Raw genomic sequence first — 72,089 nt, 5'->3', positions numbered from 1 at the left:
GATCCTTGCCTTCTTACAGAAGGAGACCTCTACTCTCTTGGTAGAGCATAAGGTTATCACTAGTTTAGGAGTATTAGTGGCACATATTTTCTCTCCCTTATGGAAGTACTTACACCGATTCCTCCAAGACCACTTTATGTCAGGAAAGCCTCCTTCAAAGTGTTTGTCCCGAGAACTATTCACTGCATTTTTCAGAATCCTAAAGTGAGTTAAACTTAATTGGACAATCTTTTTGTGGGCTAAAATGGATCAACATTTTTAGCATTGTGTCACAAAAAGGTCAACTCAATATTGTGCCCTATGGGATTTTTCTATGGAATATCCTTCAATTGGAACCTCCCCCAGGTGGCATGCCTGTGCGTGATCCTGTTCCACTTCCATAGTAGTCTCCTCCCCCCATTCCTTATCCTCCTATGGAAGCTAATTCAGATGTAGTAGATGTACCCCCTACTATTAGAATCATTCGAAATAAGTACATCACACAAGGTCCTTTTAATCCTCTCCATGTTCCAACCCATGTGGTATAGATTCTGATACTTGAGGTGTTCGGTAGCTCCCTTCCCTTGTTTTTTTCTTGTACAAACCTCTTTGTAGAGTGCAATGGGAAGGCAAATTCTAGTGCACAAATCGGATGTTGTATGCTCACGTAGTGAATGCCGGAAGGTCCCCAAGAACAAAATAACTCTACTTTTTGCACAAAACTCAAGGTAGAAAGCATGCACGACATGAACAAGAGATCAATTGGGTGCAATCTCCCCCCCATGCCTTGTGTGAGCGCTCCACAAAGCATGTATTTTATGTATTAATCATCTTCAAGGTCAAATAATAGCCCAAATTACAAAATAACACACTTTTGGCTTTTGAGTTTGCTTTAGCACAAAATAGAAATAAAGCTAATGGGCGGCGCCCAAAGAGTTAGGCATACCCAATACAATGTCCAAATACAAATATCATAATCGTGTGCCCATACACATACAAAATAATAAATAAATATCCAACGCCTCAATAAATAGGCGCCACAAAATATAGGCGCCATGCTTAAGGTGTGCGCCCATCAAAATATAAGTGATAACTCAAATACACGCTATCCTCCAATGCTTTCCTCCGCCATTGCTGCTATCTCTACACATCAACTGAAGCATTCACAATCATTAGCAAAATAATACAATTAAACTAACAAAAGTGAATACTTAACAGTCTTTAGCTACATAAATAAATCAACTGGTTAGAAATCAATCCTAACCTTTATTTATCACGAGTCCGCACTCTAAACTCATAAACGTTTATTAATTTAATATGTATTTTGCGAAATCACCCGCTATGGAATCACCCATGTACACACTAAATTAATGAAATGCTCGAAAAGGATAGGCGTCCCCATCAACTTCTCCCACAAAGAATCCACTTTGTGTATGAGCCCCGGTCAACAAAGTTTACGGAATCCACCGTAAAACCTCACGGAATCCACCGTGGTACGGAATCCACCGTGAAATATACCTCCTGGCATCATACCCCCAGGGTGGGATAGCAATTGTCCTCAATTGCTATTAGCTCAATGTGGAGCTAACAGAGTGGGGAAAGCATTTAAGTCTCTAGCGTGCATCCATTGGGCCTCTTCAACAGGATGGTTTTTAAACTTGACCAAATATCTAGAATATATGCAGCCAGTTCTAGTGGTCATAAAGTCAGTATCTATGATAGCTTTAGGCTCAAGCATCTCAGTCTCTTCATCTAACAAAGGTGGGTTTTCATAAACAAGGTGTACAGGTAATTGACCTCTAAAGGGTCGTAATAAACTAATGTGAAATGTGTTGTGAATTTTCCTGTGAGGTGGTAGTTCTAACTTAAATGCATTGTCATTGATTTTGTGAATGATCTTAAATGGTCCATAGAATCTAGGTGCTAATTTCACAACTGGGTGTTTATCTACACTTTGTAATCTACGTTTTCTATTCTCAACCAAACATAGTCATCAACTTTGAAATTCATGGCATGTCTTTTCTTATTGGCTTGTTTTGTATACGATTGCTGGGCTTTGGCAATCATGTATTTAACCTCATCAAAAATAGTAGCATGCATGTTAGCAATATCATCAGCACTCTGAATTCTATTTGATAAAGATGCAACAGGTGTAGACAATCTATAACCATAAATCACTTCAAATGGTGTTTTCTTTGTGGCTGTGTGTGGTGTATTTTTATATGCAAACTGCAGTAAATGTAAATGTGTGTCCCATGTCTGTGGTTTAGAAATAGTGTAAGCATGTAAAAGATCTAAAATAGTACTGTTAGTGGCTTCTGTTTGTCCATTAGTTTCAAGATGAAATGCAAATGAGAAATCAATCTTTATTCCTAGGTTAGCAAACAAAGTAATCCAAAAGTTGTTACAAAATCTAGAATCTCGGTCAGAAATAATAACTTTTGGTAATCCATGATTAGTGAAAACAGTTTTCAAAAACAATTGTGATGCCTGAGATGCTGTTAAAGTTTTCTTACATGGAATGAAATATGCTTGTGTACTAAACCTGTCTACTACAGTCTAAATCATATCATGGTTAGCTTTAGTATTAGGTAAAGCAGTAATAAAATCCATAGAAATCTGTTCCCATGGTCTTGATGGAATAGATAAAGGGATAAGTAAACCATACTGTTTACCATGATGTCTCTTAACTCTTTAACAAACCAAACATTCAGAAACAAAGTTAGATACATCAGTGTCCATATGTGGCCAATAAAAATCTTTAGTCAATGTACGTAAAGTAGATATGATACCTCTATGACCTTGATATGGAGGACAATGAATCTCATTCAAAACAAAAGATCTAAACGGAACTATAACACATAATCTCTTTTCATAAAACATGAATCCATCATTGTAAGACAGTGAATCAATAGGAATCCAGTTATTTCCAACTAATTTATTCCAATCAGCATGAAAAGTAATGTCCTGTTGATATGTATCTTTCATAGGGGTTAGAGAATCAAATGATATAACAGAGATATTATGAATGGCCGGTCTTCTACTTAATGCATCGGCCACTACATTTTCTTTACCTGGTTGATATTGGATAAGGGGATGAAAACTCTAAAAAAAAGATGCCCATTTGATATGTCGATCAGATATTTGAGGTTGACTAAGTAAATGTCTAATACTTTGTTGATCAGTCTTAATCATAAACTCAGAACCCATTAAGTAATGTTTCCATTGTCTTAAAGCTTGTACAACAACTAATAATTATTTATCATATGTGGAATATTTAAGTTCGGAGGGTTTCAGTTTACAACTAGAATAGGCTATGGGATGATTATCTTGCATAAGTACGGCTCCTATTCCAAATCCGCTAGCATCTGTAACTACTAAAAATAATGGTCTATTGAAATCAGGTAGTTGTAATACAGGAGCATGGGTTAATGCATGTTTCAATAAATCAAAAGATTTCTGGTGATTATCAGACCAATGATAAACAATACCTTTCTTTAAAAGTTTAGTCAAAGGCAAAGCAAGTAATGAAAAATTTCACACAAATTTCCTTTAAAAACTAGCAAGACCTAGAAAAGAACGTAACTCATGCACATTTTTGGGTATAGGCCAGTTTAATATTGCTTCTATCTTCTTAGGGTCAACCTTAATACCTTCTCATGACACAATATGACCTAGATATTCAATTTCTGTTTGAAAGAACTCACTCTTTTCCAGATTAGCATACAATTAATTATCTTTCAACAACTTGAAAACCAAAGACAGATGTTCATAATGTTTTTTCTCATTTTTACTGAATACCAAGATATCATCAAAGAATACTATAACACAATGCTGGTATTTCAAAAATATGCGATTCATCATTCTACTAAATGTAGGAGGGGCATTAGTCAATTCAAAAGGCATCACTAGAAATTCATAATGACCAAATTGTGTTCTAAATGCAGTCTTGAATATGTCAGATTTATCTAATCTCGCTTGATGATAACCAGATTTAAGATCTATTTTACTAAATATGGCAGAACCTTGTAGTTTATCCATAAGATCACCTACCCTAGGAATTGGATATCTATTCTTTACAGTAATCTTATTTAGGGCACGATAATCAATGCACATACGATAAGTATTATTCTTCTTCTTTACCAACAAAACAGGTGTGCCAAATGGAGAACTACTAGGTCTAATCAATCCTCTATTTAATAATTCCTCAACTTGATTTTGAATTTCTTTTTGCTCTATCTGGTTATGTCTGTATGGTGCTTTACAAGGTGGTTGTGTACCAGGAATTAAATCTATTTTGTGGTCTTCAGGACGTGAAGAAGGTAATCCACGTGGTAGATCTTCAGCAAAACAATCTTTAAATTGTGCAAGGAATTCTTTATGCCTGGGGTGCATATGTTTTTCTTTAGCTTGCAGTTCATTCACCCAAATTAGATAATATTTACTACTTTTGCGTAATGCACGTTTAGCTTGAGTATGAGTAAGCAGTGGAAAAGCATTAGATGCGTGCATACCATACAATGTAATGTGTTTTCCTTGAAAATGAATATTAATTGAATGCGTGGAATAATCTATGTCAGGATTATGCCGATGACGCCAAGGCATACCTAAAATAATATCACTGGATTGTAATGGTACAACTAGAAAATTCCTTCTTTCAGTGTATTCACCAATTTGAATTTCTAAATCATGCACCTGTTGTGTTCCATTATACCTTGTGCCTAAGAATGCTGCTTTAATGCGATAATGCATAGAAACAGTTTGTAATTTCAATTCTTTCACTAACTTTGCAGAAATAAAATCATGTGTACTACCATCATCATGTAAAATAATATTTTCTTTTCCATGCACTAAACATTTCATTGTCAACAAAGAATGTGGAGTTGGCATACCTGGTAAAGTATCCGAAGGAGTAGTAATGTCGTCTTCATCTTTCGTAAAGTCAGGCATTTCCTCATGTTCTTCATCTTCCATTGCTCCAAGATAGTTGATATGGACAGGTGGCTTCTTCGATTGGCAATTGGCTGCTAGATGTCCAGGTTGATGGCATTTGTAACACACTATAGGTTTGGCTTTAGATACATTGTTTGCAATGGCAGGAAGTCTAGGAATATTAGGATTTGGCTGTGAGGATGGCTTAGGGTTTTGATTGGTATTCGACGGCAAAGCAGGTGGTTTTGTCCAAGACTTAGGGAAAGATGATGAAGGAAATCGACTTTGATTGAATCTTGTAAAATTTGAATTGGATTGCTTAGAACCATAGTTACCATTTGCTTGAAATTGTTGTGGACATTTGTCTCTTCCTCGAATCTTGTCTTCAGTGTCATGAGCTAAAGAAATTGCATCTTCAAGAGTTGCAGGCTTGAACATATTGACTTCAGTGTAGTAATGCCCAAGTAATCCAGACATAGGCTTGCGCTTGTGAGTCGCTTCAGGTACATCTTCAAGCATGTGTAATTGGTGCAAGGCATTCCAAAAGCGTTCGGTGTACTGAGAAATAAGCTCACAATCTCTTTGCTAAAGAAGGTCCCATTGCTTTATGGCTTTTTCATGGAATTGTGGAGGAAGGAAGTTGTGCATAAATTTCTTCTTGAAACTCTCCCAGGTAGTGGGACAATCTATACTCTTACGAACCACAGTCCCACAAAGAGATGCTCTATCCACTAAATGATTAGTGACACACTTGATTTTATCTTTTTCAGCGTATGTTTCGTCATGAAAGTAATCATCAAACTGACTAATGAATGCAAGAACAGTTTTTCCATCTCGATGCAATTGAAAGTACGAAATTTGAAATTTCTTTTACTTATCTTTGTTTCTTTGCGGATGGATTGAGCTTCGAGAGTCACATCAATGGTTCGTCGGATAAGATCTTCGGATTGTGGTTCCTCTTTGTCGGTAGTTAATTGGCCAATTGAACTTGCAATGCTAGCCGGGCTCTTCGTTCTTCGTCCAACTGCATCATAATTAAATCCAACTTTTGTTCCAACCGTAGGTTCGGGAAGATCACCTTCAGCCATTAAATCATCCATATTTGGTTCCGTCATCCTGCAAAACTTCAAAATACCTCATACTCTCAAAATCCAATTAGCGGGATGAGCGTAGCTCAAGATCGAGTGTACAAGGCTTATATTTTTTTTGTTTGGCTTTCACTGTCTTCATCTTTGGCAATTGCGGGATTTGAAACCTTTGTAAAATCTGTTGTTTGACCTTCTGCGAGTGCTGAAACTGGTTCAGGAAGTCTGCGTATGCGAATAGAGTCTTCCAGGGAACAACTTTGCAGTTCCGTGCTTCTGCGCAGGAACAGTCCTTATGGGAGTTTTGGGCACAAGTCAGTTCTAACTTCTGGTGACTTGCTGGACTTGCAGAGTTGCAGACTTACGAAACTTGAGAAACTTGAAGTTTAGTGTAACTTATGACTTGGGTAACTTAGCTTATGGCTAGTCTGGCAGTAAACGGCGATTTTTAAGGGGGGCCCGTTTTATCTCGCCGAAAATCATGGAGAAGGGCTGATGCCGCCGAATTAAAAAAATGATGGGCTAAGATTTTATAAAGCTTAGCCTTGAAGCTTTTAAGCTTTATAGAAGTTATGAAACTTATCTCTGAACTTCTGAGATGACGACTTGGAGAAGAAGATGTTGGAGTGGTCCTCCGCCATTACAGGCCGGTCCTTCGCGATCAGAGGCTGTAAACAGAGGTTCTTGACCACCAGGAATCCACCCGTATCGACCGTTCGCGATGAGACTGACCGTAGACCTCGATCGTTCCAGGAGCTCCGCCTTCGCACAAGATGGGTAGCGATTGGAAGCTCTCAATCTCAGCTTCGCTCTGATACCACTAGTGCGCAAATCAGATGCTGTATGCTCACGTAGTGAATGCCGAAAGGTCCCTAAGAACAAAAGAACTCTACTTTTTGCACAAAACTCAAGGTAGAAAGCATGCACGACATGAACAAGAGATCAATTGGGTGCAATCTCCCCCCCATGCCTTGTGTGAGCGCTCCACAAAGCATGTATTTAATGTATTAATCGTCTTCAAGCTCAAATAATAGCCCAAACTACAAAATAGCACACTTTTGGCTTTTGAGTTTGCTTTAGCACAAAATAGAAATAAAGCTAATGGGTGGCGCCCAAAGAGTCATGCATACCCAAAACAATGTACAAATACAAATATCATAATCGTGCGCCCATGCACATACAAAATAATAAATAAATATCCAATGCCTCAATAAATAGGCGCAACAAAATATAGGCTCCATGCCTATGGTATGCGCCCATCAAAATATAAGTGATAACTCGAATACACGCTATCCTCCAATGCTTTCCTCCACCACTGCTGCTATCTCTACACATCAACTGAAGCATTCACAATCGTTAGTAAAAAAATTCAATTAAACCGACAAAAGTGAATACCTAGCAGTCTTCAGCTACATAAATAAATCAACTGGTTAGAAATCAATCCTAACCTTTATTTATCACGAGTGTGCACTCTAAACTCATAAACGTTTATTAATTTAATATGTATTTTGCGGAATCACCCGCTATGGAATCACCCATGTACACACTAAATTAATGAAACGCCCGAAAAGGATAGGCATCCCCATCAACTTCTCGCACAAAGAATCCACTTTGTTTATGAGCCCCGATCAACAAAGTTTACGGAATCCACTGTAAAACCTCACGGAATTCACCGTGAAATATGCCTCCTAGCATCAAATTCGTCCTTCCTTTCAAACCGTGCTTTCTAGATCTATGCTTTCACAGCTAGTTTGAGGTGTTCAATCTACTTTAGAGATCTCCATGGCCTCCTGTCTTCCTACAATTTATACAGGAGTATATATCTCATTGCAAGAAAAAGTGGACTCTTTGACCAATAAACTTAGCAAATCTTTGGAGGATTTAGCTTCTAAGAATGTTGCTTTGAGTAATATCCATACATGAATGATTGAAAATATAGCTTTGATGGATTCACGAAATGCCATGATTAGGGAGTTAGAAGCTAAAGTTTCTACTTTAGAATAAGCGAGCATGTCCTTAACAAGGGAAAAAAATGCAACTCTTGAGGAAATGATAGAATCAACTCGTGAGCTTGGTATATGTGAGGGCTAGTTGTGGCATTCCCAACAAACTATAGACTTCGTCGTCGCATAAGAAGTTTATTGAAGAACTTAACCAAAAAGTTGCTACTCTTTCTATTATTGAGGAAATGATAGAATCAACTCGTGAGCTTGGTATATGCGAGGGCCAGTTGTGCATTCCCAACAAACTATAGACTCCGTCGCATAAGAATTTTATTGAAGAACTTAACCAAAAAGTTGCTACTCTTTCTATTCCTACTTCAACCCCAATAATGTCTTCTTTGTTGTCTTCTAAGGAAGAGCTAGATCAGTTGTAGTAGCCTAAGCTAAACTACATGATGGGTTCTCTACCAAGGTAAAGTACCTTTAGTAACGTATGATTTATGTTCATGAAGATTTTGTCCACTATGCTGAATTGGTGTCATCTCCATCATTAATCTGGATTAAGTATCATCAACAATGATTTGCATTGTACATTTCCTTGAGTAACATGGACTTAGAATGTCCAGAGGACGGGTGGCAGAACATGTGGTCTACAAATTTACTCAAAGTAGTGTTTGATAGATTTGTTGATGAGTTAACATTTCATGAAGCCCAGTTATTATCATTTATGTATCTTCGAGGAGATCTACATATCCCTGATGAGGAAGACATGAATCTTTATGTAGAAGATGTGATTTTACAGGTAATCACATGTGTACATTTTGCAAAAATGAATTTAGTTGATGCCGTGAAGAATTACAATCAATAGACATTGGGGGGTAGAGGCTATGCTTGGCATCCTCCTTTCGAGGATGATGTTCTGGATCTTTGCCGTTGATAGAGTGTCTTTCATAAGTGGGATATTCAACCATTGAGATCCCAAATGTTGAACTATATTGGTAACAATCCCTTGTTCACTAAGGATTTCTTTTTACCTTTTGATTTTCGATGTTCCATGTAGCCATATGATCCTCATGATATCCTATCTTATTCCTTAATTTCCTATCGATTACCCTTGTATATTGCCATCCTCACTTCTAATCTAGATAGTATGTGTCTCTTATTTTTTACCCCTGTAGTTTTCCCTCAAATTCCAATTTTTACTACTTTCCTTTTTATTGATAATCCCATATCTTTGCCTACTCCTAATGAGCCTAATCCTATTGTCCCATCTGTTCTCTCTATTTTTCTAGTAGAATTCCTTTAAAATTTTTTACTTTCTTTCCCTTATTTTCCATCAATTATCCATTGAAATGTCTTCATTTTATGATTTGTCTTACCCATCTCTTTAGTGTTTCCCTCTTATTTCCTACCATCTCCATCTAATTATGTTAATCTTCCTCCACAATCAGTCATGGATACTCTTGGTTGTGTATGATAGTAACATTCTTCGTGGACAACACTGGACATTGAATGATTCTTTGTTAGGACCAGTGTTTAATTAGCCTATCATTTCTAGTTCTTGGGATACTTCTGCACAATGTTCTACTTCTTATCTTCAATTCGCTAGAGCACATGCTCACTTTTAGGATACCTCGCTCTGATTAGCATCTTATTTTTGTTGGTATCTTGATTTTATGCATCAGTAGTCTCACTTGAATACTGGAAAGAGTATTCCAAACTTGACAACTAATCCTAATGCGAATGTGACTATTGCTCAAATGGATGTCCTCTATTATTTTGCACAAGCCTTTCCTACCAGTTTATTATCCTCTTGGAAAGAATGTATTGTTTACCATCTATCTAGAATGTGCCTCTACATTTTGTGGATGAGAATAAGAGTTTGGAATGTCTCAAGCTAAGTATGAAGTTCAAGAAAAAATATATTCATCCTACATAGCCTTTACACACTCTTTTGGTTGTACTAATCTTTTTAATGAAAATATTTCTTGTAACGTGTCCACTAGTATCATCCAGCACACGTCTTAGCAGTCCATCGGAAAGGATGTCTAGAAAACTCCGCCCGGCACTCCCATGAAATGTTACGAGTTTTGCGATCTAGGTCTTCCCGCGTCTACCACGTAGCAGAAGTATCCTGGCCGTTCCCACTTAGGATCGACCAAAATTAGGGTTTTCCTGATTGGTCATTAGTTAACAGCAACTAGCGTCAGACCCGAGCGAACTACTTTACACAGAAACGCCAGGTCCGAAGCGGATTCACGCTGCACTTGGTTCAAGGAGAATGGGAAACGAGAGGGATGCAAGGCTCAACCTCTTTGCCATAAGGCATAGTCCCATTCCGTTCCCCTAAAACAGCGTAAATCGGGTAAGACGTAACTCTAGGCCATCGCTCTCGTTATTCGTTTTGATGATGATGATCATCCCGTTGTTCTTCGAGATTTTTGAGAAAAGTTCCCGACTAACCGGGACCACCCAACCGTAGGACGGACCCATGGTCCATCCTCCGCACTTTCCTCCGTTTGTTTTAGTTATGTAATTATCTAACACATTAATTTGACATATAACAATCAGCTTCTTTAATTAATCATGTTAAGCATTCGTTCCTTCATGTAAACTTATCACGTGACATAGAAAAACAATATCAAGCAAGTTCTCTTTTTTTTTTAACATTTCATCATTTTATCTTTGAAATACAAGGAGTTCCACCCGTAGGCTTGTCCATAATCCGCCCGAAGGCTATCCAGTGATCCCCAGGGATCACTATTCCAAGCTTCCGCCCATAAACTAGTATGCGGGCCTCGAGATCCAATCCCGAGTCACGTTAGCCTCTTGTGCAGGACCCGAAAGTCGAGGGATTTATGGCCAGAGCCCCCCCTCGCACCCAAGCATCCTCCTACTCCAAGTAGAGCTCAATGGAGAGACCTCTCGCGGCGGGTTCGGTCCACGTTCCCGGCGCGGTGAACAACCCCCTTGGTTAGGGTTAGGCAGGTAGTCGGGGGTAACTGAAACTGCCTCTTCCTTCAGCCTTTAACCTGAAGTATAGGTACTCATTTAATTTGTAATTCATAATTCAAACAGAGCCCTAAAATCTCTAGCAAGCATAAACATTTCCATTAATCAACCGTGTTGTTTGGCAAACTGCTAAGGAAGTGTTCTTTCCTTTTTTAGTGTATCAGCACTCATTCCCAAGGTGTCTTGTAAATTGGCAAGATCCTTTACATTCCGGTGTAGGGCGTACCTTATTAACCCAACTTGGTCAACCCTAAAGTTCTTTAGATATGCTAGTTTCCGGTTTACAACTTTCCTTATTTAGAAGGATATCCAAAAATACGTCCTTTTGCAAGATAACTTGCGTAGGAATCTGCCATCCTTATTGAGGGTTTTTACCCTTTCTCCTTGTGAATCAATCTCAAGACTAAATGATTTCGTACTTGCTGCGCAAGTCCTACGATGGAATTATCCGTTTTAGATCCTTTAAGCTGACGTATGTCGGGCCTAGGGTTTCTTTTTAAGGATCTCGGGGACAGCCCTAGTTCTTTATCTTTACGAATTTTTTTGACCCTACAATAAGGAAAGTAGTCAAGTGCTTAAGGTATGAATATTTCTATGTTTAGATTGGTTTGGATAACTTTTGGAAGGTAATATTAATCGTCTTATCATAGTTTTGCTATCCTTGTGACAATTTACTTTTCAGTCAATACAATTCAATTTAAACTTCATTTTTCCTTGCAGATGAACTCATGCCAAATAACAAGCATTTCCCTTGCTAAGATGTGCAATTAGCAATGATAACTTCCTAGTAATTTTAGCAACGAAAGAAACCTTTCATGAATTTAATCATTTACAATGATTCGTTGCGAAAGGAATAAGACTAATGGTGCAAGATATAATTTCTATACCTTTAGGATTTAACTAAAATATACTACTATAGTAAATGGATAATCTTGCTCGTAATTTATAATGCTTGATGCAATTCGAAGGAAACTAAGTTCTATACATTATCATTCATTCAAATAAGCTAAACTCCTTCATTACAAATAACTCGGACAAATATATCCTATCCCTAACGATTTCTCTTTGCATGATCGACTTAAAACCGAATTAAAGCCAAGAAGAAAAACTTGGTTTTGGGGTGAGATATCCACATGGATACCAGGAGATGACCCTCCCGTGGCTATGGCTTGGACTTTCTTAGGAGGCATAGCAATTGTAGTTTTTCGAACGTGGAAGCATCTCTACAATTCCTCCTAGGAAATTCCACCGTCGCTTCCTTGCATCGCTTGTCGATAGTAGTTTTTGGAAGGCTCCCTCCTTGGAAGTCAGGGAAATTCGAAAGGGTGTTTCAGAGTCTTCTACGATTAAGACCCATTGAAGCCATGGGGAAGGCTTAATGGTCTTTTAATGACTCGCTCAAACGAGGAACGAAAAGGGATGGAAAAAACACAAGGTGCAAGAGAGAACTTCTAAGGGGATATAGTAACCGTAAAGGTTATAAATAAGGTCGAAGGACCCTTAAGTCAAACTAAAAAGGGGGTTTCAATATGCCACAAGGGGAGGGCTAGGGAAGGTATAAATACGGAGGAAAGAGGGGTGGTTCCAAAGAAAAGGGATAGGGGTTTAAGGGATTAACACGGGGGGGGTGGTTCCAAGGAAAAGGGGGCTTGAGGATTTATAAAATATGAAAAAGGGCTTAAGGAAAGGGGCTATGTGACTTTTAAAAGCATGGGGTGGGGGGGGGGGGGAGGAGTAATAATAGGACCTATAAGCCCACTCTTTATTGTGGAAAAAGGGGCTTATGATCCTTTAAACACGAGGGGGGGGTGAGGTTCCAAAAAACATAAGAAGGGGGCCTTGGGGGTTTTTAGGACACGGGGGTAATAATAATGTTTTTGAAAGACACAACAAGGGGCTGAAAGGCCCTTAAGACGATTAAAACCGGGGGGGGGGGGGGGGGGGGGGAGATGGTGGTTTTGAGGCCAAGGGAATGGGGGCTAAGGGGATTTTAAAATCGGGGGGTGTTTCGAAGCCAGGGGAAAGGGGGCTTATCTAGCCCCCTTAGAAGCTTCACTTAGAAGCTTCTACAGCTTCTTTTTTGGTACATGGCAGGAAGGGGGGAAAATTCAACGCCGTATTGGCGTTCTGACGGCTAGCGCGGCCACAGCAAAGGCGACGATGTCCAGGCCCGGCGGCCACTTGGCAGCTTCTTGCCAGCACGCGCAGCACGGCTTGTGGTGGCTCTCCCTTCCTCCTTTTGTACTCGACGACAGTAGCCTTCACTCTCTCTCTCACAAATTAAATAGGGGGACTTACTCCCTCCTTTCGGTCAACACGACGACGCTCAGCTTCCTTCATTTCCTTTCTTGACAGCAACCCCCCCTTCTAGTTAAATAGGGGAGGGGAGGGATCCTCCCTCACCTAACGTGTCAGGCGGCATGGCCCTAAGGTTGGGCAAGCTCCAGCGAGGAGCTTGCTGGCCCTTCTATTTCCCTCTCCCCTTCTAGCACGAATGTCACCGATGGGAGAAGAAGAGAAAAAAAAAAGTTCCCATTAACCTTTTCAGTATTTGATATATTACATTCTTTCCCCCTTAGAGGAATCGAGATGTCCTCATCTCGAGATAAACTAGGGATATTGATGGTTGAGAGTGCCTTCATTTACCCAAGTGGCATCCTCTTCGGGATAATCTTTCCATTGGACAAGGCATTCTCTTAGGGTTGTGGATCTTAATTGTCTCTCTCTAACATCTAAGATCCTGTCAGGCCTTAGTTCAAGGACTCCTTGACTAGTAGGCATTACAACTTGTTGATCATCAAGTACCTGGTTAGGATTTGGTACATACTTTTTCAATAGGCTGATATGGAATACATTGTGAACCTTTAGGTTTTCCGGGAGTTGCAGTTTATAAGCATTAGGTCCTAGGCACTTGAGGATTTTGTACGGTCCACAATACCTTGGACTTAGCTTCTTGCAATCTCCTAAGGATAGGGAACTCTTTTTAGGGCGTACACGAATGAATACCATGTCTCCTTCTTCGAAGACTCTATCTTGACGCTTCAAATCCGCGTATGCTTTTTGTCTATCCTTGGCCGCTTGTATCTCTTGTCTTATTGACTTTATTTGATCATCCATGTTTTCCAACATCTGTCTTGACGCTTCAACTCTTAGGGTTGGATCAGAAAAGTTTAGGGGACTTTGACAATCATGACCATACAATGCCTAGAAAGGAGTCATCAGAATGCTCTGCTGGTAAGAAGCATTGTAGGCAAATTCAACTAATGGCAAGTATTGAATCCACCTCTTCGGCTCTCGACAGCAATATGCCCTAAGCATATCTTCGATGATTTGATTTACTCGCTCTGTTTGGCCATCCGTTTGGGGATGGTAAGCGGTGCTAAAACAGAGTTGAGTCCCAATAGCTTCAAAGATAGCTCTCCAGAAGTGTGATGTGAAGAGAGAATCTCGATCACTAATGATTCTTCTAGGTAACCCATGTAGCTTGAATATCTCCTTGATAAACAATCTTGCAATGTCGGAGGCTTTATAGTTTGTCCTTACTGGAATCAGGTGTGCAACCTTGGTAAGCATGTCAACCACAACCATAATGGAATTGTATCCTCCTTGGACTTGGGGTAGGCCCACAACAAAATCCATACTGATGAATTCCCATTTCATTTGGGGAATGTCAAGCCGTTGCAGTTTCCCTGGCATCATGACATGTTCGGCTTTGATACGTTGGCAAGGCAAACACTCAGTGACATATTTGAGAACGTCACCTTTAAGCCTCTCCCAATGGTAGCTCTTCCTAACTGCATTAAGAGTCTTAGCATAGCCAGGATGTCCTGCGAAAGGAGAATCATGAGCTTCCCATAGTATCTTCTGCTTAAGTGACTGGCTTGCTGGTATACATAGCCTTGTTCTGTAGTAGACAAGTCCATTATCAATGGAAAATTCCTGATACTTAGCTTGCAACTTCTGATTTTGCTCCTTGTTAGATATTTCCTTTATCATTGTTTGGTAGGCCAAATCATGGCATGCTTCCTCTCTAGCTAGTTCAAGTATAGGGTTGTTTGGCATAGATACTTTTGTAGCCAGAGATCTGGCCGTTGATGGATTCTGCAAGATTAGGGAGTTTAGGAATGCCTTGCGACTGACTGCATCAGCAACTACATTCTCCTTCCCTGGTCAGTACTTGATTTTAAAATCATATTCCTCCAATACTTCAATCCACCGACGTTGTCTCATGTTGAGCTCGTTCTGGGTAAAAATCCATTTGAGACTCTTATGATCGGTTACTAGAGTAAACTTGTTACCCAACAGGTAGTGTCTCCAAAGCTTTAGAGCATGGATGACAGCTAGTAATTCCAGATCATGCGTGGCATAATTCTTTTCATGACTCTTCAATTTCCTTGAAGAGTATGCTACTGGATGACCTTCCTGCATAAGTGCACACCCCAAGGCAAGAATGCTAGCATCAGTTACTACCTCGAACTCCTTATTGAGGTCATGAAGTTTTAGAATAGGTGTTGATACCAAACTTTGCTTCAATTTGTCGAAGCTATTTTGTTTGGAAGTTGACCATGTAATGGAAGTCTGCTTCTTTAGTAAGTCTGTAAGAGGTGCTGCAATCAAAGCATAGTTTTTTATGAAGACCCTATACCATCCTGTCAATCCAAGAAAGCTACGTATCTCTTTGAAGGATACTGGTATTGGCCATTCAAGCACATCTCTGACCTTGGCTGGGTCTACTGATATTCCTTCTGATGATACTATGAATCCCAGATATTCAATCTGACGCTTGAAGAATGCACACTTCTTCATTTTTGCATACAGCTTATGAGACCTCATTGTCTCAAGGACAATCTGAAGTTGAAGTTCATGATCTTCTTCCTGTTTAGAATAGACTAAAGTGTGATCGAAGAAGACAAGCACGAAATCATCAAGATATGGTCTAAAGATATCTTGCATTAATCTATTGAAGGTGGCAGGTGCATTTGTAAGCCCGAATGACATAACCAGGAACTCAAAGTGCCCATATCTTGTATTGAAGGCCGTCTTTGGAATATCTTCTTCCTTGATCCTTATCTGATAGTAACCTGACTTGAGATCAATCTTGGAGAAGATCTTTGCACCTTGAAGACGATCAAGAAGCTCATTTATTCTAGGAATAGGATACTTGTTCTTGACTGTTGATTGATTCAACCCTCGGTAATCAATACATAGTCGAAGTGTCCCATCTTTCTTTTTCTGGAATAGTACTGGAGCTCTCCACGGTGAGTTGCTAGGCCGGATGTAACCCTGATCTAACAGTTGCTTGAGTTGTTCCTTCAACTCAATTGCTTCCGGTATGGACATTCTATAAGGTCTCTTTGCAATTGGTGCAGCTCCAGGCACTAGCCTAATCTCGTGATCTACTTCTCTTTGAGGCAGAAGTTCAATCAATTCCTCAGGGAATACGTCAGCGTATTCCTTTAGCCAAGAAGGTCATTCATGAGACTCTTGCTTTTGATCTAACTTGTTGAGTTTGATCAGGTAAACGGGTAATCCTTTTCTGACTCCTTTTATGATCCGAGATACTTTGGCTAATTGGATTCTTGGCACTCCTGCCTCACCTTGAGTTGTGAAAAATTCCCTTTTAGAGTTTCGAAAGGAAACTTGACCCTTTCCACAGTGAATGTGGGCGTCGTTGGGCTTAAGCCAATCCATTCCGAGTAGACACTCATGGATACCTAAATTCATGACTTTGAATTTGACTGAAGTCTTCTTTCCTCCCAAAAAGAATTCCACCTTAGCAGTTTGCCTGGTACAAGTTACCTCACAACCGTTTGCCAACTCCACAAGCAGGGTAGGTGCTTCTACTGTGGTTATTCCTAAACTTTTTGCACATGCTGGTGAGATAAAGGAATGTGTACTGCCACAATCAATCAAGGTTTTGAAATCTTTACCTTGATAGTCCAACGGTGTCTGAATCACCGAGAACTGGCAATTCAGCCCTTTCTTGTGTAAAGCGGCATGGACTGTCGCTTTTTTGAATTCAGCTTCCATAGTCGGATCTTCCTCTTCTTTTTCTTCGCATCTTTGCCTATTAGCAATGCAAGCGGTTCTTCCTCTTCCATGGGTAACGGCTCCTTGACCGCAGCCTACACCTTGCAAAGGCGTTTGACGATGTCCTCTGCTGAGCTTGGGACATTGCCTCTTGAAGTGACCGGGTTCGTTGCAGTGGAAACAACGGAGGTTTCGGCCATTACTTTGAGTAGGAACAAAGTTGTTGACGTTATTTGTCCTTGCTTTCTTCCTTTGTCCCTGATTATGACCTTGAACTCTCTTCATTTGAGGTCTGAATGCTCCTCTGTTCGGGTCACTATAGGACCAAGTTTTGTTACCCCTTGGTCTAGCTTGCACCTCCTGAATTATAGGCGCCGCTCGAATGAGTGCATCCTGAAGATCTAATGGACGCATAGATTCGAGACGGGTATTTACTGGTGGATTTAAGCCCGCACAAAATTTGGACACCTACTGCGTCATGTCCATCTGTGGCGCATACTTTAAAAGTAAGACGAATTTAGAGTAGTATGCGTCAAGAGTATTCCTAGCTGTTTTAGCTCGCAGAACTCATTCATTTTCTGCGTACGATATGTAGGTGGTAAATATCTTCCCTGCACGGCTTTCTTCAACTTCTCCCAGGTAATGGACCCCTCTGAAATCCCTTGATCCCTGCACCATTGCTTCCACCAAAGTCTGGCTTCGCCGGTGAGTTTTAACTTGGCGAGCATGGCCTGATTGGTAGGTGCAGTACCAGCTACTTCAAAGTAATCCTCCATGGATTCAATCCAAATTTTAGCATCAGCCTGGACGAATCTACCTCTCCCGTCAAACTCGGGTGGCTTTATCTGCTTGAGGAGGAACTTCTTCTCCTGGGTCACAGCAATACTTGATATAGGAGGCGAATTTGGAACCTGTACCTGGGGTTGTGCCTGGATAAAAGTTTTCTTAACGTTATTATATGATAATCGACGTTAGCTTATCTTTCGTTTTTAGTTCAGCTATCTCGTAAACAATGTAGCTACTTAACTTTTTAACAACTCTTATGCACAGCCAGATATTGATAAAAAGAAGTCTTTATTTGTATTTACATGGGCATAGCCTTTTTGAATACAACGTTTCGTGTGATGATAAGCCAATCATTACATTTAGTTTGGGGAGAACAACGTTGTATTGCATTTGTCTACAGGAACTGTGTAATAGTAGGGTTTTGGGTCATGGATCTTTAGGAATCGATAATTCATTGGAAGTTCAGGATACCCTTTCCGTTGGAATCCATACTTCTCATGGCGGCCCAACACTTTAATCCTGTCGATTGGGATTACACGGGTTACTTCCTCATATACATATGAGTTCATTTCAACCCTCTGACCTTGAATATGTAAAGTCGAATTTACGTGAGCTTCCACAAAAATGAACAGCTTCACGACTTTCAAGTCTTCCAACTCCTCTTTAGGTTGGTAAGCAAACCGGTGGGCGGCTATATAGTAGATTCCTGAAGACCCCGTCCATCTTCGTTCTATGTATAAAGGTGATGGATTATAAATCTGCTCCAGGATGTTCATCATCCCGATTCTTTGTCTATAAAGGGGAGACTGCATTGCAGTCATAAACATCACCCGAAATACCAAAAACTTGTTCCACGCTTCATAATTCTACAAGGCAGCATTGAAGGTGAGAAAATGTTTGGACAGCAACAATTTATTTACTTCATTTTATTGAGATCTCATAAAAACTATTCCGTTGTTGGTCGGCTCTGATACCAACTGTAACGTGTCCACTAGTATCATCCAGGACACGTCTTAGCAGTCCATCGGAAAGGATGTCTAGAAAACACCGCCCGGCACTCCCATGGAATGTTACGGGTTTTGCGATCTAGGTCTTCCCGCGTCTGCCACGTAGTGGAAGTATCCTGGCCATTCCCACTTAGAATCGACCGGAATTATGATTTTCCTTATTGGTCATTAGCTAACAGCAACTAGCGTCAGACCCTAGCGAACTACTTTACGCAGAAACGCCAGGTCCGAAGCGGATTCACGCTGCACTTGGTTCAAGGAGAATGGGAAACAAGAGGGATGCAAGGCTCAACCTCTCTGCCATAAGGCATAGTCCCATTCCGTTCCCCTAAAACAGCATAAATCGGGTAAGACGTAACTCTAGGCCATCGCTCTCGTTATTCGTTTTGATGATGATGATCATCCCGCTGTTCTTCGAGATTTTTGAGAAAAGTTCCCGGCTAACCAGGACCACCCAACCGTAGGACGGACCCATGGCCCATCCTCCGCACTTTCCTCCGTTTGTTTTAGTTATGTAATTATCTAACACATTAATTTGACATATAACAATCAGCTTCTTTAATTAATCCTGTTAAGCATTGGTTCCTTCACGTAATCTTATCACGTGACATAGAAAAACAATATCAAGCAAGTTCTCTTTTTTTTTAACATTTCATCATTTTATCTTTGAAATACAAGGAGTTCCGCCTGTAGGCTTGTCCATAATCCGCCCGAAGGCTATCCAGTGATCCCCAGGGATCACTATTCCAAGCTTCCGCCCATAAACTAGTATGCGGGCCTCGAGATCCAATCCCGAGTCACCTTAGGCTCTTGTGCAGGACCCGAAAGGCGAGGGATTTATGGCCAGAGCCCCCCCTCGCACCCAAGCGTCCTCCTACTCCAAGTAGAGCTCAATGGAGAGACCTCTCGCGGCGGGTTCGGTCCACGTTCCTGGCGCGGTGAACAACCCCCTTGGTTAGGGTTAGGCAGGTAGTCGGGGGTAACTGAAACTGCCTCTTCCTTCAGCCTTTAACCTGAAGTATAGGTACTCATTTAATTTGTAATTCATAATTCAAACAGAGCCCTAAAATCTCTAGCAAGCACACACATTTCCATTAATCAACCGTGTTGTTTGGCAAACTGCTAAGGAAGTGTTCTTTCCTTTTTTAGTGTATCAGCACTCATTCCCAAGGTGTCTTGTAAATTGGCAAGATCCTTTACATTCCGGTGTAGGGCGTACCTTATTAACCCAACTTGGTCAACCCTAAAGTTCTTTAGATATGCTAGTTTCCGGTTTACAACTTTCCTTATTTAGAAGGATATCCAAAAATACGTCCTTTTGCAAGATAACTTGCGTAGGGATCTGCCATCCTTATTGAGGGTTTTTACCCTTTCTCCTTGTGAATCAATCTCAAGACTAAATGATTTCGTACTTGCTGCGCAAGTCCTACGATGGAATTATCCGTTTTAGATCCTTTAAGCTGACGTATGTCGGGCCTAGGGTTTCTTTTTAAGGATCTCGGGGACAGCCCTAGTTCTTTATCTTTACGAATTTTTTTGACCCTACAATAAGGAAAGTAGTCAAGTGCTTAAGGTATGAATATTTCTATGTTTAGATTGGTTTGGATAACTTTTGGAAGGTAATATTAATCGTCTTATCACAGTTTTGCTATCCTTGTGACAATTTACTTTTCAGTCAATACAATTCAATTTAAACTTCCTTTTTCCTTGCAGATGAACTCATGCCAAATAACAAACATTTCCCTTGCTAAGATGTGCAATTAGCAATGATAACTTCCTAGTAATTTGAGCAACGAAAGAAACCTTTCATGAATTTAATCATTTACAATGATTCGTTGCGAAAGGAATAAGACTAATGGTGCAAGATATAATTTCTATACCTTTAGGATTTAACTAAAATATACTACTATAGTAAATGATAATCTTGCTCGTAATTTATAATGCTTGATGCAATTCGAAGGAAACTAAGTTCTATACATTATCATTCATTCAAATAAGCTAAACTCCTTCATTACAAATAACTCGGACAAATATATCCTATCCCTAACGATTTCTCTTTGCATGATCGACTTAAAACCGAATTAAAGCCAAGAAGAAAAACTTGGTTTTGGGGTGAGATATCCACATGGATACCAGGAGATGACCCTCCCGTGGCTACGCCTTGGACTTTCTTAGGAGGCATCGCAATTGTAGTTTTTCGAACATGGAAGCAGCTCTACAATTCCTCCTAGGAAATTCCACCGTCGCTTCCTTGCATCGCTTGTCGATAGTAGTTTTTGGAAGGCTCCCTCCTTGGAAGTCAGGGAAATTCGAAAGGGTGTTTCAGAGTCTTCTACGATTAAGACCCATTGAAGCCATGGGGAAGGCTTAATGGTCTTTTAATGACTCGCTCAAACGAGGAATTAAAAGGGATGGAAAAAACACAAGGTGCAGAAGAGAACTTCTAAGGGGATATAGTAACCGTAAAGGTTATAAATAAGGTCAAAGGACCCTTAAGTCAAACTAAAAAGGGGGTTTCAATATGCCACAAGGGGAGGGCTAGGGAAGGTATAAATACGGAGGAAAGAGGGGTGGTTCCAAAGAAAAGGGATAGGGGTTTAAGGGATTAACACGGGGGGTGTGGTTCCAAGGAAAAGGGGGCTTGAGGATTTATAAAATATGAAAAAGGGCTTAAGGAAAGGGGCTATGTGACTTTTAAAAGCATGGGGTGGGGTGGGGGGGGGGGGGGGAGGAGTAATAATAGGACCTATAAGCCCACTCTTTATTGTGGAAAAAGGGGCTTATGATTCTTTAAACACGAGGGGGGGGGGGGGTGAGGTTCCAAAAAACATAAGAAGGGGGCCTTGGGGGTTTTTAGGACACGGGGGTAATAATAATGTTTTTGAAAGACACAACAAGGGGCTGAAAGGCCCTTAAGACGATTAAAACCGGGGGGGGGGGGGGGGGGGGGGGAGATGGTGGTTTTGAGGCCAAGGGAATGGGGGCTAAGGGGATTTTAAAATCGGGGGGTGTTTCGAAGCCAGGGGAAAGGGGCTTATCTAGCCCCCTTAGAAGCTTCACTTAGAAGCTTCTACAGCTTCTTTTTTGGTACGTGGCAGGAGGGGGGGAAAATTCAACGCCGTATTGGCGTTCTGACAGCTAGCGCGGCCACAGCAAAGGCGACGATGTCCAGGCCCGGTGGCGACTTGGCAGCTTCTCGCCAGCACACGCAGCACGACTGGTGGCGGCCCTCCCTTCCTCCTTTTGTACTCGACGGCAGCAGCCTTCACTCCCTCTCTCACAAATTAAACAGGGGGACTTACTCCCTCCTTTCGGTCAACACGACGGCGCTCAGCTTCCTTCATTTCCTTTCTCGACAGCAACCCCCCCTTCTGGTTAAATAGGGGAGGGGAGGGATCCTCCCTCACCTAACGTGTCAGGCGGCATGGCCCTAAGGTTGGGCAAGCTCCAGCAAGAGCTTGTTGGCCCTTCTATTTCCCTCTCCCCTTCTAGCACGAATGTCACCAATGGGAGAAGAAGAGAAAAAAAAAATTCCCATTAACCTTTTCAGTATTTGATATATTACATTTCTCTTTGCTCTCAAGGTTTTGGGAGCATGTGCCGTTTAGACTAAATTGTCAAGTGTTTGTGTGAGTTATGTGTATGTTCTATGGTGTATATGTGGTGTTTTATCCTTCTTGCATGGAGTTGAAGATGAAGAAAGAGTTGATTGATGGTGGTTCGTGATTCTATATGATGGATGGATGCTCATTGCAAAAGAAACCTCTTATATCCTTTAAAAGTTTGTCATGATTTTCTATTTCTAAGATGTGTTAATGGATAAAGGTGTTTTCCTTTTGTGACAATTCTTTATTAGATGCAGGTTATAAGTTGGGGTCGTGTTTGGATGGTGTTTCCTAAAGTTACTGCGGAAAATCAAGCTAAGCTATTTATTTTTAACTTTTATTCTCTTTTTCTAAGGTTGTGAGGATGCTCCCTAATTAAGTGCGAGGATATGTTGAGAGTTGATATGACTATGTTTTGGGCTGTTCTTTGTTGGATTTTTGGGTGATTTTTGTATGATTTGAATGATGATTGATTTTTTTGGAAGTGTTTGAGAATGGATAAGGTTGAATAGTTTTGAGAAGCTCATGATATTTTTCAATGAAGATATGATGTGTTGAAAGTTTCTATTGAGTGCCTGATAAGTTCTATTGAGCTTCTATTTTGTTATGTTTTTTTCTCTTTTCCTTTTATATGAGAGGATGGAATGATGATTGATGGATTTTAAGAGTGTTTAAGATTATTTAGTGATTTTTTATGGTGTATAATAGTTTTAGTTGAGCTAAAAGCTTTATGATGACTTTTTGTTAAGCCGTTGTTGACCATCTATAGAGCCTCTATTTTTGTTATATTTTTATGACTCTGTAAGTGTTCTGTTTGATGGATATGTAGCTTGGGAAAATTTTCTAATCTTTGGAGGAGATAAATACAAGTTCAAAATAGCTCAAAGAAGCAGAAGGAGTAGCTGCCAAAGAGTGAGAGCAAAGAATAGGGATTTGAGAGCTTGTAAGAGAGTGAGGGACATGGAGTATAAAGCTCTTTGCATGCCATCTTCTTTTCTCTATCCCATCATCGTGAGTGCCTTTATGAGCAATAGTGCATGAATCAAGAGTGTGAGAGGGTGAGAGACGTGGAACGAGAAACTATCTCATTCTCTTCTTCTCCTCGAGCTCATTGTGGATATCTACTATCCATCAATGCTTTATAATGTTAGTAGCCACAAGTTACAATTAATTAGTAATACATGAAACTATCCATGAAGCAAACAATCAAATAAATTTAAAAATCAACTATATAATATTTCATGAAATAATAAATATTTTATTAATAATAAAAAATATACTCACATGAAAATGATATTCTTATGTCAATTTAACAATTATATACAATACATAAACACTATTCATTTTGATGATAAAATAAGAACTTGTCATAAATTTTTTGCACAATATTTATAAAAACATAATGCATGTCAATCATGACATGAAAGAATTGTGAAAAGGATAAGTAAACATACAATAAACATATGAACATTGAATGTTTTTATTGTTTACATAAGCAATACACATAGACACAAGTAAACATATAAAAAAATTCTAAGCATTCATAATTTTTATACCATATAAATATTAGTGCTCACATACATATATTATAGTAATACATACTTAATTGATATGCAATGTATGTACACAACTCATAAAAAATAATCATATCATTAAAAATTTAAGGTACATGTTTAAACTAATTATGAACAAGCTAATGAACTTATCTTTGCTCAATTATAGTGATAACATAGTCTAAATAGCATCAAACAATAACCATACCATGAACTAAAATTACCCAAGATAGGACATTAGCCTAATAAAAAAGGTTCACACACATTTAATTATGTTTTCTAAACCAATACTTCATATCTAGGATACATGCAGCTTATGAGAGGACCAAATACGAGCCAAATACCCAATATATGAAGCACTTTGTGACTGTTCCAATGTTTATTCAGAAACAAGAACCAAGTCTAGCAAATAATCTAGAGTTGCCTCTTATTATCATTGGAGTAAGTACATGAACCTTATTTGCACATGCTTTGGTTTTTGTTTTTAATTATCTCTATGTAAATAATGGAATTTGGCTAATCAAAAGATTATGAAAATCATCTACTCAATGTAGAAGATACTCTCGGGGTTGTCTCATCTGAGAGTTCTTCACCTAAGAAGGATCTTCCCATGAGACTCACCTAAAAGAATATAGAACAGTGAAAAATGAGGTTGGAGTCCTCTATATATGGTATCTTTTCTAGGGTCTTAGTCCCACCAGGTTACTTATATAGTCTTGTTGACCCATTGGACTACTTATGGTGGAGATCATAAAAATCTTGGGAGTTGACTGACATTCTAAGTTTTACTCGATTAACATTATTTTTTATGTTATTAATGTAAAATCTCAAAGTTAATAGTGTATTCTTATTTCAAGATCACAAAAACATAATCACATGTTGCAATCCTTGATATATGGTTTAGGGTTTGGAATTTAGTATTTTAGTATTTAGGATTTTGGATCTATAGATTAGTTTAGGGTTTAGGTTTTAGAGTTTGGGATGTAGTGTTCTCTTGTGCCTCGATGCACAATTCTTCACAAAGTGGATATATTGTTTGCCAAGGTAACATGTGAGAGAGTAATCCTGACCTTAACATGCAAGACAACCTCAAAGCTATTAGTATCTTTAAGTTCCATGGAGTTGGAGAGATCTATCTTGTGCTCTTAGAGAATACACATTGTCATGGCACTACTTGTCCACAAATGAGAATTCTATGGGATTCTCATTTATGTCAAGATTTCGAGGGTCTCTTAGGTAGAGTATGATTAACTGTGTTTATGAGAATTGTGACTAGTCTCCAAAGAGTATATGATGAGACTTATAGCCATTCTTCATATCTAGGTGAAAGATTAAGTGGATAAGTGGTTGGTTAGGACATTCAAAAAGTGAAAGAAACTAAATCTAAGTGGCCCAAGGATACTATAAGTAGCCAAGTAAGTGTTTATGGGGGTCAGATCAACATGAGAGTAGCCATTATAGTGCAAAAATAAAAGCATAATAAGGCACCATTAAGTTGTGAATAGGGGTAGCCCTCCTAGGATTTTTAGAGCTAGAAATGAAACTTGTTCGGTGACATCATTAGCATGAATAGTAGGAGAAAAGGTAGCATGATAAGAATATTAAAAATCTCAAACTCAAGCATAATGGAAAAGTGGGTAAAACCATAAAGAAACTAGGCCATTTACTTGGGCGTTCTTGCCTACCTCTAGAATGGCATGAATTGGACTATTTTGGGGTGTTTTAGAGACAATTTCACCACTATATACTCACTCTTAATAGGGCTAAACTTCAAAGAACTCAAGATACAATGTTTCTTACCTTATTATGTCTACCTTCTTGCGCAAAAATCTTGCCCTAAATAGGTAAGAGAGAGGAAAAATATGCAAGTTTTTAGGTACTACTATAGGTGTTTCATGACAAAGTTGATATTGATGTAAGAGAGTACTCTTCATAATTTTTTGTCAAAGAAGATGGGCCGAATTACATTTCACTCTCCATAAAGCATTCCAATTTATTTTGATTAGTGTATGAAGCATATATTTTCATTCTATTGATGTAGTAAAGAGTTTTGGAGGATTGCATAAAGTGGTCAAGAAATCATCTCCATAAAGTTTCATCTAAGCCATCATCTTAGACACAATGTAATCTGAGAAGAGTAGTTAGAATGTACATTATTTATCAAAGAACAATACACAATGTCTTTTGTCTCTTCCATCTATCTTATATGGTTCCTTTAAAACCCATTGATTAGTGGCTTGACACAAACCCCCCCCCTAACATTTGGTGAACTCAATGTGAAAGGCCACATCCAAATTCGATAAGATGGGAGATCGCATGTATGTAGATGATGATGTCAAAACGGGAGACTTCATAAACTTCTTGAGGACGTATGAGATGTTCAAACAAGAAAAGGCTATTCCTAATGCTTTGAAAAGGTTATTGCATTAGTCTAAATATTTGATGGGAGAAATATTACCAAGTTCATTCCTAATTATGCAGAAAAACTTGAGATGGCTAAAGTCCCAATAGAAGACATGCCCAAGGATTTTTACAAGGTTTTGGCCAAGAGATGAGGACCTAGATAAATCCAATATATGCAAATCATCACCAAACATGGTCTACATTCGAAAACACTTTGAAAGAAGAATACTATCTTGAAGATTCTAACTTAGTGACTAAAGTGACTTTTCTAAAATGGATTTCCAAGTCTGTACCAAAGGGGATTATAGCTATAGAATTACAAAGAGAGTTCAAAAGGCAGGTATGCGTAGTTAAGCATTGTAGAGAAATTGACTTTGGAGATAGAGAAGGTATTTCTTCTCTTGTAGGCTACAAATCCATTGCTTTAGATGGAATTGGGGGAACATCTTGAAGATGATAATATAGACAATAATTAAATATTGATTGGGCTAATGTACAAATAGTTGTATCCAAGATAGTGGAGGCAAAGAAGGAGAGAATTGTTTGTTGCACCATAAGCTTTGGCTATCCCTACATGGGTTGAGCCTTTACCTAGACTAGAGTCTTGTGCATTTCCTTTAGCACCAACAAAGGATGAAGTCGTAGATGGGAAATCTACATATAGAATTAGATAAATTGAAAATTCATGGTAGAGATGGTCCTTTATATACTTTGTCTAGGTAGCATGAACAAAGGATAAAGTCATGGATGAGCTTGTAAAGAATATAAGAGACCCATAAATAAAATTGGATAAATTTAGGAGTGAGTTTATTTATAGATGTATGTGGTGCAATAGCGCTAAGCATGACCATAGGGACTATGAAGCCTACATAGATGCTATAAGGAAAATCCTAATTTTCTATAAGGATGGGAAAATCTATGCTAGTGAGATAGGTCTACCTATTGCCATGAACTTTGTCAAAAGCTTGAATATGAGAAGACCAAGCTTTGGATCTCCACCTTACACACTATAGGTAAGGGCAACATGCATTAGACAAAGTTGTTGAAAGCGGGCCAGACTATTAGACCATACAATGGATGGGATTCTCATGTAGATACCTAGTGCATTTATGCTTATTTGGCCAAAACTCAAAACACAGTCGGTGATTGTTAAAGAGAAAAGAAAGAAATATACTAGAAACCCTCACACTTCAAAGAGAGTAACTAGAGGTACTAAGAAATTTGCACATCTTGTTAGGCTCTTGACTGCAGCAAACTATAGGCAATGTGCAAAAGAAAGGTAAAAAGCAAGTTTCGAAGCCAAAGAAATAGCCAATATATGAACTATTCTCAAAAATAGTGTTAGAGATAGATTTGAATAAAGTATTGGAAGAAATGATTCTAAAAAATAAGGTCCAATTTATTCTAGGAGATATCCTAAGGATTGTAAAGTGGGAGTTTCATGAAGAAATCATCAGTATGACAATAGGAAGAGGGATTTTGTGGGTGAGCTAACCCAAGCCAAGGGGTTTTAAAAACACCATTTTAATTCATTTTTTACATATAAAAGGGCTTCATAAAAAGGGGTTACTTCTAGATTTAATACAAAAGGGTCGTGTTTTATTGAAGAAAACTCACAGATAAGGATACTTATAAATAGGCCTTAAATTCACGTAACATAGAGGATATACATATAGTGAAACCCTTGAGATTCTATCATACAGGGTATTTAGACCGAGAAGATGGATGCAAATAGTGATTCTCATTATGTGACTACTAAGAGTGTTGCAAGATGTAAGAAGACAGTAAGGGATGTACAACCTATCCAAGACATAGAGGATAAAGTATCCAAAATGGTACCTAGAGTCCTAATTCCACAAACCATTGGGCTCTAGTGACTATTGAGATGGTGTTCAATATCAGTGAATTAGAGACACCATGCATTGCTTTGATTGAACATGGCTCTAAAGTAGATTTCATGGTTCCAAGCTTATATGCGAGTAGGAAATGGCATGTTGATGTGGAGCATGGATGGCAGATGCATGCAACTAATAACATTGCTGGAGGAGTTGTATGAAGCAAGCCCTAATGTAAAGGTTTCTATAGGGGAAGTTTAGGATGAATGCTACTTTTGGTACGAGATTCTTGTTCATATCTTATTATTTTGGGATAGCCCTACATTACTTTTATGGGATGGAAACCAAATCATCAATGATGGACCTTTTTATGTGCCTATTAGAAATAAGAACATTCACACCTCTTGATAGTTTGTGTTAACCACGTACAAAGAATAGAGATATGCTAAAAGATTATCATTTGCCCCAAAAATAACTAGATTCTCATTAATTATTACTCTTAGGTGGGATGATAGTGGTAAGCTAAGGGGAGAGCTCACATCTTTTTTAGGAATTAATGCTTTTTCTTATGGATTTGTTGGTTTATCTTCAAAAGGTTCCATAAGCTATGGCAGAGTGATAAGATTGTAGGGAATATATTTGCAAGAAAGAAAAAGAGTTCGAAATTCATGGTTTATTGCATGATGATGAGAGCATTTCACGATCTTATGATGGTATTTCATATTTAGATACTATTGCAAAAATTTCAACTATGTTGAAATCAAAGAAGAAGCACTACAAGATATAGGCCTCATACCGATGTTCAAAGTGACAAATTTGCTCATTAAAAAATTGCCCTTGCCGTAAAGGCGTCAGTATTAGCATCACCATGGAACCATCACTATCAACATTAGTATTTGCATCAGTATTTTTGTCGCAAAAATACCAATGCAAATATCGATGTTGATAGCGACGGTTTGTGACGCATATTCAACACCAATAGCGATGCATGCAATTTAATTTGCGATGCTAATAATGAGAGTTATAAAGAATAAAGATCATGTAGCACTATGTGCTGTATTTACATTCTACAAATGGATTACATGTTAAGTGTACAATGGTCATCAAAATGAGTGCAAAATGTATTAGAACCCATAAGACTAGAACATAGAATAAATACAAGATCGCTGATGAAAACTCATGGAATCATGGCAAGATACAAAGGATGATAATAATAAGTGCATAGAAGATGCCTGCATAAATCACAAGACCAAAAAGGAAGAGGATGTGCACTCCACGAATCTAGGCGCGAGCTATAGATCCTCACTGTCCAAAAGCTTGTTCCGACGCAAAGAAGCATCGAATGGAGTCTACAAAAAAAAAACTACACATCAGTCCACCATACATAATGCATTTTAGTAAAAATAGTAACTACGAACAAGAAAGATGAGTGACTTATTGGGCTACTGTGTGCATACAATTTATTGATCAATGCAATGAGACCGTGTCTCTCTACATATTGAGTCTTTAAGCCGATGGGATCGTGGTTGGTAATGGAGTGCTAAAAAGAAAAAAAAAACCAATTTTTAGAAACATGATTGTCAATACAAGAGATATTGCAAAAAAGAAAGCGAGAAGAAAAAAAAAACTTATAAAGTCCTCCAGATAAATCATTTGCCACCACTCCCAAGATGATGGACCACCCCTTCCTCCAATCGTGCCCTCGCTGCCTTGCGCTGCTGTCTCCAACATCCTAGAGTATCTATAGGCTCCTCCCTAAGGAGTCCTTGAGTCTCCGCCAATCATCTATGTCAAGCCACTCGGGCTTCGAGGCACCACTCTTAAGTGCCTTGCATGTATCTCATCATCTGTGTGGCATGTACGCACACATGCACTCCATCATCGAGCCTTTGAAAAACCTCTTCGTTGTGGTGGGTACTGGAAGCTCCTCATGCAAGGATGCTACTATGTAATCCTTGCTCCCCTTGGGTATGTTCTTCCAATGGTTCAAGATGTTGTGCCGAAAAACTTTTTGGCACAACTCTCTCATCCGTGCCATCACCCTCCTTCCCTCATCATTCATGATCAATGCTCCTGTTCTGTCATCATCTACAAGGTATCCATACCCCTCTAGGGTATGTCTAAGATGTGTTCTCTCCCACCTATGACCACGCTCTTGTGCATTACCAGGAGATCCGTATACATTTGGTGTGCTCATGAGGGTGGTATCTCTCGGAGAAGCATCCATAGCGGTGCCACTTACGGACTGTTAAAGCAAAAGCTGGAGTCATTGGAGTAGACATCCCCACAGGTGTGACAAATTCTACGGGTGACACAAAGCAACCAGAATGACCAAGAATCCATGCTCTTTTTTTTTTTAATAACCATTTTAGAAGGCATAATCGGTGAAGAAGAAGTAGCAAGACTAGGGCTCAATGACCCATTATCTTCTCTATCTTCTCAAACTCAAACTTTTCTTCTTCAAAGCTTTCATTTTTGAACCTCAAAAATCTTGTTTCTTGCAAGCTCCATAGCCACTTCTTTCCTCGCCAGTGCACCAAATGAAGAGCACCCTACCACGGCACCGTGAGAACCACGAACTGGCCAAGAGAGGCTACAACCACACTTGCTGGCCATGAAAACTTGCAAGAAAAATCTCCTTCTCACCAAGAATTCATGCTCTCCAAACACACAAGAGAGAGGCACACAAGAAATTAGGAAATTCTTCCATCCTCACCCTCTTCCTCTTCCTCACTCTCCATGAAATCTTGCAAAGGAGCACAAGAGAGAAAGAAACAAGAATGAGAAAGATGAGAGTTGTGCTAAAATGGGAGAGAAAGAAATGAAGCGTGAGAGGAGAAGATAAAGGAAGCGAGAGAGTGTAACCACCTCAACCTCCCACCTCCTCAAATCATGTGATAAGCCTCTTCCTTTTCCTTTCTTGATATTATAAAATTGAATTGCATACATCTTGGCTAAGGTCTAAAGACCCTTCAATTTTTGGAATGAGACAAAAGGTGTTTGACCTCTCCTTTTCCTTTCAATATTTTTTAATGTGAGCCTTTTGGACTACACATTTTACATTGCTTCATATTTGATTTTTTTTACAAGAGAGTACAAAAGCAAGTGTCAATTTGCAAAGGATGTTTCCATGTTGAGCACATTTGGTGCCTTTATTTGCACCTATTTTCGGGTTATCACGGCCCAAGTCTAGAGCGTCGACCTTGTCTACTGGAAACCAAAGCATCAAAGCGTGCCTATATAGATCTAACAAAATGGCCTGATGGTGTCTGCAGATAGTTCCTGGTCCGCCATATCTCTGAATTGAGTCATCTGATTTGGAGACATGTGTGTGAATATATCCTACAACTCCGCGTCACTCATCCCGGGACTCATCCTGCTCTCCAAAATATCATCAAAGGTCACCTGCATAGACAAAAAGTGATGTTAGCATAATCAATATAAAGATTCAAGCAAAGCACGATAATATAACTCTGAAAACAATGATGTTACTTAAATGCATATTCTAGAGTACCCTTATAAGCGATTTATCAACAAATTGTGTAGACAGATACTGTAAGTATGACGTAACCTATGGTCCCATGTCAATCTCCTTTCACAACTCCACATACACTGGAAGGTTGATAGATAAGTCACCACAAAAGGATAAGTCCACTTCATTCTCAAAGAATTCTTGGCCTCCTGTCTTTCCATCATCGTTACATGATTCTGCCTCCTTTACACACTCCAAGCCATCTCCAACCTCCACCCCTTGCAATATCTATTGAGATATCGAGCTCCACTCGTGATATGCTAGGGTGACTATTGTGCATTTATGTCATCGACTCGTTAATTGCAGATGCGGTTGGTACACCGCTCATGAATAATAGCTAGATGACAGCTATCCTTATCTACTCTAGTTTGTGGTTCAGTTAGTATGCCAGCTTAGTTAGTTGAGTTTGGTTTGAGACCCATATATAGGGTTCTTCTATTTCTTTGTCTGAGAGTTCTTTTTGGCTTACACAACTAAGAAGAGGAAAATTATTTTCAGCCTCCACCTGTGTGTGTATTCCCCCATTGTGCAAGCAAGAAAGCTACAAGTGAGACTCCTTCCTTCTCTCCCATAATCTTGACATGGTATCAGAGCCTTGTTCGTGGTAAGGAGCTCAAGAAAGCAAACCAAGTTCGCGGTGTTCTGGTAAGAGGACCAGTGTTGCTTTCACTTTTCTGTTTTGGGAGCAAGTCTCTGCAGGTAGCACAGCCAGCAAGTGCAAGAGTGCATTGTCTCAGATTGAGACCCCCTTCACAGTGTAGAAAGAGGGTAGTATATGCTGCGGGAAGGGGCTTTAACCTTTGGTTACTCTATTTTTTTGATTTGGGGCCATTTCGGGGCCTGTTTTGGAGGCGGAAGTTTTTTGCACGCACTCAGGAAAAAGCCCTGTTTTATGCTGTGCGACCACTGTTCTACAGGTCCGTGAAAAGTTACCGTAGAAATTGCATCGTATGCCTGTGCGCAGAGACATTGGGAGTTACAGAATCATCGTTGTTGCCTGTTGATGCAAAATCGTCACTAGGAAGTAACTGTGTGGTCAAATACCACTTTCGTCAGTTTTGCAGATTTGCCCTTGTGAGGCTGAAGCTGTGCAGGGTTCTGTAATGGCGTCTGATTCTCTTTCACTGATTGTCACTGAAAAGCTTGACAAGAACAACTTCCAAGCATGGAAGTTTAGAATGACGAATTTCCTTATGGGAAAAGGATGTTGGGAATTTGTTGCAGGAAATGAAGAAGAACTAGTTCTTCCTGATGTTCCCAATCAACAGCAAATGCAGGCATTTAAAGGATGGCATGAGAGAGCCAAAAAAGTTATGTACTGGCTGTCTATCAGTATTTCAAACTCTATGATTGTGCATATTCAGGATACAAGTACGCCAAAGGAGGCATGGGATACTTTGTCAAAAATGTATAGCACAAATATGCAAGCCAAGAAAATGCAGCTCAAGCAAGAGTTGCACAATGTGCAAAGAGAAAGTATGAGTATCAATGACTACCACATGAAGGTGAAGAAGATTGCAGATGCACTTGCTTCCATTGGGTCGCCAATGGAAGATGATGATTTAGTTTCCATGACCTTGAATGGTCTAGGAAAGGATTATGCACAGATCCAAACATCCATTTTCGTCCATGAAAGATTTCCTGATTTTGAGGAGTTGATTGCTCTTCTAATTTCTGAGGAGCAAAGAAATGGTGGTGCATCTTCTTCAGGAGGAACTTCAAAAGAAACTGTCTTCTACTCAAATGCTGGAAGAGGTAGAGGCAGAGGTAGAGGAGGCCGATTTGGAGGCCGTGGTAAAAATAAAAATATGCAGCAAACTCAAGAAAACCAGTCCTATGGAGGAGGACGTGGTAACTCTAGAGGCAGGGGGAGCCAAAGAGGTCATGGTGGATGGCAAAGAGACCAAAATGCAAACAGCAATGTTGAATGCTACTACTGTGGTAAAATGGGTAATATGGCTAAAGACTACTATAAAAAGCAGAATGACATCATGAATGGAAAATTGCAACAAGGGAATTATGCATCTTCTAGTAGACAAGGTGATGACAGAAATGAGCATTTGTTTATGGTGCAGCACATGAACAATTCTGTGACAAGTGTAGAAGAAAGCAACGAAGTGTGGTATGTTGACTCAGGTGCATCAAACCACATGACATGTCATATAGAATGGATGCAGGATGCAAGGAAAATGGAAAAACTAGGATTTGTGGAGACTGGTGATGATACTGCACATCCTATTGTGCAGATTGGAAAATTTCCTTTGTCTATGCAGGATGGGAAAAAGAAATACCTATCAAATGTATTTCATGTCCCGAATATCACCAAGAATCTTATTTCTGTTGGTCAAATGGTTGAGCAGGGCTTGCAGGTCAGATTTAATCCTCATGGATGCTTTGTTGAGGATATGAAAAATAAAGGTCGCTTGATAGCAAAAGGAAATAAGAAGGGCAGAATGTTTACGTTGGATGCAGACATGCCTGAATTGAGTGCATCAATGTTTGCAAATGGGACCGGTGTAGTTGTTTCAGATATTGATATCTAGCATAAACGCATTGGTCATGTTAATGTACAGTGACTTAAATCAATGCATGCCCAAAATATTGTTGCAAGATTGCCTAAATTCAAGGTTGCAGGAATGCATAAGGTATGTGAAGCCTATCAATTTGGAAAACAGGCAAGGAAACCATTTCCTAGACATGTTCAAGAGAGTAAGAAGCCATTGGAATTAATCCACTCTGATATGTGGACTACTAAAGCTGCATCTATTGGAGGCTGTTATTATTTTGTTACTTTTATTGATGACTATAGCAGAAAAGTTTGGGTATATTTTATGAAAAAGAAAAGTGAAGTGTTTGGGCATTTCAAAACTCTTAAAGCTATGGTTGAAAAAGAAACAGGCCTACAAATAAAATGCCTAAGGTCAGATGGAGGGGGAGAGTACCTCTCAAATGAGTTTGCAAGGTTCTTGTAGGAGCATGGCATAAAGCAGCAATATTCATGTAGTCATACCCCACAACAAAATGGAATTGCAGAAAGGAAAAAGAGGCATATTGGAGAGGTATCTCGTGCCATGCTCAATGAAAAAGACCTACCAGATTTTTACTGGGCTGAAGCAGTTGCTACAGCAGTCTACATAATGAACAGGACTCCCACTGCAGCAATACATGGCATGACTCCAGAGGAGAGATATACTGGTAGGAAACCAGATATTTCTGATTTGAAAATTTTTGGTTGCATTGCCTATGTTCATGTGCCAGATGAGTTGAGATCCAAGTTGGATCCAAAAGTTGAGAAGTGCATCTTTATTGGTTACTCTCTACAGAGCAGAAAGGGTATAGATGCTATAACCCTTCTACTCGTAAGTTTAGAGTGAGCAGAGATGTTGTTTTTGATGAGATGAGTAGCTGGTATAAACCAGTAAATGTGATTAATGATGTAGATGCACAAAATGGTAATGCTGCATAGAATTCACAACAGCAGTCACAAAATATTAGTGGACCTAGAGTGTCCTCTAGCACTGGTTCACATTCTTCGCCATGGACATGAAGATTGAGATCAGGAGAATCTTCTCAAAGCAATGCAAATAGTGGTATGCAGGTATCACAAAAAGGAAAAGAGAAGGTAGATCAGCCCATGTTTGATGTGAATGCAGGTCACTCTTATGTGGATAGTGAATCCAGTGGCTCAGAACAGAGCATTGATGATGAGTTGGGTATTCCTTCTATTGTTACACCTGGAGTAAGTGTGGGAGCTTTCACTCAACCGCCAAGACCCACGGACCGCTTATTGATTCAAGCGTTCCAAGCCGAGCACTAATGGATACCTCTCACATAGCCGACGCGCAATGCATACCTTACGGGTGTAGTGAGCTTACCTTGATGCCATTCGAGTTACCTCCTCTCCTGCACACTCCGGTAGCTCCACGATCCAAGTGCAAGCTTCAAGCAAGCTCCATCCTCAAGCTCCACACTCCAAGCTCCATGTCCGTGAGCAAGACAAGAGAAGAAAAGAGAAGAAAAGAAGAGAGGAGAAGATGGAGAGCTTCTCCTCCTCGGTCCCTCACCCTCAAACACTCACTCCCTCACACTCTCACACTCCCTCTCTCAAGCACAAGCTCAAGCAAGCAAGAAGAAGGAGAAGAAGAAGAAGAGAAGAGCCACTTTTGGCCACACACAAGAATGAGCTTCTTATTCACTTTTCAACTTTATATACAAAACCCTTAATCCCTTTTGGGCGGTCATCCCCTTTTCCCCTTTTTACATGGCCGGCCATAGCCTAGGCCCTTTTTCCCATTGTCCTTCTATCTTCCTAGCTTCCTCTGACCACCGCCCGTCTACATTTACAAATTGCACGGGTGAGAGCCCGGTGCTCTTTTACAAGATTTCAGGGTGCGCCTTTTTATTTTAAAATGCGCCTTTCCCCTTTTGCCTTTGCCTTGGACTTTTAAGGTTGCCCTTGCGCTTTTGGCCTTTTCTCCTTTTCTTTCTTCAGTCGGGCTACCTTTTTTCCGCCTTTGCCCTGCGTCCTTTTCACTTCCTTTTGCTTTCCTCGTGTTGGAGTTAACATTACCCCCCTCCTAGACGAGTGCCAGTCCCATGGCACTCACCGTCGTAGGTAGCAGGCTGTAGCATGCATTGAAGACGTGGGTGACAAGGATGCCTGTGGTTTTCATGGAGGAGTGTTGGTGGTGGTGTGGCAAAAGGTTTTGGGGACCTGTTGGTGGCCAAGGTGGCTGGTGGAAGGTTGTTGGAGTTGGTGGTAGGGCTATGCTGTGTTGGGGATTGCATTGATGGCCAGCACAAGTGTTGGTTTGTTGGGGATTCTGCACATGACGATTCTTTGCGGGCTTGTTGGATGGTAAGGGACAAGCATTCAAAGTTGAGTATTGATGAAGAGCGAACAACACCTTATACCTACAATTGAAAAACCTCACATGTGGTCTCTCCTTAAGGGTAGTGCTAGGCTTCTCATCGTGCACGAGACATATTTTGATTAATTTGGGAGACAAGTCGAAACTCTAAGCAAGCCTAGAGTATTGTCCTGCACTTGAGGACCCAAACTGTGGATATACTTCGGTGCAGATATTATGTGAGTGCTCGTGCATACTTAGATATTACATAGTTAGAAGACCGTGGGCTAGTTTCTCATAACAATACGTGGATGAAGCAAAGTTGTCCATGTGGAGAAGGAGTACACGTGAGGGTATATGAGACATCCTTTGCATTGTGACTGCACGATGTAGCATAATTGAATACAAGGACACCGCACTTTCAGTAGCTGGAAACTATTGGACTTGCTTGATGAGTACGGTGTACTTTTCATGGCCAATCGTGCGGTGCTTATCACCACTGATTGCAATGGTACTAAGGCAGAGTGCAAAAGAAAATTGTGCAAGTGGGTCAGGGTGACAGGTCTAACCCTAGGCGAGACAAGCTCTCCAAGTATGTCCTATCCTTGATGTGCCCTGAACAATTGTGGGTGATTGTAAGGGGCTAGGGGACTAGAGACGAAGCCGGTCGACCAAGGTCACCAGACATACCTAATTTGAGGACCCCTAGGTGCTGTGCTGTGATCGTGGGTGCTTCTTATCTTTCCATTCTTTTTTTTTTTGCCTTAGTACCACCATTACAATATGTTGAGGCTATCAGCCTTTCAATGGGTTGGAAAATGTCAAGCTTCGAAGGCTCAGAAAATGGATAGTAAAATGATGATTGTGCCCTAGCCTCCTTGTTAGAGAAGTAGTTGGCGAAAGGGGGAGATACACTTCAGATATTGCAACCCTCCTTGCGGCACATGCGATGTGGGTACAATTGAGGTAACGACTACCGTGAGCCAACTATAGAGCTTGACCCAGAAAGGGGGCGTGGCCCAGGAATGTGTTTTGGGCCATGCAATGTGGGCGGTTGGCAAGGGTGATTCGTGATTTCGACAGGGTGGCTTTGCCGCGGCTCCTTGGGGGGTCGATGGTCTTGCGGTGATCGAGCATTGAACACTTTCACCGAAATATCTGTCCCATCCTGTATCCACTTGTCGCTTCATGAGAGTACAAGCATGGCAGATGCCGCAACTATAATAAGCCAGTGCAATGCAAGGAGACATCACTGATCTGAATTCTATGGTGTTGACTTAGACATTTATCACCTACGCTTGATTAGCTTTTTCTTTTGCTGAAGGCGTAAAATATATTAAACGCAGATATGAAAAGTTCATACAAGTCGGGAACATGTCAACACTTAACAAGTCAGGAACACTCAACCATTTAAAAACAAAAAGTTATGGCCAGTTATCAATTGATAAGCCCTTTATGCATCATGGGCTACTCGACTTGTACGAGGTGGGGCGAGTCTGGGTGGCCGGGTGATTGGGGCTATGCTGGTGTGGGGCTCCCGTGGGGGTGAGCAGGGGACATGTGGGCTAGGACATGAATGGTGTAATCATGGCCCGCTACCGTCTCCAGAATGTCTTTAAATAATTCATTAAATTCTTCTCTTTCTCGAGCTGCCCTTTCTGCCTTTGAGCATCTGGGGCCCGAGCGGGAGCTTGGAGTTCGTGCCACTAGTGGTGCCACCTGTTGCGCGTTTCGAGTCTCTACTTTCTTGACTCGAGGATTCTTCAGCCTTCGCCCTGGGCAGTGTCGCTTAGGGCCTCGCTTCTTGGCATACCTCTTGATGGTGGGCACATAGCGCTCCGGTGGAGGGGCACGTGCCACATGCTCCCGCCTTCTGCGAAGAGCATCTTTGCATGCTAGATCTCCATGATTCTCCATGCATTCCGCCGCAAAAGGAAACCTGCAAGATGCACTCCAAGGGTTAGACCTTGATACAGGATACAACTGTTTGCATGGAAGGGATTTTAGTGTGGTTTATGAAGCGCATATGACAAGAAGGGGAGGGATGAGGCATGCGGTGTTTGTTGTAGAGGAATGGCCCCCATGCTGATGTTCGCGTGGCCTCCAGTCATTAGCGGATATTAGTTTATGCTAAGTCGCGTGGACTGGTTGTCGTGGAGTGGGATAGGGCACATCCTCGAAAGAATAGACCAACAAGGGAAGCAGGTGTATTGGAAAGGACTACACCCTGCCTACACCATCAGAGTTGTTGGTCAAGGCTTCCTATGGCGGCAATGTGGGTTGCATGCTCTCACCTGGAGGTGGGGCTGGTCACACACTTTTAAATGCGTGATGAGAGGAGGACTTGAGGAGCTTAGTTTATCTGACCCCACTCTTCTCCCTGCGCCTGACTATCATTGCTTGTGTGTGTTGACGTTGTTTATACACGGTGACACAAAAAGCAATGTTTATTTATATACATATTTATGAATCCATGTCACTTCACGAGGATAAGAACCAAGTGTAGAACTCGGGGTTGTACCGGAGCGTGGCACACACATCCAGTATTCGTGGCAGCTAACTTAATACTGATAGATATTTTTTCCACGTCGAGCAGCATGGAACCTTGACCGAGTCTACTGGAAATATGTAACTCTTCCTCAGTGAGAACCTTATCAATCAAAGGGTCCTGTAGCCTAGTCCCAGCTAAGTCCATACCCCGAATGTCAGTGAGCACTCGAAGGGAAGTTGGTGCCACGTAGGTTGGGTCTCTTTGAGACCGCCATTTGGCCAATCGCTCTTTTGAGACCGTCATGATCTGAGCCCCTAGTTTGGCCATTACAATGCAGCCTTTGCACCAACGCTGCTCAAATTGACTCTGGCCTGCTGACAGTCGCTGTAGTAGCTCTAGGTTTGCGAGATTCGGTCGGCAGAGCACTTCATTGAACATGACGGTTAAGCGCAGTTCGTTAGCCTCCTCGTCAGGGATGAGTCACATATGTTCATGCAGGAGCCTGTCGTAGTACCCGTTAAGATGTTCTTGTTCTTCCCACGATAGAGGAAAGGTCCAAGTAATCTCCAAGCTGCTCCTTGGGGATCGTGCCCATGTCCACAAGGACGTAGACACGCGCGACCACTTTGAGCTTAGCCTCCAACTTAGTTAAGCATTCTGCGACACTTCTATGTTCAACGAGGGCTTGCTCGGTTGCTATCTCATGCAAAGTTCTAAGAGTTTCCTTAGGCTTTAGCATGGCTAGGGGCTCAGGCCTAAATGAGCAAGATTGGTCAATGCTAGGATTTCTTATGCTCTTGGGGTTCTCGCATTTCTCCTGAGGTTTTGCTGCTATTTCGTCATGGTTCTTCTCGGATGTGACTGGTATAGATTTGTCACCCTATTGTGACAGCGTTGTATCCACTCTTGATTGATCAATGTGAGTTCTATTGTCAGTGGATAGAGTGTTGCAAGCAACTGTTGATGGCAACTGTTGCTTTGGTTTGTCAGAGCACATAGATGTGTCTGAGGTTTCACCGCTATTAGGAGAGGCATCAGTGGGTTCATTGGTGGATGTACTCGATGCTTTATTCATCAGCTCTCCAGCGCCCTTCGTCTCAATGTTCTTGGGGTCCACAACCACCTGCAACTATTGTTGTTTTCGCTGCTTTCTCCTCTTTTTCTTGGTCAATGAAGTTGCCTCTCTCAATGACTCAGGACCCTGGGCTATATCGACCGTTGATGTGCTTGGTCGGGCCTCAGCATTTCCCTTCTCTAGTGTGTCCTTATGGGACATAGCCGTGGTTTGCTGAATAGCCTTGCCCGGTTGTGAGGGCACAACTGCCGCTCTTTTCGAAGAGTCTAGCTTTTCAACCAACTCCCCTGCGTTTAACTCCTCCGTCCTAGGCTTTAGGCACTTTGAAAGTGCTGGAGTTGTCGAGGGATTTGGTTGTGATACCTCCTTCACAGGTAAACTACTAAGGACACGTTCCACAAGGGGCATTGTCACAGCCAAGGGCTGTGACTGCTGTGGTCCCTGATTGGAAGTAGTAGCAGCTAGTTTAGTGGGCTGGCTACCCTTGGTGGATTGCGGTGCCAAGTCCCTAGGGCGATCAGAAGTGGTTGTATCTTTTGTTGGCCTTTGAGCACTCATCTGTGTAGATCCAGCATTAGTTGATCTGGTCACATTAGGTTGCTCATGCATATCCTTGGGTTGAGAGCTACAGATTGAGCCATGTCCCACCTCTTGGACATTTTGAAGCTTAGATGGAGATAGAGATTGGAATTGAGCAGTTTCCCTTGACAACCGCTGTTGTGCTTCCTGTGTCCATTTGAAAGAAGGGGATGTAGGAGATCTAGGACTCTTAGGTGGACTTGGCACTCGCTGAATGATTTGCTCGAGGCTATTAGACGATTGTGCCATTTGGTTTGTTGAGCGATCAGCCTTGCCTTGAGCAATGTTGTGCCTATGATGCTTGTTCTCCCCTTGGGGAATCAAAGGCTCCTTGGGCACTAACGATTGTTGTGCCTGCTCAATGGCTACGTATGACATCTATCTATTTAGCATGCCAGGTTGGGGTTCTTTCCTTCGAGCAATCATGTCTGGTTTCTTGCCTTGAGACCTAGAGTTTCTCTTAGATTTCCTCCTGTGCCATGCTTTTGAGGCACTCTGGCCTTCAACTGATAGAGGCGGTTTAGCAGGGGATTTTGGTACCCAAATCCATTGGTTACCTACGTAGTACCCTTGAGCACATAGCAACGCCTTGGATATCCATCGCGGCGTTGTGGTACCTCTCCATCGATGCCTTCGTTTATAAGGCTTGGGCTTCTTTTGGGGTCTTCTATGATATTTGTAAGTCCAAAGCCCGTCCTTGGCATTGTCTCTTGACCTTCTTATTTCAGGCCTGGCCCCACTCACCGGTTCTCGTTGTTCGACCTGTGCTTGTATTAACTCTTCCAACAAGTCCTTGCTCTCGTTAGTAGGCTTGACTATTACGTCAGCAGCTTCCTTGCCTTTCCCTTGAGGTTTGATGAGGTCACCCTTGCTAAAGGTTGTGACTATCCTCACACCCGGTAGTGTCAAGTGTATCCTCTGTGCTACATAGTTGGCCTCACACTTGGTCGCCCTTTTAAAGGGTCTTCCTAGGAGGGTTTCTTTCCCGCAGCTAGCATTATTTGGAGGAACATGAAATAGGATAGGCAAGCTTTCTGTTTCAATTGTCGCAAGGATTTTGCACTTCCCTATGAGTGCTTGTGGATGTCCCCCATAAGGGCTAAGGGTTGCACTAGTCGGTGTGAGCTTCGGTTGTCCTAGTAGGGTCCATGATTCATAGGTCAAGATATTAAAGTCTGCTCCTTCATCAATTAGAGCATCGATAATATGCTCTCTTTTCGCGGTGAGTTTGACCCTAAGATAAGCAGGTGATACTATGTCTTCATCTTCCGGATCTTGGCTTGTAAATTTAAGCCTTCTGACAGATGCCCTTGAGTTCTCGTCTGCACGACCAGATGTGGATTCTCCACTGCTGTCTTGGATCGTCAGTGCAATGCTATTCAAGGTACATCTCTCGTCAAGAGTGTCATGTCTAGTCATATTCGCATTTGTAGCTTGCTGAAGTTGCATTTTGCTCTGACTAGACAGGGTCTGAACACAATGTCTTTGTGTTCTCATGGCATGGCCTTTTTGCCCTTGATGGCTAGTTTAGCCCGTTGATGTTCTAGGGTCTCTGTTTCTCTCTGTTCGGGTATGGGCTTTTGGTTGCTCTTTTGCAAGTGAGGATACATGTTCGTGTAGAGCCATTACTACACTAGGGTTCAATTTGGAGGACATGTCACAACGCGCGTTTTCTCTCCAACCTACTTGGGGGAGGTGTGGAGGAGCCCCCTCTGCGGGGGTCGGGGGGGGGGCAATCCCCCCCCGAACCGCAGGGCCATTACGGTAAAAGCCATACACAATTTGGAGGACCGTTTATAGCCAAATTTTGAACTACTTGCTCTAAGTTCCAACCTAGTGATGGATCCGTGTGTCCCAGCAAACGGAACCAAAATGTGGGAGCTTTCACTCAATCGCCAAGACCCACGGACCGCTTATTGATTCAAGCACTCCAAGCCGAGCACTAATGGCTACCTCTCACATAGCCGACGCGCAATGCATACCTTACGGGTGTAGTGAGCTTACCTTGATGCCGTTCGAGTTACCTCCTCTCCCGCGCACTCCGGTAGCTCCACGATCCAAGTGCAAGCTTGCACTTGCACCATCCTCAAGCTCCACACTCCAAGCTCCATGTCTGCGAGCAAGACAAGAGAAGAGAAGAGAAGAGAAGAAGAGAGGAGAAGATGGAGAGCTCCTCCTCCTCGGTCCCTCACCCTCACACACTCACTCCCTCACACTCCCACACTCCCTCTCTCAAGCACAAGCTCAAGCAAGCAAGAAGAAGGAGAAGAAGAAGAAGAGGAGAGCCACTTTTGGCCACACACAAGAATGAGCTTCTCATTCACTTTTCAACTTTATATACAAAACCCTTAATCCCTTTTGGGCGGTCATCCCCTTTTCCCCTTTTTACATGGCCGGCCATAGCCTAGGCCCTTTTTCCCATTGTCCTTCTATCTGCCTAGCTTCTTGTCCACCGCCCGTCTACATTTACAAATTGCACGGGTGAGAGCCCAACGCTCTTTTACAAGATTTCAGGGTGCGCCTTTTTATTTTAAAATGCGCCTTTCCCCTTTTGCCTTTGCCTTGAACTTTTAAGATTTCCCTTGCGCTTTTGACCTTTTCTCATTTTCTTTCTTCAGTCGGGCTACCTTTTTTCTGCCTTTGCCCTGCGTCCTTTCCACTTCCTTTTGCTTTCCTCGTATTGGGGTTAACAGTAAGGAAGACCAGGGATGTTTTGAGAGCACCTGGAAGTGAGTCTACTTTGCGTAGGTCTACCAGAGCTAGGTATCCTGTGGATAGGCTGAAATATGATGGATTTACAGCCATTCACTATGCCTATATAGTCAAAGTGATACAGGAACCAGAACCCACTTCTTTTGAGCAAGCCATGGGAAAAGAAAAATGGGAGAAAGCTATGGATGAAGAAATGGATGCTTTGGAAGAAAATGCTACATGGGAATTGGTACCTTTGCCTAAAGATAAGAATGCAATTGGTTGTAAGTGGGTTTATAAGGTGAAGCACAATGCAGATGGTTCTATGAACAGATACAAGGCAAGATTAGTAGTCAAAGGATATGCACAAACATATGGCATTGATTATGAAGAAACATTCAGTCCCGTTGCCAGGATGGCAATCGTAAGAGCAGTCATTGCTAAGGCTGCATCAAAGGGATGGTCTTTACATCATATGGATGTAAAGAATGCTTTCTTGCATGGTGATTTGCAAGAAGAGGTCTATATGGAGCAGCCACCAGGCTATGTGCATGTTATTCATCCTGAGTTTGTTTGCAGGTTGAAGAAAGCTTTGTATGGCTTGAAGTATGCACCTACAGCATGGTCTGACAAGATAGTACAGTATCTTGTAACTATTGGCTTTCAGATTTCCAAGGCAGATTTCTCACTTTATGTGAGAAAAACAGAGAAAGGTATTATGCTGCTTGTCATTTATGTTGATGATTTGATTATCACAAGTGATAGTGATGAAGATATCTTTCATGTGAAAATGCTATTGAAGTAGAAGTTTGAGATGAAGGATTTGGGAGAGCTGCGTTATTTCTTGGGCATTGAGGTGATTAGATCACCAAGTGGGATATGGCTCTTGCAGAGGTAGTATGGATTGGACATGCTGTCCAAATATGGGATGATAGACTATAAGCCTATTTCAGTTCCTTTGGAGCAGAATGTGAAGCTGAGCAGATGCAGGTGAGCTTCTGGAAGACCCTACTATGTACAGACGCATAGTGGGAAGTTTGATTTATATGACTATTACCACGCCAGATTTGAGCTATGCTGTTGGATTGGTAAGTTGGTTTATGTAGGCTCCAAGGAAACTGCATTTAGATGCGGCTAGACGCATACTCAGGTATGTGAAGTCCACATTGCAGTATGGACTATTTTATGAGACTAGGGTTCATATACAGTTGCATGGATACACTGATGCTGATTGGGCTGTAGTATTTCTGATAGACGATCTACCAGTGGATATGTGTTCTCTTTTGGAAGTGCTGCAGCCACTTGGAGCAGCAAGAAACAGCCTACAATTGCCTTGTCAAGCACAAAGGCTGAGTACAGGGGTGCAACAATGGCTACATGTGAGGTAGCTTGGTTGCATAAGCTACTTTATGGTATGCATTAGCCTACAGATGGGCCAGTTGTCATTTATTGTGACAACATGAGTAGTATACACTTGGCAAATAACCCAGTATATCATGCTAGAACAAAGCACATTGAGGTGCATTATCACTATGTGCGGGAGAGGGTTTTACTAGGTCTTATTGATCTAGTTTATGTCAGCATAGAGGATCATGTAGCTGACATATTTACGAAGGCATTGGGTGCAAAGAAGCTGCGCAAGTTCAGAGACCTGCTTGGTGTGCAGGAATTGGGATTGAGCTTGAGGGGGAGTGTTGAGATAACGAGCTTCACTCGTGATATGCCAGGGTGACCCTTGTGCATTTATGTCACCGACTTGTTAGTTGCAGATGTGGTTGGTACACCGCTCATGAATAATAGCTAGATGACATCTATCCTTATCTACTCTAGTTCGTGGTTCAGTTAGTATGCCACCTTAGTTAGTTGAGTTTGGTTTGAGACCCATATATAGGGTTCTTCTATTTCTTTATATGAGAGTTCTTTTTGGCTTACACAACTAAGAAGAGGAAAACTGTTTTCAGCCTCCACCTATGTGTGTATTCCCCCATTGTGCAAGCAAGAAAGCTACAAGTGAGACTCATTCCTTCTCTCCCACAATCTTGACAATATCAACCTCTCCATCTACATACTGTCCTCATCTATGCTAGGAACATTGCTTTCATCATACACTCTCGCAGTTTGGGGAGCTGAAGGCACAACATATCACCATCGAGGTTGTTGGGGGTTTGTATAGAAAATCACATACAGAGAGATTCAACATTTGTGATATATACCATGTCGTAATAACAATTTAAAAAATAGTTCATGAACCTATTCATAATGGACCAACAAGTTAAAAGTGTCGCGCAAATCCATCCATCTTTTTTCAAAATCTATTTTAAGAAATCCAGATGGATCTCATCGAATGGTTGCCCCAGTTCCTTCCAGTACCACTTCGGACCACTGTACATCAAATATGATCATGGAGAAGCTATGGTAATCCACTATGATAACACTTTGCAAGTTTTCAAAATACTCAATCTCATCTATAACGATGTTTGGATCCGTGGCTCGCCATCGGCTCTCTTGTTTAAACTTTGCCATTACGCCATAATCCCTTATGGAGAGTATTTTGTCAATGTGCTCCACATGGAAATTTCACCTGCGCGGCCATGCCGCACTGTATATTTTGTACTATACATTGAAATGGTTAGATTAGTTGTCACATATAAAATCTAGATATGACAGCTTATAAAACATGTGGTCACCTTTGGACTACATCCCCTTGAGAATTCCCACTCCTCAGTCAAGACCTCCACACCTTCGCGAGAGGCTACGATCCAAGCTCCATGTAACCATCACATAGACATAAACTGCGGCATCTCCTCCATGCCCTCAAGATATCAAATTGGTCAATGTTGTGTACTGCGTTGAAATTTCGATTGTGCTTCTTCTCAATCTTTCTTGGCTTGCTTGTACTTAGCGAGCCACGTCTCCATAGATGCATGGTGCAACATACAAAAATGATTCACTTTCTCCTCCATTGCAGCATCCATCTTTTTTTCTACCCCATTTTCAACCACCACATCTCCGGTTAGTCTATCATCATCCTTCAACAATTGTAGCATGCTATTATTTGAATCCACCATTGGTAGCCATTGTGAAATATGCACTAAGGTCTCAAACACCAACCAACCTTCAATCATGCTACCTTCTGGCCAAGCTCGTTGTCGCACAAAACCTTTAAGGGTTTTCATGAAGCACTCCAAGAAGAACATCCATCGAGTATGGATAGGTCCCGCAATCTCCACTTCATCTACAAGATGCACCAAAAGGTGGGTTTGTATTGTGAGCATGCTGGTGGGAAGGTACTTCTCAAAGAGACATACCATCTCTACTGCTCCCGCCTTGTGAATCCAATAGAGGATGCTTAATCTCCTTCTATAAGATCCATTGCACTCAATTTGACAACTTGTAAATCAACCCGCATATTTCTGGAGTAAGGCATCTTGCGATTGCAATTGGTAGTATAAACTGCCAAAAATGAAGAAGCATTACGAACACCGGCTAGACTCCAAATAGCAAAATACGCAAGCCACTTACATTCCATTCATACAAACCTGACATATCTTATGCCAATCATGGGATTTTAACCATGATAGTTAGTCGACTTTAGAAAAATTGGATCTGAGAGAATGCATCATACCCATCAGAGTGAGAATAAACTTGATACTTTACTTCGCAATGCACTCTTCTTTAATTGACAAAACCCAAGGAATGTGAGGTAGTTGCAAATGACCATCAATTCACTCGATTGCGGCCAAAGCGCCTCCATCTTGTCTACTCCTTCAAATCCATTCATGCCCCTGTAGTGTCTCTCTTTCTTGTGATGTGGTCCCATAGTGAGTTGCCCACATTCTTGAAAATAGGCATGGGATCCAACAAATGATTTATCTATAAATGGGTCCAATACAACAACTGGTAGAAAACCAAGAAGTGCCGCATTCCATTTGGATGCGACTTCGTGTGGACCATTTTCAACTCCTACTAGCTTTGGGCATTCATTCGTGCTGGAGATCGTCCAAGAAAACCTTTCCTTAGTTCATGATCCTCCGGTAAGAAAGAGGCATGTCCTTGATATACCATCTTATTCATGGTTTGTGACCTTTGGGAGTCTAACTATGGCCCACACAATGGACATGCATAATAACTTGAGTAACCAGACCTGTCCCAACACCTCTATTTAGTGATCACAAACTTAAACGAGCTATGATAGATATGACCAACAAGAACGAAATCTTACTTACATGAGCACTCCTCAAATCTCGGAAAGTCATGCATGGTCCATATGAGAATGACTTGTATATTGGCAGACCATTGACCATCGCAATTGCTCATATCTTCCACAGTGAGACCCTCCTTCCACAAAATCTTAAGCTCATTGACTAATGGATGGAGACAGACTTCTATATTCTTAACTTTTTAGCAGCCAGGAATGAGTAAGCTAAGGATCAAGTGCCATTTCTTCGTAGTAAGCCACGATGGGATATTGTAGTTAACAAGGACTACATGCCACACACTATAAAAAGTTGAGCGGAGACCGAATGGATTCACGCCATTCATAGCAAGACCGAGCCCTTGGCTCTTGTGAAAGCCTAGAAAGGTAGATTCAATGTGGCTCCATGCATGTGAATCCATTGATATTTGTTGGATTCCATCTGTGGATCTATTTTGTGCATGCCATGTTATCAAGCTCACCATGCCCGATAGAGGAAACATCTGACGTATATGGGGGATAAGTGGAAAGTGTCTAAGAACTTTATGAGGGATGGTTTTCCCTTGCGCAATCATTGACACATGCATGGATGTTGTGGTAGTCTATGCCAAGCTTTCGCAAAACATGTCGTGCATCATCATGAGACTTAGGCATAAAATTTCCAAGTGATAATATATGATATTTTAGCAACTTGAAAAAAAATCATGAAACACCTTGAAAAAGCATAATTTTTTTTACAATGGTGCTAAAAAGAAATCAAAGAAGCGTATGTAGAAGATACTTAAACAACTTAGTCACGCTTACATCACTCCGCCAATATTTTTCTTGCATACTTAGGAATGCAAGTAGCATCTTCAAGCAAGATACTTGGCACCTATCATATAATAGTATGGATGCTTCCTCTCTTAGCAGATAAGATGTCTCGACATCCATGGGTATCAATGCATCGATCATTGTCCATCTCAAGCTCCAAGATTGTAGGAAAGTCTGAAAGGCTACGTGTCTCCTTTGGTATTGACAGTATAGACTAGGTCATATCTTCCAAGTGGTGGATTGGCTCAGGCACTCCATCCATCGCATGCCTACGAATTCTTCTAATTGGCCACAATAGGCGCATTCCTCCTTGGGATGAGACGTCACCTCCATGTATAAATTTTAGGGCAATATCTAATGTTTTTGTATATGATATTCAATTAGTTTGCAAATATAAGAAATGATTTATACGCATTTTTCTTACTATTTGCTCAAATTCTGAGATCGCCTGATCAATCATCTCCGATTGAAACTCGCCAAAGTGTCGTATATGTTCTATAGACAAGTGACACTTTCATCCGATTGCCAGCTTGCATTGAGAGCAAGGACATGTGATATGCTGATTAAGATACACCTCGCAATCTTGAACATCATGATCATCATCGTTTCCATTTTGTCTATGTTATGACAAACAATTGGCTTTTTTTCTCATTTTCTTTTTCTTTCTTAATTTGTCTGAGAAGGGATTGCTTCTCTTATAACTCAATAAAATTAACGTCAACTAAAGTCTTAGTTTTCTACCCCTTTCTTTGAACCTTTCTTTGCACTCTTCATTTTTATGTTCTCTCCACCTTCTCTTTATTTCTCTCTCTCTTTCTTTGTTACCCCTCTATTTGTTTCTCTCCACCCCCTCGTATTTTCTTACTCATTCTCCTCTCTCTCTCCCTCCCTCCATCTCTCTCTCTTTTTCCATTTCTTGGTTATCATTCATGTTTATTCTCTCTGTTTGTGACAAACCCACTTTTTGTTTCTCTCCATCCCCTCGTGTTTTCTCACTCATTCTCCTTTTTTCTTCCCTCTCTCTCTCTCTCTTTCTCTCTTTCTTTGTTATCTTTCATGTTTATTCTCTCTCTCTCTCTCTCTCTCTCTCTCTCTCTCTCTCTCTCTCTCTCTTTTCCTTTCTTGTTCTCCCTCTCTCATTTTCTCTCTTTCTCCCTCAATGCACCTCATTCTCAAGAAAAAAAAAAGAATAAGACCAAACCAAGAGAAGGATGGTTTGTTCGTCTCCTCTTTGTGTGACAAACCCTCTCTTTGTTTCTCTTCACCCCCTCGTGTTTTCTCACTCATTCTCCTCTCTCCCTCCCTCCCTCTCTCATTTCCTCTCTTTCTCCCTCAATGCACCTCATTCTCAACAAAAACAAACAAAAGAAAAGAAGAAAGAACAAGAACAAACCAAGATGGAGCAATGTACTAACATCGCAAACGCCCAAGGATGGATTCTTAATCTCCTCTTCGCGATGGGCCCTCTTCTTCCTTTATGCATTTCCTCCTCTTTTTCTTGAACAATGACGGGAGTAGCACAAGGAACTTTTAATCATTCCCTATATAGGAAATTTTATGAAATGTAGTAAATTGGATGATATTTCCTATATATGCATTTATATATTCCCTACATATAACTAGGGAATTAAATTTCCCACATATACTAGTAGGGAATTACACATATATCATGCTTTAGATGGTGATATTAGTTCTCTCAGTCAATGCTAATAATCAAATTGTTATGTTCTTTCTATGATCTCACTAGAATAAATACATAATTTAGTACTTGCTTGATGTCTATAATATTAAAAGTTGGGCTACAAGTAGGTATCTCATGTTGCTAGAGATGAATCCTCTTATGCATTTTATATAATGCTTTAGATGGTGATATTGATCCTATTTTTTAGTACTAACAATCAAATTCTTATGCTCTTTCTCTAAGCTCACTCGAATCAATACATCATTTAAAACTTGCTTGCAAGTCTACAATTTTTATTTATTACAAGCAGGTGTCTCATGTCGCTAGTGGTGAACCTTATTATGTATGCCAATGTTTGAAGCTTTAGTGTGATTGCAAACTTTCAAGATCATAGGCCATTTTTGTGTTCACCAAGTTTATATTTTTTGAGTATTGTTATGCTTCTCATGCTTTGAGTGGTGCACAAGGAACTCTAAACTACTTCCTATATAGCAAATTCATATTATAACTATTCTCATGCTTTGAGTGGTGCACAAGGAACTCTAAACTACTTTCTATATAGCAAATTCATATTATAACTAGTAATAAGATCAATAAAACTAGTAAGGATGCAACATTTCCTAGTTATAATTAGAGAATTTCAGCTTCATGAGGTTCTTCTAACTAGTAAATCCATTTTTCTAGTTACTATCTACAAAATTAGAGTCCTGTCTAGTAACATTATATGGTAAGTTATTGTAAAACTAGTAATAATAATGAGATAACTAGGAAATTTTGAGACTCACTACTTATAACTAGTAAATTATTGTCTTCTAATTAGCAAATTACGTACATTCTTTCTAGTCAATTAAGAATATAGGATTGTCCTAGCTATAACTAGTAAATCGAGGTCCTTTGACCATAAAATTATCTCACCTTTGACTACAAATTTCTTTTCCTATAATACTTGGTAAATGGAAAATCTATAGATGATAAAATTGCTACATTGAATATGGGTGTACCTTCAAGTAGGCAATGGGTTATTCTGCCACATACCCTTACTTGTGTTCTTCACTATACATTCATGCATGTGCATATTTATAGGTACATGTATACACATCCATACACCGCCACTCAAACATTGCTATACACATAATCCACATACATACACATATGTATGTAACAAATATTATGGACATACATACACACATGCATCTTTATGTCAAATATAATTTCACACACACACACACACACACACACAGAAATATATGTATTGTACAACTCTATATGTGTATTGTACAACTCTATAAAAGCATGAGCACACAACAAATATACACACAAATTGGATATAAACATATACGCATTGGCATGCCCCATCATTTTAATACACATACAAAATATTTTATAGGAATGTATTCATACCGATGCATGCATGTGTGCATGCACATGTACATACATATGTATGCTCATGCATGCATGTGTACATGTGTATACACACACAGAGGCATGGCACATAGACACACAATTCTATAGAAGTAAATGCATGGATACACATGTATAGTCTCCACCTTAACATTCATCTAATAATTATGATATCTTATCGTCTCCTCACCAAAAATTGCTGTCAAAATAGTATAAGGCATACTATGTTATGCATATGAACTATAGTTGTGGGTTGTCACAAAGGCCAAGAGTAGGCTAGGTTGATCAATGAGAGTCAAAACATAGACTAGCTAGTATTGAATCATTGATCATTAGGCTTAATAGTTGACTTAGTATTGTGTACACCATTGGGAATTATTTACTTCTTCATATACACACACCCTCTTCTCTCATTGCACACTATGTGATTGAGCACATAGACACATACATATGCTTTCCTCAATGTAGACTATATAATCACACATATTACATAATTACACAAACACATGCATAGTTATGATTTCTCAACATTTTCTTAGCAAACCACTTTGTCAAAATAGTAAAAGCACACTCAAATGCACTCTATGTATGGGTTGTAATAGATCCCAAACACATGCTAATTTGATGAATGAAAATTGGAACACAAACTATCTAACATCAACTCATTGATTAGCAAGCATCAAATTATTGATCAATGGGCTTTATAGTGGACCCAACAACATACATAGACATTATCACATATTATCGACTTCTTCATATACACACACATACATACATATAACCATAGTATATAACAGAAACACGCCCCGCCCCCACCAAGAAAAAAAACACACACACACACACACACACAATCTACTTACATGGATTAATACATACATTCTTATAAACACATTTAGGCAAGATGCGTCAAACTTGGAAGAATGTCTTAATGTTAGTGCTAAGGTCCTCTTTATGCTTTTTTAACATTCATAAGGTATCCATATCATAGCACATCCTTAAATACCTTTAGCATGAACCAAGGAAGAAATCATAATACCTTATTGTGCTCCTCATCTAGCTCCACTTGAAAACTATGCACATTTGTATCTTAAGTACTTTTCAAAATTCATATATACACAACTTTTAGTTGCTTTACTAATAGAGATTAGAGTATTAAATATTTACAAAATTTTGAGGTTTTTTGAAAAAATAGTGTGATAGAGAGATATGGAAAAAAATGACCCACCCTAGCTTGCATGAGGAGAGCATTTAGGGAGTAGGTTAGTGTTATGTGGAGGGACCTACCCACAAGTTAAATCCCTCTAATGCACACCTTGAAGGAGAACTTAACAATGAGAGATGTTGAATTTTAGATAGGTAAATCATTTCTAAGGAAGGACACGGCTAGTCTCCATCAGCTTGCTTTTTTGAAGCCATAACTGCAAATTTATTTGATTGTAGTTCTTATGGATGATGGTACCTCCCATTCTAAGTTAGTAATATATAAGGAAGTGTGAATATGTGATAGACTGACTTTGCAAGACCAAGTAGAGGGTATGTTGCCACCTCTTTGAATGAACCTTATGGGTTAAAGGGGAGTTGGTTTTTTCTAGAAAAGGTTGAGATTTTGCTAGATCCTCAATTCTGTCTTACTTCTAGAATCATGGACCCGCTCCTCTTCAACATTGACATACTCGAAGCCCTTGTATACCTCCCTCATCCCATCTCGTGAAGTTAAGATTTGGTGACCCATGGCAGCCACGGGCCCCACTCCTCTTCGACATTGACATACTTGAAGCCCTTGTATACCTCCCTCATCCCATCTCGTGAAGTTAGATTTGGTGACCTATGGCAGCAATGGGCCTCTACCTCCATATGCAACATGACTCTGTCGTCTCTCGCCCAACGGCAACAATTTCTTTGCCCTCCTAATTGCTTATACCAAATTGAATGATATTGATACACACTATGCAATTCTATATGTCAAATTTGATACACGCAAACGAGAGCTAATGCGTGCTACACACCATGTCTATATGTTAAGGCTTGTGGGTAAATTATAATCATCGCTATGTTAAGGCTTGTGGGTAAATTATAATCATCGCTACATTGGCATTGTGAAATGCATTGATACAAAAAATATAGATTAATGGAACATGTGGGTTTAAAAGCCTGCTTCCATGTTGTTGACGTTCTGTGTGACCTTCTCGCGCACGGTAGCTTCACGCGGACAATGGGGTCAACCAAATTGATGAGATAACGGTACCTCGCCTCGACAAGCTGCCAGAGTTCTTCTTTCTTCTCCTCGATCTCCATGCGTGTGTTGGCCTTGATCTCACGGATGTCGACCACCCATGGGGTGGCTCTCGAAGAGGCCTCGACACTGCGAAGACTAGCATCTTTACTGGTTTTCTGTTGGAATCTACCGCCTCGCATCTGGATCATCCGGTCGAAGAAGACAAAGACGACGAATGACAGGAGGATATCATGATATTCTGTGGATTAGGGTGCATAGGTGCCTTGAAGCGGCTACAAGAGCTAATACATATCAAGACATGGACGCTCTTTGCTATACACGGGGATAGTTGTGGCTAGTTTTGAAGATGGTGCTGAAGAAGTCTCGCATGCCTTCCTTGAAGGGGACCATTAGAGAACAGGGTTCACCGCTAATCAAATCCTGACAAAGATAGATGATATTTATTATGGAGCAGGTTCTGTTAATGGAGAACAGGTCAGGGAAGTGTAGATATGCGAGCACTTCATAGACACTAAAGGATGTACAACTTCTATGAGCTTGTTAGTGCAGTCAGACTGAGTGATGATGAGCCTAGTTTTGGAGGTTTCCCTCTGATGGAGGCCCCTAGGAAGACCGATAAAAATTTTTGGTAGCTGGGTAACCCAGCCAGGCCAGCCAACATGCCACCTTTCTTGGGTAAGCCTCTACCTTTGCATATGTGTGGGTGTAGCTACTCATACCCCCTTGGATCATGCATGCCTTCTCTGTGTACTAGTCGACACTCTTTAAATAGGTATTGCTTCTCCTACTATCATTGCTGCTATCACATTGTTGAAGAAACTTCCATATATGAAAACAATTGAGTAGTTGTACCTGGTAATTGATGTCTAAGAGTATTGAAATAAAATGCTTATGATTTCTTTATTTACGATGAACCAAGGTGATGCAGATTTAATAAGTGCGGGAAGAGGAGTAGATACAAGCAACTTTATTTGCATTTTGATGCCTTGTGGCACCATAGGAGTACTTGATAATGGTGAAGATGTACATGCTGAAATCTGTGGACAGGGGTTAATGGAAAATTGTTTTTATCAGTAGCATATGCTACACTTGCTTTATAGCCTTTCGACACTATTGCCAAGAGTGTGGTAGTACTATGTTTCCTCATCTAGTCCTTTATAATATTACATTTCAGTTTTGAGCCCACTCTTGTTGTTATTGAGCTGTCATCTCTCTGTTGCCAGTCATCTCTAGACTGATCTATTTATCCTCTGCATTGTTTGCTGCCTAGGAATTGCTATGTTTGGCATCTACTTGAGCCATTGTTTCTATCTCAACTTCATAATTAGCATAGGGTATAGAGTTTGGGTCCATTCTGGAGAAGGACGCACTACAACACTCCCTTAGGTTGCTCCCATGATAGTGAGTGTCTGTTGGAAAGCCCTTTGTTGGTGGGTCATTGAATGCAACAAAGAGTGTCAAACTGTTACTCAGATTTGGAGCTGAATCAAATATTCTCGATATGTTTGGAAGATGCCCTGCAAATGGTCTATGAAGTATGTCCTCCATTTGTATGCTTCTATGGGAGGTAACATATGTCAGAAGTGTGGAAGTGATGGAAGCACCGCCCTTCATTGTATTGTTGTTGGTGGGTCCACAACCAGAGAAAACTCTCCAATGCTTTTGACACAGCTAGATGCTACGTGGTCTACAATAACTGATGACAATGATGAACACCACCAAATCACCCATGCTATACCCCTACAGTCAGCAGACTAGCATGGTTCTTAGTTTGACATTGAGACACATCTATTATCAGTTGGGACTTAACAGTTTGTGTGTGGAAATGGGTACCTGCCTAAAAGTAATGAATGGCTTGGTTAGGTAGAAAAAGATTTCATGATGATATAGACATACCGGTATGCATAACAACTCATCCAGTTGAGGTTTCTTATTAACAATAGTATTCTCTGGTTTATTTTATGTTTAACTTCAATGGGTTAATCACCAAAAGGGATTTGAAACTAGAACTATAGAAACTGGCTCTTTCTGAATTATCTGTGGCATGGCAATAAATGATAGTGAATATATGAGCTTGGTACACTTGTGTTGCATGCAACTAGGACTGTGAGGAGAATCCAAGGTGATCATGACAATGGAGCTACAAAATAGGAGAGGAAATCAGATATGTTTGGTATTTGTGCTTTTGCGGGTTGCTTCAATAACATTCACTAGTTGTAATGCATTGTGGGTATTGAAGGGATCAGAGGAAAGGTCAATTTATTTCACACAATTTGTGGTAACAACAGGTGTAGAAAAGAGAGTCTTTTGTTGCTCTAGTACTAGCAACACATAATAGTATTTGAAGTCAAGCATATGTGGAAGAGATAATTATACATGCATTTTGCATGATATTGAGTATTCTTGAGCAGTATGTGCAAGGTATCAGAATCATGATCTATTGAGAGCTCTATTGAGCAGAGCTAGTGCTGATCATGGTTTAGATCCAAATTGACTAGAGTATTCTAGATAAAAGAGGTATGATGCCTAATGGCTTATGCCTAGATTGATGTCAATGATCAGTGTAGTTTGTTCCTTTCATCCAAGGTCTAGTGGTATATAAACATGTTATTTGATGTAAGAGGAATCGTTTATTGACATGTATATAACTTTATGTTTTTATGAAGGATATACTTGGAAACCTCCAAAGAAATGTACTGAGGAGCACAGTTCATGGACAACTACAACCTTGTGCATCACAAAAAACAATTGTGATTGTTAGGTGTGTATATACAGATATTTTCCTTAATAGCATGTAGAATAAAGAAATAACCTTTCTCTTGTTGTATCAAGTCTCCTGGGAAGGAGATTTGGTGTATGTCTGCCCCTCTGGCTTTATTTGAAACCATTTGTCATGTCATAAGTTGATAACCGTTTGTCACATCATCAGTTGATAACCAGGCTGAATATGGTGACTTAAGTTTGCTTTTAGCTCAAGTTGAGGCTCATTGTTATTGTGTCGTGGAATCCTTTGATTATAGGATATGCAGCACATGGACTTAGTGCAAAAGCTACCAGCTCTTTTTGAAATATACAGCTAGAGGCCATAGGTTCTGCTCATGTCACATTCATTTGCACCTTGAAAGCTTGTGCCAACAAGCAAGATTTAGAAATGGGTAGTGTTGTTCACATGTAGATGGCATGTTGCTTGATTGCAGAAGACTACGTAGTATATTTAAGAGGTTGCTGGTTCAGGAAGTGATTTCATGGAATGCAATATTTGCAACTTATGCTGAGCATGAGCTTGGAAAATAAGCAGAGACTGCATTTCGACAAATGCTGTCATAGGGTATGTGTGCTGATTCTACTATGTTTGTCTCTCGCTTGAAAGCATGTTGCTCTACATAGTCATTGGAAAGAGGTCAAGGAGTATATGTTGAAACAATAAAAGAGCATTGGAGTAAACTTGCCATTTTTATGAAAGGCTGCCTTTGAATGATGCAGTTTCTTGCATTTTCTCATTGCAAGATATGATGAACATGGATAGCAAGAGGAAGTTGTCTACAACAAATGTTGCTTGACATCCTATCTCTTGATTATGACAGATTTGTTTGTATATTGAAATCCTGTGGCACTATGGAAGCCTTAGAAAATGGTAGGGAGATGCTTGTTGAATTTGCTAAATTAGGACTAGAGACTTAACCTTGTGCAAGTTAGTGCAAGTGCAATTTTAATCATAGTGCAAGTAAAATGATAGGTGTAAATGTGAAGTGCTCAACACTGTGGGATGAAAATGCAAGCCTATGCCTATGAGGAGGAAGGGGAGGGAGGTGCATGGTCATGCCCATCCATATCGTTGATGGATGCAAGCTAAACTCACATAATGCATTATCAAACTCATGATTGATTAACCTTTCTTTGGTAATAACTGGGTAGAAAATGTGATTTTCTTTACTTGTTCTCTTTTTGGTTGGCTATTGCTTGGTTATCTATTTGCCATGGTCTTGATTTTCATGTATTTATGACATGTAGCACCATGCTTGGCAGATAGGGAGAAAGTGGAGGTTATCTTAGATCCCCAACTCAAGGGACAACATAAACAAAAAGAGTTGACTTAGGTTTGTATGACCCCTTTGATTATGGATGATGGCCTAGATCCATCCTACATCTTGTAATCATGTAATCTTGTACTTTTTTTCATAATTAATACAATTACCTACTAGAAGAAAAAAAGGCAGAGATTCTATTGTGCTTTTGCCTCGACATTCGAGCTGCCGCCATCATCTAGGTAAACAACCTACACATGAGACATGGCGATAGTGTCGACCTTGACATGCCAGACCCTGGTTTATTAAGAGCGATTGGGGTTGCAGACCTTGGCAAAATTTGGTGTTGAATGCAGAGAAATTTGTCTCACACACAGAGGGACAAGCGCAGTCTGCACGATAGCGTGCTTTTTATTGTAGATGCTTTTAGGGTTTCTCTTTTGCAACCACCTTTTAGCGTGATCATGCGTGTAAGTGAACTTATCCTTGTGCTTTCTTTTAGTTGAGTTGTTTGTGATTGTTGAACTTATGAACATGGGGGAATGCTCTCTGTTTGTTGCACTTAAGGGAGGTTAATTTATGCAAAGCTTTGAATACATTGGGATGATGCTTAACTTTGCAGATGTGCGGACTCAAGAAATGTATCAATTAATGGAACCAGGCTTTGTAGGCCTCATCTTCTCTTGTTTTAGTGAAGATGCCAACAAGGTTGGGTTCACTTCTTTATATTAACCATTAGATGGTCCTAAGATTAGGTTAAAGTTTTGATGTAGGTTCTAGAGAAGCTTTAAGTGGATATTGGGGTGTTAGTAATTGCCATCAGTACCAGAATAGCTTTTCTTGTGAGGCACACATTGGTATAACTTTTTAACCATTTTTGGCTTGTAAGCCGATTATGGAATGCTGACAAGTCCTTGGCACATTTTCTTGCTGACTACAAACTTCTTGCCATGCTAACTTTATGTTGGTAACTGATATGTTGATAAGTCCTCAGCACAGTTTCTTGCTAATTACAAATGCTGGCCATTCTAGAATTTTTGTATATACTTGTCTATTCCCCTCTAATGGGAGTAAAATAAATATGAAAACTCTTCTATGGTTATTTGTTCTGGCTTATAAGTAGGTAGGATTCAGGCAACTGCATTTCAAGCATATAATGGAAGGCAAAGGGAGGTAATGTAGGTGCCAATCATAGGAAAGAATCTAAAGGAATCTTCTAGTTATATGGAGGTTCGTAGGGCATTAGCACCCTCAATATTGGTGTCAAGTTCTAGCCATTCTGAGAGTGCTGAATTGGAAATTATTAACCCCTAGGTATAGTTTATAATTATGGTAGGATTCATAGACTATAATTGTATGCATATGATATTTAGTAAGAGTTATAAATAATAAAACGTGTAGAATATATAATGTGATAAGGGTGGTTTCATTTGCATGCTTATTTTTTGCTAATGTCTTTTATGGTAGATGGGTTGTGCAATTGCAAGAGAGGGTTTTTTTAATGGTAGCTTGTTTTAATTTGACTAATCACTGATCAGTGTTATCTCAGATGACCAAGATTTGGCTTTATCAATGCAGAATCCTTAGCTACTATAAAGAAGAGGGCCCCTCCTTTAGTATTTGTGCATTGAGAAGTTGGCTCATCTCAACATGCATATCCTATGTAACAAGTTGGAGCCCTCACTCAACAGCATTTGGCTATGTTGATGCCATGCATACATGAAGCTTTCGAGAACAATGATTGGGCAACAAGGAAGGTTGCAACATAAATACTTACTTGCATTGATTTTAATCTTGGTTCTGCATTAGTGTCTTTCAAGTCAACCACCTTGAGTGTCCTTGAATCTTGTCGGTTTGACAAGGTTTGTGCTTTACTATTCTATGATTTTCTTTTGATGCTTTTTTTCACATTCTTGGAGGACATGCTTTATCTATGAATATATAATTTTAGATTATTTTCTTGCTAAGGTGAAACCAATAAGATACAATGTGCGTGATAAAACACAACTATGAAGAAACCTTCCAGGGGGGCAGATAATGAGTTTCCTTCATCACCAAAGAAAGCTTGCATTGTCTTTTAGAAATATATCTAGTTGTCTAGTTGTGAAGCCTATTTGGAGGAGGTTGGGACTACAATAAAAAGGCATATCTAGATGTCTAGTTGTGCTTCTCATGCTTTTAGCGGTGACAAATTATCATTTCTTTAAAAGAATGAAGCTTCAGATTTGTCTTATTAGTCAAAAAATGCAGGTTTAGAAGTGTTTAGAGTATTATAGTAGGTCTGTTATAACAACTATAGATAGATTTCTCTCTTGATTTGTGGCATTTCCTATAATAGCTATAGATAGATTGCTCCAGCTCAACTGTTGCCAATGCCGGTCTTATAACACAAGGAACTTTCAATCATTCCCTACATAGGGGTAAAAAAAATATTTATCAATTTTCTAGTTAATAATATACATAAGTAGGAAGAGTAAATGATAGGAAAAATGGAACATTGCCTAGTTAGAGAAAATTCTTACATAGAGAAAATGTAATTTCCTATGTAAGAAATTTTCTATGTAAGAGAAACTAGGGAACATTTCTCTATGTAAGAAATTTTCTATGTAAGATCTCTTTCTCTCTTTGTTGTAGCAAAATGCTGCACTCTTTCGCTCTTTCGCTCTTTGTTGTAGCAAAATGTTGTGCTCGCATTTTGCCTACTTTTTTTTTCCTGTGAGTACCATCGCTATTTGCAATGCAAATAGCCACGCTGCTAATATGTGTTGCAACTGTTCGTTGCGTTATGCCCCTATATCCTTGTAGTGAAGGATGATTCTAGTCTTGTTCAGATGCATCCCTTGGATATGTATCATATCATTGTTGATTTTATGTAAGAAAAATAGTTAAGTTTTGAAGAAAAAACTAAAGCCTAAGTTGAGACAAAGTATAAAATAGTGAATATAAGAAGGTAAAACATCTGGCAAGTCCATTGCCTTCAAACAGTGATGATGAGCAAAAGAGGGTTGCAAGGCAGCCAAACTTGAGGAACCAGGAGAATATTGAACACATGTTTTCAATTGAGTCGTTGAGAGAGTTGAATATTGAAAATGGAAAATCTCTTCTTCCCATAGAGAAGTGGTGTTTTGAGAATATGCTTACGAGATATGGCAACACATTTTCTTTCCACACACATGAAATTGGACATGTTGATATAAGTATCATTCCACCTATAATTATGTTCGTGGTACCTCCTATTCCTTTGAATCTTTAACCTATTCCAATTTCCAAAGCCCACCTATCAAAGCTCATTGACTTACTAAATGAGAAGATTAGAATAGAGATACTTGAGCCTTGTTCTGCATCTTATTCAAACCAATGGTTTACAGTGCCCAACAAGACTAGAGCTCTTAGGCTTATTTGGGACATGTAGCTTGTGAATAAAGTGACCATCAAATGTTGGATTTGGGTAAATAGTGGATGAATTTATTGAGGCCCTTGCAAGTAGAGCTATTTACTCTCTAGGGGATCGCTACTCAGGACATGACTAGTTCCACTTAGCATTGGAGAGTAGAGATTTGACTACTATGGAGACTTCCTTGGGCTTGGTCAGGATGTGTACTCTATTGCAAGGAGCTACAAATTCCATGGCTCACATGAGGAATGGGATAAATAAGGTCCTTAGAGATTGTATTCCTTAATTGATGATGCCATTTCTAGATGATGTGCCAATTAAAGGCTATGCAGAGGAACGGAAGAATGAGGCATTGAATAACCAAGCCTATAGGTTTTTAATTGCAAAGTATATAGGAAATTATGAGAAAATTATTTTTATATTGGAGGAAGTAAACCTGACATTATCACGAAAAAAGTCAATGTTTAGAGAGAATGAGGTACTCAGAGTTGGGCATTTGTGTGGTCCATATGGCCAAAGACCTTCACTTGCTAAAGTTGATGCTATATAGAAGATGGTAGAGTTGTTCATCAGTAGCAGAGGTAAAGAGATTTCTTGGTGCATGTCTTCTATATTATTTGGATTGCACACTTGGCTCATAGTGTAAATGAACTTTATCAATCCCTCAAGAAAGGGTGAAAATTCTTTTGGGCTAGAAGACATACCAAGGCAATGAGAAAGATTAAGAAATGATTGCTATGCATGCGGTAGACCAATAATGATTACAGTGGATATATGAGTTTGATTGGAATTGGATGGCCACAAGGCAAGATGTTGTAGATGGGAATAAGTATGGAGTGAGATTTGAAGCCAAAGTCTTGAATGATAGACGAAGGCAATATTCATAGATCAAGAGAGAGCTATGGAATGTAGTGACTACTCTAAACTATGGTAAAGAGTACTCTATTGGAGCTTTTATTATTGAAGAGATAGATTGTTGCCCTAAGGATGGGTTGTTTTATGGAAACATGCAAGGAAGAGAGATGGGATGCCATTGAGAGTTTTTTGTGATAGATCTACTCATGTATAAGTGATGGTGGAGGAATTTCTTGAAAGCTTATGGCATGTCATAGAGGAGTATGGGCAACCTTTTCAAACATAAAAGAATGCTACTTGTGGAACGAAATGTATGGAGATGTTTTGTAGTTTGTTAAGACATACAAAGATTGTCAGATGTATTTTTCACTCAGGCATAGAGATAAGTTGTATCCTACCTATCCACTATGTATGCATTAGAAGTGGGTGATTAATTTAGTGACTATGCCACTTGGCCTATGGCAGATGAGGTACATTGTCTTAGCAAGAGAATACTTAACCAATGAAGTGGAAGGAAGAGCTTTGAGGATAAAAACCACCCATTATATATATAAGTCCCTTTTTAAATAGCTACTTTTGCAAGTATGGGTGCATAGGCAAAGTGACTAGTGATTGAGGTGAGCTATATACTAATATAGTGGCAACAACCACTAAGACCCATGGACTGCTTATTCTTTAAAGCATTTCAAGCCCATCACTAATAGTTATCTCTTACATAGTCGACACGCTATCTCTCTCTACAAGTATAGTGAGCTCACCTCCATGCCTGATCGAGTTGCCTCCTCTCTTGAGCACTCCGATAGCTCTGCGATCCAAGTGCAAGCTTCAAGTGAGCTTAATTCTCAAGCTCCACGTTCCAAGCTCCATTTCCATGAGCAAAAAAAGAGAAGAGAGAAGTGAAGAAGAGTCGAGAAGATTGAGAGCTTCTCCTCCATGGTCCCTTACCCTCTCACACTCACACCCTCACACCCTCACACTCCCTCTCTCAAGCAAAAGCTCAAGAAAGCGAGAATTAGAAGGAGAAGAAGAAGAGGAGAGCTACTTTTGGCCATACACAAGAATGAGCTTATAATTTACTTTTCAAATTTATATACAAAACCCTAAATTCCTTTTGGGTGGTCATCCTCTTATTCCCTTTTTTACATGGTTGTCCATGTCCCATTGTTCTCCTATCTTCCTAGCTTTCTTTCTATCATCCATCTATCTTTACAATTTGCATGGGTGAGAGACCGGCACTCTTAAAATAAATCATATTGCACCTTGTACTCTTTTACAAAATTATTGACTTGCACTTTTTCTTGTGCGCCTCTCTCCTTGATTTAGGACTTTTTTGCACTTCTTGTGTTTTCAAAATTTTCTTAGCGGGTTTTCATTTTTCGTTTCACTTTTTCCTTGGCCTTGTATTCTGCTTTATGTTTTCGAGATTCTCCACCTTGTTCGTCTGAGGTTTAACATTACCCCTCTTCTAAACGAGTGCCAGTCCCATAACACTCTTTGTTGTAGGTAGCAGGTTGTGGCATGCACCAAAGACATGGGTGGAAGGGACTCATGTGGTTTGCCATTGAGGAGTTTTGGTGGTGGTGTAGATGAATGTCATTGGGGGTACTTTGTTGGCATGATTGGTTGGTGATAAGGTTGTTGTAGTCGGTGATAGGGCTATTCTATATTGGGAGTTGCACTCATGGCTAGCATAGGTGTTGGTTGTTGGGGATTTTGCGCGTGACGATTGTTTGGTGGGATTGCAAGATGATAAAGGACAAGAGTTCAAAGTTGAGTGTCGATGAAGAGCTAATGGTACTTTTATTGGAGTCTTCAATACTTGTAATGGAAAGCTTCTCATATGGTCTCTCCCTAGGGGATAGTGCTAATCTTTATATTGTGCACAAGACGTAGTTTGATTAGTTTGAGAGACATGTCAAACTCTAAGTAAGCTGAGAGTATTGTCTTGCACTTGAGGATCCAAACTGTGTATAGATTGTGGTGTAGATACTATGTGAGTGCATGTGCGTACTTAGATATTACATAGTTAAAAGATTGCTAGTTTGGTTCCTCATAGCAATGTGTGGATGAAGCGAGGGCTCAATGGGGTGGAAAAAATTGTCAATGTTGAGGAGAAGTACAATTGAAGGCTTCTTGAGACAACATTTGTGATTTTGACAACACAATGTAGCATAATTGAGCTCATTGACATCTTAGCTTTTAGTATAGTTGGTGGCTACTTATAGTGTTTGAAGAATATGGTGTACTTTCCATAGTCTTTCGTGCCTTGTTCACCACCATTGATTGTGATGGTACTGAGATGGAGTGTGAAAAAGAGTCCTGCAAATGGTTCAAGGTGACAGGTCTAACCATAGGTGACAAGACAAGCTCCCTAGGTATGTTATACCCTTGATGTGCCCTGAACAATTGTGGGCGATGTATAAAGGACTGGAGGACTAGGGACAAAGCCAGTTAACCAAGGTCACTGGATGTACCTAGTTTGAGGGCCCCTAGGTGTTGTGCTATCGTGGATGCCTTGTTTTCTTTCTTTCTTTCTTTTTTTTTCTTTTTGTTTTTTTCTTATTTTTTTTCTCATTTTCTTTTTTCTGGATAAAATGAATACAATCAATGAGGCTATTAACCTTTTGTTTGGATTGAGAAATGTGGAGATTCAAAGACTGTGAAAAATGGATTTTATAAAGACGATTGTATTACTAGCCTTGATGGTAGAGGAATAGTTGTTGAGATGAAGAGACACACTTGAGATTTTGCAAACCTCTTTGTATCATATAAGACATCAAAACAATTAAGGTAGCAACTGCAGTGAGCTATGCATGGACAAGGGACAAAGCATGTGGTGAATTGAGCCATGGTTGATCAAGAAATGTTTGTTATTGTTAAGAGTGTGGCTCCTACTCAGATGTAGAGTTTGGCCAAGAAAGGGAAAATAGCCAATGACTATGCATTGAGCCATGCTCAGATGCAATGTGTGCTTTTTGCAAGGGTGATTTTCTCTTCGAGTGGGACTTTCATATCATGATTGTTTGTTTCTTGGTATTTCTATCGCTTTCTTCATAATGTTTCTTGTGGGGTTGGTGGTCTTGTGGTGACTTGGACATTGAACGCTTTCACACAAAGACTTATGCCGTCCTGCATTCACTTGGCAACTCGTGAGAGTACATGCAAGCCATATGCTTCAACCATAATGAACAGGTGTAGCTCAAAAAGACATCATTTATCTAAATCCCATAGTGTTGACTTTGATGCATATCACTTGCACTTGATTATCATTGTGTTTGTGTGTGTTGGCTTTGCTTCTTTTAGTATTATTTATACACAATTACAATTTTTAAAAAAAATTTATGTACATGTTTATGAATCCATGTCACTTCTGAGGATAAAAACTAATTGTAGAGCTCAAGATTGTATTGGAGTGTGGCATATCTATCTAGTAATCATGGCATCCTACTCAGTAACAACAACAAATATTTTACAACATCGAGTAGCATGGTGCCTTGTCCGAGTCTACTAGCAACATGTAGCTCCTTCTCAGTGAGAATTTTATCAATCAAAGAGTTCTCTTGGCTAGTTCTAGCTAAGTCCATACCCTAAACGGTAGTCAGTACTCAAAAGAAAGTTGGCACCACATAGGTCAGGTCTCTTTGAGACCACCATTGGGCCAGCCGCTTCTCTGAGACTGTCATAATTTGGTGTCCAAGTTTAGCCGTTGTACCATAGTTTTCAAACCAACATTTTTCAAATTAACTTCGATCCTTTGATCGTCATTTTAGTTACTCTATCTCTAAGAGATTGGGTTAGCAAAGCACTTCATTTAATGTCATAGTTAAGCATAGTTCGTCGGCTTTCTTATCAAACATGAGTTGCATGTATTCATGTAGGAGCTTGTCATAGTGCTTGTTAAGGTATTCTTGATCTTCCCAGAATAGCATATATGACAAATATTCAAGCTGCTCCCTTGGGAATATGCCCATGTATGTAAGGATGTAGGCACGTGCAAATAATTTGAGTTCAGCCTCCTCGTTCAAGTACTATGTGACACTTCTATGTTTGATGAGGGTTTGCTTGGTTGCTATCTTATGCAAGGTTTCGGGAGTTTCCCTAGGCTTTAGCATAGTTGGATGCTGAGGCCTAGATGAGAAAGATTGGTCAATGCTAGGATTTCTTATGTCTTTGGGGTTTTCATGTTTCTCTTGAGGCTTTGCTACTATTGAGTCTTGGTTTTCCTTGGATGTGATTATCGTCAACCTGTTGTGACAGTGTTGTATCCACTCTTGATTGGCCAATGTAAGTTCTATTTGTCAATGGATTGAGTATTGCAAGAAACCGTTGATAGTAATGGTTTCTTTGACTTATTAGAACACATGGATGTGTCTTGAGGTTTCACTGCTGTTAGGAGAGATGGAAATGTGTTCATTGGTGGGTGGACTCGATGCTTTATTCCTCAGCTCTTTAGGACTCTTGGTCTCAATCTTCTTGGCATCTACAACCACTTGCAATTGCCATTGTTTTCATTGTTTTCTCATTTTTTAATCGAAAAATTAAGGTGTATTCTTTAAAGACTTAGGATCCTAAACTAGGTCAATCTCGTTGATGTGCTTGGTTGGGCTTTAGCATTCTCTTTTTGTGGCATATCCTCATAGGACACAACCACGGCCTGTTGAGCAACCTTGCTAGGTTGTGAGGGTACAACCGCCTCTCTTTTTGGAGAGTGTAGCTCTTCAGCAAATTCCCCTCCATTTAGCTCCTTATCTGATTGCATTTGCAGTTGCTCCTGGTTGGGGGTTTGCTTTTGACTCTTGTCCTTACCCATTGAAACATGTCTCCATTACTTCTTATCAGAGCCGGTGTTGTGTTTAGAGCCATTTTTCTCTTGCTCTGGAGGTTTGGGGGACTCTAGTGTAGAACCAAGAGACAATTTAGGGATCCTATCACGTAGGCTTGGATGAAACCATTTGAAGAAGTCAGGTGTATTGATGGGAATCATAGAGATCTACAATTGTAGGGTCTTGATTGAGGAAAAAGACATGTGCTAACATCAAGTACCATGCTTCCTACTCCTAGCCTACTAGCCACATGTAGATCTTCTTCTAGAAGTAGTTTATCGTATAAGGGATGTTTTTGGATAGTGGTGGGTAAAAGCTAGACCTCATGGACCATTGCCAACACTCTTAATGAGGTCAGGGCAATGTATGTGGGATCATGTGTTGATGTCCAAAGGGCTTTCCTTTGCTCAGCGAGAATCATTATTCGGTGGCCGATTTTGGCTACCAAAATTTGGTTGGAGTACCATTTTTACACAAAGTTACCTTGCCATTTCCATTTTTGTTCAATTTCTTTGAGCTTTTTCTTGTTCGTCTCACATAAAGCAGTATAGGATGAGGGTATCAAGCATAATTCTCTAGTTGTGGCCTTTGGGATGTCCTTTGTGACTACCTAAAAAAAACAGCTATATAGTGGGAGTAAATAGTCAGAGGTTCAGCTATGAGCTTTGTGTGCTCTTTGGTGTTGGCCTTCCAATGTCCATATGGACGTAAGCATGTGTTTCGGTAGCCGATTCTGGCTACCAAATTTTGGTTGGAGTACCATTTTTGCACAAAGTTACCTTATCATTTCCATTTTTTTTCAATTTCTTTGAGATTTTCCTTGTTTGTCTCACATAGAGTAGTATAGACTGAGGGTATCAAGCGGAATTCTCTAGTTGTGGCCTTTGGGATGTCCTTTGTGACTTTCTTAGTAACAATAGCTACATAGTGGGAGTAAATAGTCACAGGTTTAGCTATGTGCTTTGTGTGCTCTTTGGTGTTGGCCTTTCAATGTCCACATGGACGTAAGCATGTGTGATGTCTATCTGCTTGCGATCAAGCTTCATCATGCACTTCATATTTGGTTCATTGATCAGATGCACCATCTCCTTGGCCAAATCTTTGAGAGATTTCTCCTCAAGCCTAGGCTTTAGGTGCTTTGGAAGTGCTCAAGGTGTCTATAATGTTGGTTGCAACATCTCTTCCATAGATGAATTTCTAAGGACACATTCTACAAGGGGCATCATCACGACCAAAGGCTGTGACTGCCGTGATTCGCGATTGGAAGTAGTAGCAGCGAGTTTAGTGGATTGCCTACTGTTGGTAGACTACGGTGTCAAGTCCTTAGGCAGATCAGAAGTGGTCATGTCTTTTGTTGCCCTTTGTGCATTTACTTGTGTAGATCGAGTATCAATTGAGCTAGTCATGGTTGATTGCACATGTATCAATTGAGTTAGTCACGGCGGATTGCATAGACATATCCTTAGGCTTGAGCTAGTCACGATGGATTGCACAGGTATATCCTTAGGCTAAGAATTGGGGGTGCTATCATGTCCCGCACCTTGGACTGGAAGCTCAAATGGAGATAGAGATTGGGATTGATCAGCTGCACTTCATGACTTCTCTTGTGCTTCCTGTGACTGTTTAGAAGAAGAGGGTGTAGGAGATTTGGGACTCCTAGGTGGACTTGGTAATCTGGCTGGAAGATTTGCTGATGGCTATGAGACAATTTTGCCATTTGCTTTGTTGAGCAATCGGTCTTATCATGAGCACCACTGTGCATATGGTGCTCATTGTCCTCTTGGGAAGTCAAAGGCTCCTTGGGCACTAGTACTCTTTATGCACACTCAATGGTTACATCTGATATCCGCTTGTTAAGCATGCTAGGCTGAGGATCTATATTTTGAATAGTCATGTTTGGTCTCTTGATTTCAATTATGAGGGGCTCAGTCACTCCAATGTTGTTGACTCAAGACTTGGATTTTTGTTTAGACTTCCTTCTGCGCTTCTTCTCTTTTGATACGATCTAGCCTTAAGCTTTGACAGAGGTGGTTTAGTAGGGGTTTTGGTACCCAAATCCATTCGTTACCTGCATAATACCCTTGAGAACGTAGCAACATTTTGGATATCCATCATGACGTTGTACTGGCTCTCCATCGATACCTTCCTCTATAAGGTTTGAACTTCTTTTGTGGTCTTCTATGATATTTGTAAGTCCAAAGTGTATCCTTGGTAGTGTCTCCTGACCTTCTTGTTTCAAGCATGGCCTCACTCATTGGTTCTCTCTGTTCAACATGCACTTGTATCAACTCCAATAAGTCCTTGCTCTCATTATTGGGCTTACATAGTATGTTAGAATGTTCCTTGTCTTTCCCTCGAGGTTCGATGAGGTCACTCTTGCTAAAGATTGTGATTATCCTCACTCTCCGTAGTGTCAAGTGTATCCTCTATGCTACATAATCAGCCTTGCACTTCGTCGCTCTTTTGAAGGGTCTTCCTAGGAGGGTTTCCTTTCCACAATTAGCACTATTTGGAGGAAGATAAAATAGGATAGGCAAGCTTTCCATTTTAATAGTTACAAGGATTTTGCACTTCCCTATAAGTGCTTGTGGGTGTCCCTCATAAGGATTAAGAGTTGCATAGGTTAATATGAGCTCTAGTTGGCCTAGTAGGGTCCATTCAAGATATTAAAATCCACTCCTTCATCAATGAGAGCATCGACACTGTGCTCTCTTTTTGTGGGGAGTTTGACCCTAAGATAAGAAGGCGGTTCTATGTCGTCATCTTCTAGGTCTTGGCTTATCAATTTAAGCCTTCTGATACATACCTTTGAGTCCCCAATTACACAATCAGATATGGATTTTCTACTGATGTCTTGGGTCTTTTGTGCAGTGCCATTTAAGGTACATCTATCGTCAAGACTGTCATATCTAGTTATCCTCGCAATTGTAGCTTGATGTTGTTGCATTCTTCTTTGACTTGATGCAGTCCAAATACAACATATATATGCTTTTGTGGTGTAAAATTTTTGCCCTTATTGGTTAGGTTCATCGTCTTTCGTAATACAAGGGTGAAGGATTGCATATGTGATCTAATATTTGCATCATCTAGTTTGTCCAGCTGAAATTAGAGGAGTGCATTGTTGACATAAACATAACTTGGAAAATCAAGAATCATTTCCAAGGTTTGTCTCTCTTCCAGAAATCAAAAACGTATATTAATAAGAGAACATTTTCATAGCTTAAGGGAAATATATTTTATATTGTAGTTATAACTAGTTTTATTTTCTTGCATTATGTCCTATATCAACATGCACTCTGATACCAATTGTAATTTGCTTGCCCAAGCCGCTTACTTGTTAGCACGTTCTTAGTAGCCCATCAAGGGATGTCCTGGAAAGCACTATCCGGGATTTGCCAAAATACCTCAAAGTTTGCTATCTAGAGTTGCTTAAGTCTACCTCGCAATGGAAGTTTCGATCGTCCCCACGAGGATCTCGACCTGAGTTTTTGGTTTTTGTTATGAGCCAAATCAACTATTAATGGTTGATTAGTGAGGTTCTAGGGTCTTTGTTTCGGGTATGGGCTTTTGATTGCTATTTTGAAAGTGAGAATCTATGTTAATGTAGAGCCATTACTACACTAGGATCTAATTTGGAGGATCTGTCATGGGGTGCGTTCTCTCTCCAGCCTACTTGGGGGAGGTGCAAAGGGCGTAGAGCCCCCTCTATGAGGGCCCAGGGGGGGCAGCCCCCCTTGGCATGCAAGGCCATTACGTTAAATTCCATGCATGATTTGAAGGATCATTTGTAGCCAATTTTTGAACTACTTGCTCTAGATTTCAGTCCAAAGATAGATCTATGATGTGTTTTTAGCTCTATACAGTCTTTGGGTTGGTTTTAGGGGTTAGATGTGTAAAATTTGTATTCTGTTCACTTCTCAGATTTTGATAGTTTTTTGTTCAATTCTCAAAGGTCTGATTCTCAGGAGTTTGATTATTAGAATCGGACATCCGATTTTGGGTTGGTCTGATCCATAGAGATCGGACACCCCGAGTAGTTGGTTTGATTTTTTTGTGTTCGATTTTTGTGTGTTTGATTCTGGGAATCTGATTCTGGGATTCCGATTCTAGGAATTCAATATCCGATTTGAGAGATGTCCAATTCTAGATGGTTCGATTTTTGTGTATTTGATTTTTGTGTGTCCGATTCCCAGGTAGTCCAATTTTGAGCGTCTGATTATTTGATTGTCCAATTGTTCGAATGGGACGAGTCCTGTGTGTGCGATTAGATGAGTTTTAAGGGTATTCGAGTTTGAAAATGAGACCATCGGATTCTGGGAATCGGACTGTTGTTGCACTTAATTCACGCGGGAGTTGGTGAAGTCGCTCGTCGCCCCGCTAGGACGCTTTGCGAGATGGGAACAAAGGATGATGAAGAGCACTCAACTCAAGGTTAAAACATGAAGCAAAAATAATGCTTGGGTTTCGTATTCGATTGATTACATATATCAGCATTTAAAAAAAAGAAGTGGGACTTCAAGGAGTTCAATCTTCACAATACATCATAACACATGTTCTCATTCATAGATTTCTTGATTGATGCTTGCAAATGATAGATTAGAAGAAGTTCAATGAATCAATTCACAAGAGTTCTTCAAAGTTTGGCCTCAAGAGAGAAAAAATTGTTATGAATATGCATGAAAGAAAAGCGATTTGAAAGTGTTTTGACATTTGTCCATTTTTTTGGGCTTTGAAAACTTCAACTTTAGACCTAACGAGGTTTCAATAGAAACTCTTGAAAGTGTTGGAGTAGAAGCATCAGGTTTGATCATTTTATGCTGGCACCATTTCTTTTCTTAGCAAAAGGGAGTGCGCCTATTTTCTGTAGTTCTTGCCATTACATGCAAAGCTCTCAGACACTCTAGCTTTCTCCAAAAATGCCCTTCAACCAAGCAAACTAGCATCCACAAGAGCTTCAAAATATTAGAAAAGTCCTTTGATTGTTTCTTATAGCAGCTCCTCTCGACATTGAGAGAAGCTTTGACATCTGCGTCTTCACACCTGGAATCACTATAGGCTATTTTTTAGGCTAGAGGATGGTGATACTTGTTATGTTACACCCACCTAGCAGGGCTTTGAATCCGGTATCTTGAAACCATGTTAACGACCAAAGCAATCAATTACCTGTGCCATCAGTCTTCAGTGAGGGTCATCAAGCGATAAACATAAGGCTCCAACGAGGGGGCCGGTAGATTGCCAAGAAAAGGCACTCCCCTCTCAAAGCCATGGCGTTCCGCAA

General features: G+C 40.2%; 1 long non-coding RNA gene across 2 annotated transcripts; it reads left to right on the top strand.

The window, feature by feature from the left end:
• Positions 1-53,625: 53,625 nt before the first annotated feature.
• On the top strand, positions 53,626-59,226 carry LOC148033616 (uncharacterized). Of its 2 annotated transcripts, none has more exons than XR_015691334.1 (3): positions 53,626-56,475; positions 56,912-57,042; positions 57,741-59,226. It is a non-coding gene; the product is annotated as an uncharacterized LOC148033616 (long non-coding RNA). The 2 variants fall into 2 exon arrangements; XR_015691333.1 differs by having other exon boundaries at positions 57,726-59,226.
• The last annotated feature ends 12,863 nt before the right edge of the window (positions 59,227-72,089 follow it).

Source organism: Lygodium microphyllum, chromosome 7 (genome assembly GCF_053477565.2).
Source record: "Lygodium microphyllum isolate KBCC chromosome 7, Lygodium_microphyllum_v1.1.10, whole genome shotgun sequence".
Classification (NCBI taxonomy): domain Eukaryota; kingdom Viridiplantae; phylum Streptophyta; class Polypodiopsida; order Schizaeales; family Lygodiaceae; genus Lygodium; species Lygodium microphyllum.
Note: the sequence above shows the minus strand (reverse complement) of the source record. Positions and strands in the feature narration are given on the sequence as shown.